The following is a 72,089-nucleotide window of genomic DNA, read 5'->3' on the forward strand; positions in this document are numbered from 1 at the left end:
GAGAATCCTAAGCAGGCTCCAGGCTGTCAGCACAGAGCCCAACACAGGGCTCGAACTCAGGAACTGCAGATCATGACCCGAGCCGAAGTTGGATGCTCAGCTGACTAAGCCATGGAGACAATAAGAATATACCGTAAAAAAAATTTTTTTGTAATGTTTATTTGTTTTTGAGAGAGAGAGAGAGAGAGAGAGAGAGAGCTAAGGAGGGGCAGAGAGAGAGGGAGACACAGAATCCGAAGTAGGCACCAGGCTCCAAGCTGTCAGCACAAAGCCCAATGTGGGGCTGGAACTCACGAACCATGAGATCATGACTTGAGCTGAAGTTTGATGCTTAACTGACTGAGCCACCCTCCCTGTGATAAGAATATTCTTAACATGTATTCTTATAGATTCTCCAGCAACTCCTCAAAATATGTGCCATTTTAATTGACTGCATAGTGGCCTTATGCCCTCTTACAATTTGTTTTCTCTAGCATTAATGATTATTTTTTTTTTCTTAAATTTTGCCATTAGCACATCATAATATTTTCTAAGATTTAGTTCCATTCTCCCCTGGAAGGCTTTTTTCTCTCAAAGGCTTTGCTTTGGTATCCTATGTCATGATCAAGTCTGGACTTGTCCTTTTGGGCCTTTCCTTCTTCTCATTTCACTGGATTCATTATCTTCTGTATTTCTTTCTTTCTTTTTTTTTTTTTTTCATTTTACTGTTTAATAATTTTACTCTAGAGGGGTCTGGGTGGCTCAGTTGGCTGAGTGTCTAACTCGATTTCAGCTCAGGTCATGATCTCATGGTTCTGGAGATCAAGTTCTGTGTTGTGCTCTGTGTTGATAGCACGGAGCCTACTTGGGATTCTCTCTCTCTCCCTTTCTCTCTGCTCCTCCCCCTCTCTTTCTCAAAATAAATAAATAAACTTTAAAAATAATAATTTTACTCTAGAGGCACCTGGATGGCTCAGCTGGTTGAGTGTCCAACTTCGACTCAGGTCATGATCTCATTGTCCGTGAGTTCGAGCCCCACATCAGGCTGTGTGCTGACAGCTCCGAGCCTGGAAACTGCTTTGGATTCCGTGACTCCGTCTCCCCTCCCCTGCTCATGATCCATCTCTCTCTCTCTCAAAAATAAATAAATATTTTTTAAAAATTAAAAAAATAATAATTTTATTCTCAATTCACCACTGTTTTCCTAAAACCAGATGAATGCGACTAAAAGTTTTGAGATATTAAAATATTTTCATGTTTGCTATATTTTGATAGATATAAAATTATAGGCTGAAATCATTTCCCACAGACACTAAAGGCTCTGTTTTCTTTTAATTTCAAGAATTATAGATGAGATGACTGATGCCAAGCTGATTCTCCTTCTTCTGTGCGTAAACTGGTTTTTTCTTGTGAAAGTTTTTAGTCGATACTTGAAAGTGATGTGTGAGTGGCAATCCATGTACCTATTTTTTTTTTTTGACTTTTTCTAGGAAGTTGGTGAAACCCTTCTAATTTGAAGACTTCTGTTTTCTGCCCAGGAAAATCTCCTATCCTGAGTTCTTTGGTAATTCTCTCCTTTCTGTTTCATGAAGGCTCTTTGGAAACCCCTGGTTTTCTGGCCCCATTGTTCTTTTCTGGTGGTTATTCTTCTCCCAACACCATTCGTGTGCATTTTTTTAAGAGTTATTATCGTAACTGAATTAACGGGAGTTCCCTCCTTGCTGAGTCACAGATAGAAACTACACCAGGTGAGTTGTCACACAAAGGAAACTTTATTTGCAGCAAGTAATGAGATCACAGGGAATAACTTCCAAAGTCATGAATCTCTGAGCAAGAGTGAAAGGATTCCTTTTATTTAGACTGATGATGAATACGTAGAAAAGGGGGCCTTGTCATCTTATACAGTGGTGGTATGAGGTAATGCATGGACCATAAGTTTACATATACGAAAACTCATATATTGCATATGTTATGTAAATGGGACTTGTGCTCCTCCTTGGGTGGAGATTTTGGTATTATAATGAGGTAAAAGTCAGTGTCGGTCACTCCATGGGTCACTCCATGGTCCATTTGTGCAGGTGTGAGTTGGGGGTTAAGCTCCAACCGGTCTGGGTGGTCTAGGCCGCAAGAACTCTTTGTCAGGCCAGTCATTATTGCTTGAAGGATAGGTTTTATATCCACTGGAAGATGCTATGTCAGTCTGGTCTTTTACCTGAATTAAGAGATAAGCTGGAAAGGACAGCTTCAGGAAAAACGCGGGACAAAGGTCAGGTGAGCAGTAAAGGTCAGGTTTTGGGGTCTAGCTTCTGACATTGTGATATGACTCACTGTGTCCTGAGTGCAGTTGGTTTGTGTGAGGAAAACTCATGAACAAAGAAGTATCAATGAGTTCCTAGGATTTTTTTTTTTAATTTTAAATCTTAGGTTGTAAAGGTCAGTGTTCATTTTATCAGCATGCAGAGAAAGTCATGATGTGCAGCGTATTATACCTACAGCAATATCTATATCACTTCTGTATCTTTGTATATATTTATCTTCATTTATATCTATATCAAATCAATACCTATACATAGTATAGATCTGCCTCTATATCTGTGGTAGCGGTTTTCAGTTAGGGGTGATGTTGAACCCAGGGGATATTTGACCATCACAATGAGGAAGGTACTATTGGCATATAGTGGGTAGAGATCAGAGACGTGACTAAACATCCTACATGCACCGGTCACTGTCCTTACAAAGAATTATCCAGCTCACAAGGCCAATAATGCCGACTTTGAGAAACTCTGATCCGGAGAAGTCTTTAGTAAAAATAAAATCTCTTGGTTATTTTTCCCCCACCTAACCATTCTATGTCTCCTTATTCTTATTTCTGAAAATTCCTCGCTATCATTACAATTCATTCATCTTTTCTGTTTCAGCTAATTCATTATATTTCAGTTTATTTCAACTAAGAACATCTGTACCTAGTGACTTTTTCTATTCATCTTAGTGCATACTGAATAGTGGCACGTATCTCGATGGTTTTGACTGATACTTATTCTTTGGTTCCCTTGCATGCTTGTATCTGAAACAGTACCGAATGTTATTAATATTGAGAAAGTGGAATTGTAAAATATGTATCTCTAAAGACACTATAGTTTCTTTCATATTTTGAACATCACAATATTTTTCTCCTTGATGTAAACATAGGGGTGAAAAGAATATTTGCAAAAGTAAGTAGTATACAAATATGAAGATAGAGCTCAATGTAAAATTTATAAATATATAAAATTCCTTTGCTTTCAACACTCATGACTGTCGGGGTCTGCCAGGCTGGAAATATTGCGGCCTATTAGCAGCCAAAATGTGTTCTGAACCAGAAAATAATGTTTGATTTGAGGCCAAAATTTTTCCCAAAGAACTTATTTCTGAAATTTGTACTTCTCTAGTAAGTAACAACGTTTCCTGGAGTTAGTGACTATAAGATGTCCTAGCTCTGTGAATTGGCGAAGCCTGCAAGTGTGAGAAAATATGAGCATGAGGAATAGAAAAGTGTTGAGTCTTAATAATAGTTCAAAATCTTATTCTGCCCTTTCTGAAAGAAAAGCAAACACTCCAATGTTCTTGCAGAGATTACTGAAGTTTTTGTGCATCTTTTCTTTAAAATTTTGTATTAAAAATTTAGGCCCTAGTCCCTGCTACTTACCTATTTTTTAAGTAAATGCTTCAATGATATATCAGAAAACATGTTGTGCCTTAGGTTGGAAGAAACAGAACTCAGTATGGCTCTAACAACCAGGTGCATTTACGGGCTTAAATATCCAGAGGTGGTTCTACCTTCTGGGCGGATTGATTTGGCATTTTAAGGATGTTACTGAATTCTTGTCCATTTGAAATTCCAGGGTAGGCTTTCTTCTAAGGCAAGTTCCCCAGTGTGTTTCAAGATGACTGTCATTAATCTTTAGCGGGTATGTATGTATGTACTTCATTGGATAGGCGGAAAGAGAGAGTTCTAGTAGCTCTCTCAAAGGTCAAGATTTCTTCCTTCTCATTAGCTCCTAGAAAGAACAATTAAGTACGTATACACTGAATAGCATAGGATAGCCTTCTCAAACTTTTATGTAAATCTGGACGTACATAAGGGTCGTCCCCGGACTCTGTCAAGGTAAAGGTTCTTATTTGATATATCTGGGGTGAAGTTGGATAATTTAGATTTTTAATGAGTTTCTGTGCAACATCTATGCTTGTGGTCCTTATGTCTTTCAATTGCTAAGTATTCCTCATGTTCTCTCACTGTCTATAATAATAGCTTTTGATTGACTATTCCAGAATAAAATGGCCATTACTTACTTCGAAGAAAGAAGTTCGCATCTAATACTGCTATGGCTTTTGATGGTTTTTTTTTCTCTCTCTCCATATTGAGACAAAACTTTACAAAGTTGCCTTTAAGCCAAGTAGTACTACAAGAGAACATTTTTAATAAAAAAAAAACTTTGAGAAAAGCGATTTAATTTTATTTTTGTAGTCTTTAAAAATTTTTATTAGAGTTATTTACTTTTACGACACTGTTCCAAAGAGTTTTCTCAAAGTCAAGGGAAAGCTTTTGTATTTATCTATATTTCATTCTCTCCTTCTCTCTCCTTTATTCACCTTTTTTTCTACTTTATTTTTGAAAGTTTTTATTTAAATTCCAGTATAGTTAACATACAGTATATTAGTTTCAGATGTGCAATATAATGATTCAACACTTCCGTACAACACCTGGTTGTCATCACAACAGGTGCCCGTCACCTATTTTCCCCACCCCACCCCCCATCCACCTCCCCTCTGGTAACCATCAGTTTGTCGTCTAGAGTGAAGAGTCCGTTTTGTGGTTTGCCTCTCTCTTTCTCCCTTTGCTCATTTGTCTTGTTTCTTAAATTTCACATATGAGTCAGAAAAGTAATTTTATTTTTCAATTTTTATTAATGTTTTCAATTTAAATTCAAGTTAGTTAACATATAGTGTAGCCTTAGCTTCAGGAGTAGAACACAGTAATTCATCTCTTATATATGACACCCAGTGCTAATCCAAAAAAGTACCCTCCTTAATGCCCATCACCCATTCAATCCTTCCCCCCCATTCATCTCCCCTCCAGTAACCCTGTTTTTTCTCTGTATTTAAGAGTATCTTATGATTCACCTCCCTCTTTGTTTTTATCTTATTTTTCCTTCCTTTGTCCTATGATTCTCTGTGTGTTTCTCAAATTCCATTACCGATTGAAATTATATGATATCTCTATTTCTCTGACTTATTTCACTTAGCATAATACACTCTAGTTCATCCACGTTATTGCAAATGGCAATATTTCATCATTGTTGATTGCCAAGTAGTATTCCATTGTATCTATATACCACATCTCCTTTATCCATTCATCAGTCAGCGACTATTTGGGCTCTTTCCATAATTTGTCTATTGTTGATAGTGCTATTATAAACATTGGGGTACATGTGCCCCTTTGAATTGGCATTTTTGTATCCTTTGGATAAATACCTAGTAGTGCAATTGCTGGGTTATAGGTTAATTCTATTTTTATTTTATTTTTTTGAGGAACCTCCATACTGTTTTCCAAAGTGGCTGTACCAGTTAGCATTCCCACCAACAATGCAAAAGAGTCCCCCTTTCTACACAGCCTCACCCATATCTGTTGTTTCCTGAGTTGTTAATTTTAACCATTCTGACAGGTATGAGGTGGTATCTCTTTGTGGTTTTGATTTGTATTTCCCTGATGATAACTGATGTTCAGCATGTTTTCATGTGTCTATTAGCCATCTGGATGTCTTCTTTGGAAAACTGTCCATTCAGGTCTTCTGCCAATTTCTTCACTGGATTATTTGTTTTCACAATACTGTGGTATCGGCACAAAAAAGACACATAGACTAATGTAATCAAACACGGAACCCAGAAATGGACCTACAAATATATGGCCAACCAATCTTTGACAAAGCAGGAAAGAGTATCCAATGGAAAAAGACAGTCTCTTTCGCAAATGGTGCTGGGAGAACTGGACAGTTCTGCCATGCAGAAAATGAACCTGGACCACTTAATGGACCACTTACCAGAAAATGAACCTGGTACATGCAGAAAAATGAACCTGGACCACTTTCTTACACCATACACAAAAATAAACTCAAAATGGATGAAAGACCTAAATGTGAGACAGGAAACCATCAAAATCATAGAGGAGAAAACAGGCAACAATCTCTTTGACCCAGACTGCAACAACTTCTTACGTGATATGTCTCCAGAGGCAAGGGAAACAAAAGCAAAAATGAACTATTGGGACTTATCAAGATAAAAAAAAAAAAAGACTTCTGCATAGCAAAGGAAACAACAAAACTAAAAGGCAACCATCGGAATGGGAGAAGATATTTGCAAATGACATATCAGATAAAGGGTTAGTATGAAAAAAGTAATTTTAAAAGACAATTCCCACATGATTTCTTATTGTCATTTGTTTGAAAATTGTACTAGAGATAAAAGAAAATATCAAGAAAATATTTTCCCAGATTTCAAAATAAAATGATAAAAATGCTACTCTAACATGTAGTGTTTTGAATAAATCACTCACTCCATCTTGGTATAAATCTGTAATCTTGACACTAGAAAATTATTTTAGAAGCAAATAAAAACTACAGCTTAGCCTTTTTTGAAGTGCTGTATCACAGTTGTGACCCAAAGAAAGAATTGAGGACATTCTAACAGAGGATTCTTTAAGTTCCTCTTCAAAGAATGTGCATTTGCTAATTACCCAAATTTACCTCACAGTAAAAAGTATAATGTTCATTAGAAAAGTCACAGACTGGGGCACCTGGGTGGCTCAGTTGGTTAAGTGTCCGACTTTGGCTCAGGTCATGAGTTTGAGCCCTGCTTTGGGCTCTGTGCTGACAGCTCAGAGCCTGGAGCCCTCTTCAGATTCTGTGTCTTCTCTCTCTCTGCCCCTCCCCCGCTCACACTCTATCTCTCTTTCAAAATAAATAAACATTAAAAAAGTTTTTTTTAAATAAGAAAAATAAAAAGAAAAGTCACCGAAAATTTCATATTGAAGTTTGAGTATCTCCTCTGCTGTAAGTTTTTAGTTAAAAGCTACCATAAGTTGTGGTTATTCCTTTTTTGAAATTGTTCATTGACTTTCCAGAGCTCAAAACACACATTGCCATTAAATTTCTTAGTTTATATCCTGTATATGACCTTCCTAGACTTCTGATTTCACTGATCATTCCTTCTCTTCTCTCTCAAAAATTGTTCCACAGAAAAACCTAATTTCTTGACAACTGATCTTTGTGATCTCCAGTCATTCATTCATATCTCCCTCTTCCCCCCACTGTCTTTCCAAAGTTCACACTTTATCCCTCCATTGGCCTTTTCTTTTCCTTCTTGGAGTATGCCCATATTTCAAAACTTATTGAAATCTCTATTACACTCAAGGCTATAGCAATCTTTCCTCCATCAACATTTGTAATACTACCTTGTAGAACACATGAATTAATCATGAAGTCCATTGTATCCTTTTTATACTATTGCCTTATAACCTTTAATTCATTCATTGTTTTTTAATATGTATAGGTTATACCATTTGTCTTTCGCTAGCAACTTTCTCTATCTGTCTATCTATCTAAAGAGAGAGATAGATCTATATAGATATAGATATATCTAGACATAGATAGATATAGAATATCTCTATAGATAGATACATAGATAGATGATAGATAGAGATAGTGTGTATATATATATATATATATATATATATGTAGGTATATACATATGTGTGTGTGTCACTCAAAATATATTGAGCTGGTTTGCTATATTAAAAAAAAACCTATCACACATTGAACTACTATATTTTGAAAAAAATAGCTGCAACAAGTATTATCTAAAGAATATTTTCTTTACTACATTGTTGAATGCTTATCCTGGAATAATAAATATAAATGTTTCCTCATGTCAGAAGAAAAATTTTAAATCTGAACATGGAATTATCTATTCAAAAATTCATGTTACATTGGTGGATTACTTAGTTTTTCAGAAGAATTTAGAACTAAGAAGGATTTACTTTTGTGATCTCTAATTTACACGAGCCAAATTACACTAAGGTTGGTTAAGAAGACAAGATAATTTCCAGGGATGTTTCAAAATATTTTAATGAGCCTCTTGCTGTTTTAAAAACTACAATCTTGGATATATATTCAGGTTTCTTTCTTATTCTGTTCATAAATTTTGCACTTTTTCGCCTATTAAGTTTTTACAAAGTTCAAAAAGTGGCCAAATGTACCTTCTGGCCAAGTACAAAAGCATGATGGGAGGTTCTTGGTGCTCCAATACTCCACAGTCTGAATTTACATGAGTTTCATCCTACCAGTATATCATGAGACAGAGGCTTTTATAATTATTCTACCAGAATTTTGTCACCTTGGGTGCACACTAGCATCACCTGGAGAGCTTATAATAAAATACTAAAACCCAAGAATTATTATACAGCAAATAAATCTAAGTTTCAGTGGGTAGGAGTGGTCAAAAATAAAGATTTTTAAATATTTCAAATGATTCAAATGTATGGTCAGGGTTAAGATTAATTGACTTGGGGAATGACCATTGGGTAAATATCTTAAAGATTCTCACATATGGTGTGCAGCCCACCATTTGTACTATTATTCAGGGCCCACAAACGTTAGGGGGAGGCTTGCCTTTTCTCTCCCGTGGATCTTTACTTCTGATCTGAGCAAAGAATGGGCTTTAATGCTTAGCTATTAAAACATAATTTTAATCCTAGGAACTTTCTTGCTTTCAACAGCAAGGTAAGTTTTCTCTTTGCCTGGAGACTGTTTACTACCTACTAGTAGGAGATTCTAACTTTTTTTTTCCATTTTATGTCATTTGTACTTCTATGGATTGAATTCAATGTTATGTGCTCTCCACGATACACTCTGGTAACTACACTCCACCCAGGTAAAGTTAAATTCTCAGCAGGTCCCAAAGTTTGCTTTCCCTGGGGATGTCTTTACTTAGAAAAAGCGAACAAAGATCTTCCCTTTTCTTCCATCAAGAATGGGTCATTACAGCATGCAAGACTTTTGGTAAGAGTTTGACTTCTCTTTTAGTTTTTCCATTGACAGAGAATATGCAGGCAAAGACAACAACAGTACTTGCTCTCCTTCACTAGTTATCTCTCATTGCAAAAGAATGTACTTTTAATAGAGTTTATACCTTTTCTTTCACATCATTTCATTTAAACTCTTCGCTTGGAAGAGGTTCTTTAAGTTCTTTACTAGTACTCAAAACTAAAATAATGCCATAAAGAAGACTTGATGAGAGAACATTTTGTTAATTTCAATAAAATAAGTATTTTTGTTTCTATCCATCCTATTGTAATTGTAGCCCTCTTCACTTTTCCAGGACTCCATGTCATAAATTATCCCCTTATGACTTCAAGTGCTCCCTTATTATTGACTTTTTTCCTTGGCATGTATAGATTTTTCCTTTCACAGTAATAGAGAAAACAGTAATCTTGTACTCTGTGCTCCACATCCAGCCACCTTTCTGCACTTCTTCTCCCTCTAAACGCCAAGAATAACAAATCTACAATCCGTGCTCATGATTTCCACCTCCTTTTTCTTCCCATTGAATTCTCCATGTGTTGTAACTTGACTTCCATCCCAAAGATTTCTCTAAGTCTGCCTTAATTATCTCCTTAGGAACCCCCTTTGCATCCATCCAAGTTCTTATCTAACTTGGTCCCTTGGGCATTTAACAATATTCTTTTGCAATCCTTTTCTTAGTTCCTTTGACTCTAATCATACTTATTTTCATTCTGTTTCTCTAATCATTTCTGTCCCTACTCCTTTCAGGCACTGCTATCTCTCTCCAAGGCTTGAAAAGTGCCATTCCATAGAATCTGTTTTTACATTTTTCTCTTCTCAATTTTCACACATCCCTAAACAATTCCTTCCATGTTAGTTCCTTGACCTATCATCTGCATCACAATGACTTTAATATTGAATTGACTATAAAAATGTGTTTTTTATAGGATACTCCAATCAAATCATCGAAAGCCAAATTCATCCCCCTCCTGTTGTCATTCACTCAAACATTTGGTCAATAAATAATTATTGAACATCTTCTTTTGTGAGGTATTATTTTAAATGTGATGAAAAGAACCATGAGCAAAAATGCCAATATCTAAGTTCTAACACAAATGGAGCAGAAAGAGTACTTGAGTAACTGGGAGAATAGTGTAATAAAGGGAAGATTGTAGGACGTTCACAATTGAAAGGGAACATTTGAAGTGTGATTTTATTGAGGATAAACTTGAAATGTTGAGGATACAACCAAGCAGAGGAGTCTTGTAGGGAGTTAAATGTCAGTTTGGAGTTCAGGAGAGAGACCTTAGTTGTATACAATAAATAAGAGGGCTCAGGACTTAGATAATAAGATTCATGACATTGAATAAAAGCATCAAGGAGGTCATTGTAGATACAGAATGTCAGAGGTCTATTGGAGTCTTTGGAAAAACCAACATTTGGATATTAGGGAGATGGAAATAGAACAGCAAAAGTCAGTGGAAGATAAGAGAACCAGGGCAGAATGATTTCCTGGAAGCCGACTTAAACAGACATTTCAAGAAGGAGGGAATAGCACTTACTCTTGGAAATCCAATTAATATTTTGAGGAAGGTAATTCTAAGCATTTCTATTTGTACTGATGTCGGGATCATATCCACATATCTGGTGAAATGTGGAGGTGCTACCCTTGGGGCAAAGGTTAAAGGAAAGGTGGAAGACAAAACCACCTAAAAATATTTTTAGGCTAACAATCCATGTACATAAAGAACAAAGTAACTTTCAAAGTCAACATGGACCTCATTCAAATGTAGGTTTTTGCTTTTTTAGAAGGAAATATGAAAATCAGGGGGAAAAAAAACTAAGAACTTCTAGTAAACTTGGCTTTAAGATTAAATTTAAAAACCCCATTATTTTTAAAAGGGAAATAAATATTACCCCATCATGGCAGAACATTTTAATTGATTCTACATTTACTATCATCAACGTGGAGGGAAGATTTGTATCTATTATTGGAAATTTATTTATTTATTAAATCATTATGCTTTCTGTTAATTCAATATTTGGTGGTTAGGTGAAGCAAGTTCTGATAAGTATAGAGAACACTATTACTCTCTTCCTTAGTAGATTCACATATTCACCCTCTGCATACTCATGGAAGTTTCCTAAAACCATTTGTTGTGCATGATTGAACTGGAATATTTCTTTCTGCTTTGTCTTTTACTTTCTAAAGAAAGACATGCAGATGAATCTTAGGACTGAAATGACTTTTCTATGAATTATAAGGTGTCCCTGGTAACTGAAGATACAGACTTCTCATCTTCTAGCAGATGATGCCTTTAACTGAGTTATTTTGCAGAAGAGGGACACTCACAAGATTAAAAAATATAGTTAGAAATTAGTTAGGTTTTGAGTGTCCTTTGGTGATTTAGAGTCAGAGACCTTCTCATGACTTCCTTAACATCCGTAACACTGTCCCTTGATTGTGGGTTTGGCTTCTGGCTTTGTCCAGCAAAGCCGAGGACAGCAGAAAAAGATTACTCAAGACTCTATGTAAGTCAAGAGAACTGAGAGGGAGGCTACGGGAAGTCTCCCTGAGCTGCTCTCAAGCTCCTGCATTTATTAAGCATACGTTTAAAGAAACATGGTGCAATATGTCAGGGGGCTATGTGCTAGTAAGAAAGTATAGAAAGCATGCAGAAAAACAAGTTAAGGCATTCCCAAGACTACAAAAGAGCAGATGAAGAAAGCAGGGTGGAAAACAAGATAAGATATTCCATATGATAACGTGGTCTGAGGAATTCATGAGCACAGGCAGGACCCAACCCCTAGATATACATTGACTAGATAAGCGAAGCATGGCCCGTTGTTTTCAGCAAGGCCAGAAAGCAGTGTTCTGCTTTGGAATGCATTCCTTATAATCTCCTAACCCAGGACATGACTATTTGATTTCCCACATAAGATGCCCCCCCCCCCCCCCGGCCCAGATCTTCACACATCCTTCCCATAGCCTGTGTTTTAAGGTAGAATAGGAGAGCCAGAACTGAGCTGCCTGGCCTACTACAATTTGACAAATTGTACACAATTTATATAATTGTACAATTTGATAAAGACCATAAGGCTTTACCAAAGGTCAGCAAATGAGACTGGAGAAGACATTCTAGAATAGCATGTTCTCTCTTTGTACCTTTTTAGGAGGTGTTGGGTAGAAATGTGAATCCTGCTATGATTATTTTGCCTCTTGGTAGGAAGTGAGCCTTAGGACAAGACTCGTAGAAGACAGAGGAGACTAATTAAAAAATCCTGCTTGCTGGGGTGCCTGGGTGGCTCAGTAGGTTAATGGAGTGTAATTTAGGATCAGATCAGAGTAGTCGACTTTTGTCTCCACGAGAGGATTGTTTACAACTTGGCCATCCCCTGCCTATTAACTGTTTCCCTATTTCAACCAAGAAATTTTCACAGCCTCCAACAACCCAAATGAACATTCAAATTTCATAATAAGCATAGACTACTTATGCACGTGCAAGTTTGTTACAAATGAGGATAAACAATGAATTACCCATGACCACAGGGTTTGAGTGTGACCAATTTTTAAATTTTGTGTGAAAAGCAGTATTTAGAAGTTCTTTTTGAATTTGTTTATTTATCAGATTGGTGCTTGGGAAGAAAAAAAAATAAACATACCAATAAAATTATTTTTCATCTATTAAATAGGGTGAGGAAATAAATATATAATAAATGAAAAAAAATTAAATCCACTTTCTTGGAACAACACTTTTAAAACATTTAAACATACAGTTAAAAACATATATATATATATAGAGAGAGAGAGAGAGAGTTTGTTTAATGCTTAATGTTAAAGAAGACGCTCATATTTTTTAAAATGAATTTTTATGTTAAATACCAGCTATCTTTTAGATAACTGACGTTAATACTTTTTCTTTGCTTTTGTTACATCTATTGTGATTATTTACATGCAGTGATTACAAATTAGCATAGCATAAACCCAGATGCAGTGTACCAGTATTTCCTAACTTGGTGAAAATATGAATCACTTAAAAAATGACTCACATATAATTATACATTCTTTGGCAAAATAAATATGTTCTTGGAAATTTCAAGAGGTTTTAAATATGATTTCCATTATTTAATGAATCAAAATATATTCCATGCCAAAGTGTTAATTATGATATCATATTGTATCAAATTAGGATGCATCCAGAGTAGTGACAGGCAAACATTTTATGCAAAGAGATAAATAATAAATATCCTAGCTTTGTGATTCATAAGGTCTCTGTTGCAACTAAATGCTATTTCAGCCCTGAGTGCGGTCAGAGACAATAGGTAAATTAATGGGATTATTGTGTTCCATCAAAGCTTTACCTACAAAAAATGGGCTCTAGGTTGGATTTGATCCATAGTCCACTGTTTTGCTGACCTCTGGTCTAGATTTCTAAAATATGTAGTTTCCTGATTCCTAATTAGACAAATGTATTCAGTGTTCCTTAAGTAACACATATTTATTTATTATGTACACTAATAATCTACATATATGTGTAAATATGATTTTCTAATATTTTTTAAAGTAAAAGTAATATCACAAAGGTTAATCAGAATGATCCTATTATCGTCAAAAGTTAAGCTTGCCATTTATTTGGGACTAAACATATAAAGAAAGGAAAAATGAGGCACCTGGGTGGCTCAGTCGGTTAATTGTCTGACTTCAGCTCAGCTCATGAACTTGCGGTTTTGGGGTACAAGCCCTGCGTGGGGCTCTGTGTTGAGAGCTCAGAACCTGGAGCCTGCTTCAGATTCTGTGTCTCCCTCTCCCTCTCTGCTCCTCCCCACTCATGCTGTGTCTCTCACTCTCACAAAAATAAATAAACATCACAAAATTAAAAAAGAAAAAAGAAAGGAAAAAATATTTTAGTGAATTCATGAAATCATCTTTATGATACTTCACATTTTTGTCAGAATTCTATTTCTAATAAATATTCTTGTGACATTTCATTTGATACTTTTAACAGTTCTAGGCTAGCATATATTAGCATACTAAATGTTAATACAGCAAATGTGAATATATTTTAGGTCTGGTTTTAGAAAGTCTTATCTATTCACATGATCATCATGAAGTTTTAACATCAGTGTTTAATCAATATTATTATTAATGTCAACTTGTATAAAAATTTCTATAATGTAAATATACTTAGAGCATGCGCACCTTACCTTTTATCTCACATTTGCCATCAAAACTGATTGTACTAAAAAAAGCGATCCAGTGTTAGCTGCAATAAGTAAAGAGCTTGGAAAGTGTTGCTTCATTATTACAATAAGAAAAAGCTTAATGGACTGAAAATTAATCACTTTTCTTGGATTTATCAGAGAGTTAAGATAGCAGACCCAAACACGACCTTCTAACATGAAGAGACTGCAAATCTGAGAGTCACAGCCTAGGTCTCCTTATCTGGGGCCTCTGCTGCTCAAGCCATTACCCGGTAGGAACACTTAAATGGGAACTTTTATAAATTGTTGGAGGCTGACTGTATATTAGCATAAGAGTGAGAAACCCCTGTAGGCATGGTCATGGTGGTGGGCTACTTCCAGAAACCTTACCAGGCTCTAATGGTAATGAGTCAGGAAGGATTACAGGTGGCTCTGGCAAAGAGAGAAGAGCCATTAGATTTCAATTAGCAATAATCGCGCTTTGGATAAACCTCATTTGCCACTGGGCAAAGCTTTAGGAGCCATTAGAAACCCCAAGACTATTCTTCCGTAACAAAGGACTACTCTCCATCCTTAAGAATTTCTCCGAGTCCTATCTAACCTATGGGAATGCACTTCCTTAACTCTAGCCCCCTCTAGTCTTCAGGTTTCACCCCAGGGTGGGGGGAGGGGGGCAGGGGGAGAAGCCAATAAACGCTCGTGAAAGTCACAGTTCAAGGATTCAGGCCAAGTTGAAATACTGACATAAGACTATAGAATACTTCCCTTCCTCAGCATCCTGCCCTGGCAGCAACAGGCCTCCAGGTTAATAACAGTGGATTACAGACGAAAGGGTTGCAAGACAAAGGCTCTAGCTAAGAGAGTGCCTTTAGCAAATCTCAAAGACAACAGAGGAGACAAAACAAGACAGGAGAGGGATTTGAAGCTTCTGGCACTTCCACCTATGGCAAATATTAAACAAACAGAACTCTGAACCAGATTAGCATAAACCATTACACAAAGGCCTATTTACTCAATACATCATGTCCAGATGTCAACAAAAGAGTTACAAAGTATGCTAAAGGGTGAGGAAAAACACAGTCCAAGAGACAAGGCAAACGTCAGGAACAGGCCAATATAAAACAGATGTTAAAATTAGCATACAGGGGCTTTAAAATAGCCATGATTAACACGTGAGGGACACTAATGCAAAAAGTTGACACCATGGAAGTCGAGATGGGTAATGTAAGCAAACAGATGAAAACACTAAGAAAGAACTAAGATGGAATGTTAGAAATGAAAGACACTGCAACAGGTATAAGAATGTCTTTGATCATCTTCTCAATAGACTGGACACAGCTGAGAAAAAAATCAGTGCGCTGGAATACACGACCATAGAAACATCCCAAACTGAAATGCAGAGAGGAATCAGGAAGAAGAACAGGAAAAGGAATAAGAAAGAGAGGCAGAAAGAAAGACAGAGAGACAGACAGAAAGAACAAAGGGAAAAAAAAATGAAGGAAAAGACAGTATCTAAGAGCTAAGGGACAATTGCAAAAGAATCAATATGTGTGTGATTAGAATACCAAAAAGGGAAGAAATAAAATGCTATTTGGTTGTCTCCCAATGTAGTATGCATTAGAAATTATGAACCCACTGTGCATGATTACTAGAGTTGAACAATTAAATATTTTTTTCTAGTGGAATCCAGATTTCTTTTTGTTAAAGTGGGAAGCTACAGACAACCAAGGAGAGAGGCCAGAATGCTCCATTTAACAATGGATCTCATTTGTGTATGTCACTATGAAGTCAACATGTGTAGTTTAATACAGTTATAGATGTTAACATATAGACATATTTAAGGATCTGTGTATATACACCTTATACTATATGCACATATGTTTTCCTGTTCTGTCCGCTAAGATAGCCAAGAAGTCAAGACACTCAAGTAGCAATGAACATGCCTAGCTCCTAGATATTCATTTCTAATTCTAATCTCCAACAAAATAAATCAGGGTTCCTTAGATAAACCGCTAATGTTAGGACGGGAGCAAGAAATATACAAGATCAGCCTGAGTATTTTGTAGTTTTAGAAAGTAAGAGAGTACACAACATACACACAAACACACACACACACACACTTCACAATGATTTGGGCATATTAAAGTCACCGACTGAAAAAACTTATCAAGCAAACCGTAAGAGACTCAACTATAGAGAACAAACTGAGGGTTGATGGAGGGAGGTGGGCGGGGGGATGGGCTAAATGGGTGATGAGTATGAAGGACGGCACTTGTTATGATGAGCATTGCATGTTACATGTAAGTGATGAATCACTAAATTCTACTCCTGAAACCGATATTACACTATATACTAACTAAATAGAATTTAAATAAAAATCTGAAGACAAAAAAAAAAAAAAAGAAAGGAAAGAAAAAGGAAAACCTTCCTCACACCAAAGCTAGAAAAAGGAATACTGGATTATGACCCAAAGTATAAAATAAAGATCCATGAGTCCATAGTTTTATAAATAAAGATCCAAGTAAACGGGAGAGAAGAGACAAATCCCTCATGCTGAAGAATTTCAAATAATGTATGTGTTTACACTGGCTTCGTTGTAGCTCAGCGTAATCCCCACTTATGGGTGGGCGGCACATACTGAGTTCTTTCCCGTAGGCGCAGGATGGAAAGAGTGAGAAAAACAACTTCACCTAGGGGTGCCTGGGTGGCTCCGTTGGTTAAGCGTCAGACTTCAGCTCAGGTCCTGATCGCGCGGTTTGTGAGTTTGAGCCCTGCGTCGGGCTCTGTGCTGACAGCTCAGAGCCTGGAGCCTGCTTTGGATTCTGTGTCTCCCCATCTCTCAGCCCCTCCCCTGCTCATGCTCTGTGTCTCTCTCTCAGTAGTAAATAAATGTTAAAAAAAACTTTTTTAAAAGAGGTATGCTCCTGTCAAGCAGCACCTCTGCCAGGTGATCAAGAACATTATCAACACTGACAAGTCATATTAATATGGGTATATGCTTACCAGGGTAAATATACACCCTTGATATGATGTAATGAAAATAGCAGCTTACCTTTGTGGTCTTCCTCTGAGACACCCATAACCACCATCTAATCGTGAGAAACATACCAAATTCCAATAAAGAGGCATCCTGCAGCTTACTTCACCAGTACTCCTCAAAACTGTCAAGTTCATCAAAAACAGAAGTCTGAAAAACTGTCATAACCAATAAGATCCTAAAGAAACATGACACCTGAATACAATGTGTTGCCCACGATGTGCTCCTAGGGCAGATAAAGGACATTAAATAAAAGCCACGGGAATATGAAAAAGTATAAATGTTAGTTAATGATTATGTAAATATTGGTTGCTTAATTGTAACAAGCATACCATACTAATGTAAGATGTTAGTAATAGAGAGATCAGGGTGTGGGGTTATGAGAACTCTCTACACAATCTTCATAATTCTTCTGTAAATCTAAAATAGCTCTAAAAAGTAAAAGGTATTATAAAAATCAAAGCATCAAGTAATGTGCTTCATCATTAAGATTTAAGACTATTTAAAATGCTAAGGCAATTACATTCATAAATGTATCTATTCAGTGTCATTTCTTAAAATTTTCTCTTTTAATGTTTATTTTTGAAGAACAGAGAGGGCATGAGTGGGGAAAGAGCAGAGAGAGGGAGACACAGAATCTGAAAGCAGGCTCCAGGCTCTGAGTTGTCAGCGCAGAGCCCGACGCGGGGCTCAAACTCATGAACCGTGAAATCATGACCTGAGCCGAAGCTGGACGCTTAACTGACTGAGCCACCCAGGCACACCAGTATTCAGTGTCATTTCTTATCGTTACTTATGTGCTTGTCATGTTTGCTCATCAGTGATGCTCAGCTTAACATTATCCTCTTCGACATGCCCCCTCTCCTCATTAAACTAAAATGAGTCCCACAATTTAAAGCTGCCACCAAAATGCTACTTAATGATATTGACGAATGCCCTCAGTATGCTAATAACCTTCTCTTATATATCACTAACTTCCTCAAAATACATCCTAAGGATTTGTATTATTAACCGTAAAGTCTTACATTGCTCTCTGAACCACATGAATATATATAGGTGATGTTTATTTCTGTGCTTAAATGTTAGGCTAAGTACTGCTTTTACATCTCCCCATTAAACCTCCTGGCCTCACAAAGAGCAGATTTTGTAGTTTTTCTACAAAATCAAACCAGCAGTAGTGAAAAACAGCTCTGTTTAATACCTAAATAAATGTTTTTTTCTCTCTTTTTTCGAAGTTTATTTATTTCTTTTGAAAAAGGGACATCAGGGAGGGACAGAGAGAGAGAGAGAGGAAGAGAGAAATCCAAGCAGGTTCCATGCTGTCAGCACAGAACCCACAAACTGTGAGATCGTGACCTGAGCTGAACCCAGGAGAATAAAGGTTTTTCAATGATTCTCTTTGTGTCTGAAAATATTGCTTGATATTTTAAGGATCTATTGAAACAACGACTAAATTCCTCACATTTGGAGATGGTAGGGCAGAAGAGAGGGGGAAAAGAAAACCTTTACATTCTCACTGAATTCTTGTTCTTGAGGAAATATATGGATTTGTTCTCTCATTGGCTTTGGTGGTGGTGGTGAAGGCGATAGTGATGTTGGTACTGATGGGAGGAAAGATGTTGATATTGACGCTACTGCTATTGATGGGGGCAATGTGATGGTGGTGATGATGGCTGTATTCTTAGACCAGTGATTGCGTGGATATTGGTAATCGTGGTGGCAGGTATTGGTATGGGAGTTGGTAGGGGAAATATGTGAAAAAAGGAGCAAAATTCCTACATGTTCTTGGGGCATGCAATCTAAAACTCACAAAGTATTGGCCTTGAAGGGAGGCAATGTGGTTGATGAGGCAGTTCTCAGAACATGACTGTTGGGTGTAGTTGCGTTGCGAACTTGGGCTCTGGAATTTCCTTAACAGCCATGGGTTGCTCTCAGTGTCCTTGGCCAACAATGGGCAATATGGCTATATAGTACAAGGCTCACGTGTTCACATTTTCCAGGGACTCCCCTAGTACCATTTGGTCTATTTACTACTCCAGGACAAGACATTAGGGATTAAAAAATAAACATTGGGACAGTTTCCTCTAAGTACATTGACAGTTAACCTTTTTTAAGCTTAGCGTATGTATCTTGGAGGAGAGAGAGAGGGCCAGGATGCTCAGATGCTCATACAAAATGAAATTCCTCTCAGTCTAAAGCGTTTCACCAGGCGGTCACTAACTTGCAGGTGTGCAATACCACAGGATTCACAAACACTCGATTAAACAAATGTAAGGAAAATCCCTTGGCAATGTTACAGCTTTTCTACATCTGATGGGGAGGTGGTAAGGTCGCTATAAGACGTGAAATTTAAATGGTAAAAATCAATGATAGAGGGCAGTGTAAACAAATGTGCACACCAAAATCTAGGACCTACACTTTTGAAAATCAAAATGCCATTGAAGCGCATAAATGCTCTAAGTCTCGTTCAAAAACTGAAATGACTTACTCTCAAATGTGGATAACCTTGTAACACTTTGGGGGATATTTTTCGGCATATGTTTAGCATCTTACGGTTTAAAGCAAGTTAGAAATAGGGGTGCCTGGGTGGCGCAGTCCCTTAGGCATCTGACTCTCGATCTTGGCTCAGGTCATGGTCTCCCGGGTTCGTGAGTTTCGGCTGCATTGGGCTCTGAGCCGATGGCGTGGGGCCTGCTTGGGATTCTGTCTCTCCTTCTCTCTGCCCCTCCTGTGGTTGTGTGCCCTCTCTCTCTCTCTCTCTCTCTCAAAAATAAATAAACTTAAAATTGAAAAAAAAATTAAAGTAAGTTAGAAATAATAGGCAATTGATTATAGCTGATTCTTTCACCGCTCTTTCCTTACCGTCAAATAAAGCACATTTTGCACCTTACACTATATTTTTATTCATTTGTCAAATATTTAGGGAATGTTAACTGGGTGTCAACACGTCCCAGTCAGAGGGCTCTGACTTCCAGTAGTTATAATAAGAAGTGGCCAAGTTCTGGAGTCTGAAAGTCTCACATCCTGGACCCTCCACTTACAAGCCATGTGGTATTGGGCAATTTGTTCTTTCTGTGCCTCACTTTCTTAATCTGTAAGATGAACCAATGACTATTTCTTTTTGAGAATCACATGATGTAACATAACTAAAGAAACTAAATGTGTAGAACATGCTATGTAACTTTAAAAATGCCTATCCTTTCACCAAAAAAAAAAAAAAAAGCAAAAAGAGTTTGCAAATAAACTGCATTAAATTGCACATAAATCATGAAAAGTTTTATTCCAAAATTCAAGTGTGACTATCACGATAGATACATTTGTGTGGCTCTGTCCTCGTGTATTAAATAGCTTCACCTCCAGGATTTGTTGGCACCATTTAATTCAACCGCATTGAAATGTTGATAAGCATTTGGGTCTCTGTAGAGAAGATCCCCTTCCTTTTTTCTCCAACATAACCCTTACTCTCATTCATTTTTTTGTTTGGCAAATCCTCATTCCATAAGATCTGTACCTTGGGGCACCTGGGTGGCTCAGCCAGTTAAGCATTGACTCTTGACCTTGGCTCAGGTCATGATCTTGCAGTTCAAGGGGTCAAGCCCCACGTCAGGCTCAACACCGACAGCTTGGAGCCTGTTTGGGATCCCTTCTCTCCTTCTCTCTCTGCCCCTCCCCTGCTAGTGCTCTTTCTCGCTCTCTTTCTTAAAATAAATAAACTTAACTAAAAGATCTATGTCTTATGTGTTTCTTTCTGACAACTTTGCTTCCCTAATTTTTATTTTCACTTTCCTTTGTGCATAGACATTTTGAGACATATTGAACTGAAATGCCATCGTTTTTTACATGCAAAATGAAGATAGTAATAATTTCTTTTTTTAAAAAGTGTATTTATTTTTGAGAGAGAGAGAGAGCATGAGGAGGGGAGAAGCAGAGAGAGAGGGAGACACAGAATCCAAAGCAGGCTCCAGGCTCTGATATCTCAGCACAGAGCCCGACGCGGGGCTTGCACTCACAAACCATGAGATCATGACCTGAGCTGAAGTCGGACATTTAACCAACTGAGCCACCCAGCTGCGCTAAGGTAGTAATAATTTCTACCTCAGAGAGTATCTGTTAATATTAAATGAGAAGAGCTTACAAATTGGTTGGCATAATGCACTTACATAGTAAGCGTTCAAGAAATATTAACTGATGGTATTCGTGTGTTAGTTTTATATTCGTGCTTGTATCACTCATGCATAGCACATATGTCACATTGAACAACCTCCACACATATTTAAATAAGTGAAATAAAGCGAACATTAACTTAGTCAATAAAATATATCATGGGAAACAGCACATTTGCTAAATATTGAAGTCTTTGAATGGATGACATGAATTTAAAAAGTTAATTTATTTGTATTGATGCAATATTTTAAAAATCAAGTGGCTATTTTATATGTTTTCTATTAGCATTATTGGCACCAAATATATTTCCATGAATTTAATAGGTAGGAAATTTGCACATTTAAAATATAATTCTTTTTGCTAAGAGGTTTATAGAATCTTCTCACAATGGGCTTCAGACTGGATTTGGATGACAGATTAAACACTTATTCTGCCTCAAAACTTTGACATGCCAGAAAGAACAAGGAAGATATAAATAAGAAGATTCTGGAATACAGAAAGCAGATGGAAAAAGAGCAAAGAAACTGACACCCTAAGCCCCTTCTAGGAAACCGTCACTGCAAAGGTAAGAGCAGGTAGAGAGAAACAGAAGCTCTCAAAGATGCTGGCAGTTAAGGGGTCCTGGAGCCATTCTCAGGGACACCAATTAAGACAGAGCTTTCTTATTAGTTCCACTGGCCCCATCACCATCGCCACGGCCCCTCAATGGGAATTTGCTGATTTTTATTAAGACTAAAAGTATGACTTCTTCTTTGCCAGGTTGATTACTATCTTTTCTGAAAGTGTCCCACTCACCACCAGAAACACACATACACCTAAGAGTGAAATCATATTAAAATATAAAAGATGGATACGAATATAAAAGATATATCCAATAGATTTCAAAGTTGGGCAAATTGGATCAGAGCCCCTTTGATATCACAGATTTACAGCACCATTGAAACCAGTCATGTTAACTAATGGCTTGTAGTATTACTTATGAAATAAGGATAGTCAAATATGAGATCCTAGCAGGTCTTTGTTTGCTTTTCATGAATAAAATGTAGTATAAAGTATATGAAGCTGTGAAAACAAGTCCTTTTTAATTTTAAACTATAAGTAAGTTAATATTATCAGAATTTCCATTACACTCTGAGAGTTTCGTGTTAATGCTTATGCTGAAAATTATAACTTTGGGTGAGCTGGGATATTAACATATACCTGCGATACCCTTCAAAATGCTTTAGCATTGTATAAAGAGGCAACATACTTTAAACAGTCTAATCTAATGGTAAAGGATGGATGAAATTAAATAATAGTTCCTATCTACAATGAGGTATTACTCATCCAGATTAAAAGCTTTTATAACTTAGTGGATTTTTAAATCCTATAGTCTAGCAGAACAGGAAGGAAAAAAGAGGCCTCAGGCCCTAGATTATCTGTTTTATTGTTGGAATAGGACTCTTGGATGGGTAAGGTATGCCTTAGACTTTAATAGTCTGAATCACTTGTCTGCTCCCCGCCCCCCCCCCCCCAACACACACACTTATCCCCAGCCACTGTTTACACTCATTCATTAGCTGGGGATATTTGTTTTTAAGGGAAACAAAAGAGAGACTTCTTTTGTGTTGTTGTGTTTCTGTAGGACAACAGATAGCATAGCAGGGCGGGAAAGATTATATTACATATTTTCCCCTCTTCATCTCTTTGGGATTGGATTCCTTGAAGGTAGCAGTAGAAGTCTCAGAAATACCTAGGGCAAGGACAATAGTCAGGGCTAATGAAATGGTTCTCTTCCTTCATGTAGACTCTAGCAACACTGTGGGAGATTGGATGTTTGTACTGTATCTGTAGAATATAGGTGGGGACATCTGCCAACAGTGTCATGGTGAAAGGGATATTGAGCTGGAGAGAAAGAAGGAAGAACAGGTAGATGTTTGGTAGTGAGAGCAGTTGTATCAATAAGGACAGGCAAGGTTACACTGAAAATAACAAAACGAAACAAAACCACCACTCCCAATATCAGTATGTTAGCACACAGGGAACTGTATTCCTTGCAGATTGTACATATTCATACTTCTTTGACAGTGGGATCCTCCTCATCAGTTATTCAAAACCCCAAGATGATGGAAGCTTCATTTTGACACAACGTCCATAATCTGTGGAGCACTGGGGAAGGGAGGCATCTTGATGGACAGCACATGGGCTCACTGCTGCTTCCATATACAATAATGGGGCACTTCTGCTCTTATTTCCCTGACCAAGTCTTGACAACTGGATACAAGTACTTTCTCTGGGGACAAAATATTACAATCCTTTCATATGCCTCAAAGGCAAAGATATGAACATTTTGACAAGTACGAATTGTCACTTCTGGTTTTTCCAAGTAGCCAAGTGTCTGAGTCTGGGGTGCGTGTCAGATTCCCCTTTGGATCTCATATATAAGTGGGGATGATCTTCGATAACTTATGTTTCAATGTGTTTAGGTTAGTGACTCCCTGTCAATGTAATCTGGTAACACAAAGAAGTGTGTCATCGATGTCAGTAAGGCCTAAGACATGTGTATTTCATTTGCTTTTGAGATTTCGTTTGAATAAAGAGTACTACAGAAAAAAAATAAAACTAGCCCAATTAGAGAATATGTTAAGAAATGAAGATATTTAGATAATTCACATGAATTAATATTGATGCAAGTCATTGCATGTAGTAGTATCATTCTACTTTTGTAGGAATATTGTCTTAGTCAAGATCTCAATAGAAAACATGATATGTTTGTCTTGAATGAGGAAGAGGGGGTGAGAGAGAGAAGGAATTATCTTGGATCCAATTTAACCATATCTTAAGTCAGCCATTTACTTCATTCACATTAACAGAATGTTTGATCAAGGACTGAGATCCAAATTACTAGGCGTGAAGTGATTAAAGGGATGTCATTCATGAAAAATTCTCTTAAAAGCGATTACTATCACTAAATATTTGGAAGGAGACTTACACCTGCATCTTACTTTGGGGGGCTAGAAATACAACCACTGAAAAGTACAGATCCAGTCACCAAATTTAATATAACATATTCATAGGGTATTCCGGAAGCCGAATATCAACTATCTAACTTTACAAGGTACTTACCTTAAGCCTCAAATTTGCTCCAGGGAAGGAAGTCTGTGAAATGAATCAGCTTCTCAATCTTAAAATTTCCTTTTTTCTGTTCCTCTCTACCACAGAGTGAAGAGGAGGGTATACTGTCAATGGAATGTCCATTTCCTGGGCATGACCTTGAGGAAAACCAAATCAGCCCTGGAAGCAACAGGATATGTGCATTGAAACAATCTGAAAAGCATTCTGAATTTCCCTCATTGCATCCTACCTCAGGTCAGAGACATATTAAATACAGAAATATTTGTGGCATTCAGTAATCCCTTCCTGGAAACATAAATGTAATAATGTCCCTATGTCATAGTTACTGTGTACGGAGTATGTATTGATGTTTTTGTTGTTGCTTTTGCTGTTCTTTTTCTGTGAATGCTGTTTCAGCCTCTGTACTCTCTTGGAAGTGGGAGAGTTTAGGTTGATTTGACCTATTAGCCTGACTATGACTTGTATTTGTATCAGGAGATTTTCCAATGCATAATTATTGTGGAAAAATTTTGAAACTGTAAGACTTTCTGGGAATTAATTGGCTGTTGCCACAATTTCTATATTTTCATAACCAGTGTCTGGGTATTTTGATATTATTATTTGGATGGAAAATGATGCAAAGAATATTAAATGTTTCTTTCTTTTGCTTCAAGGACTGCCAGATATTAAGCAACGGTTAGATGTACTTCCTTAGAGAAAAAAAAAATCACAGACAGTGTTCAAGTAATCATTACCACAAAAGGAAGAATATTAGTTCCTTCACACACTTAAGCAAACACATTTGAAGCTCGAATTCATTTTAGAAAAGAACTGCTCTTTGGAGACAATACAAACTTTCCCTCTTTATATTATTGTAATATGCACAAGATACGTATTCCTAATGTTTTTCAACGCTATCGGTGCCATTCAATTTTATAGAAACACTTGTTAGAGAAGTAGTTGGAAGGACTTCTGTTCCTATAATACATTCTAAAAGTAAATTTCCATCATATAACAGCTGGACGGAGACTCCAAACGTTGGAAACTGAAATACCTCAGTAGAGGCCATCAAGAGTTTATCCAAATGAGAAATTGTGGATTTGGCTGAATCACCCCCTTACCTTCGTGGAATAATTAGGAGCAAAAAACTCGCGGGGTACTTCAAAGGATTTTGAAAAGACGTTTTTTTCCCCTCAGAAAATTGTTTTAAACTCTGAAACAGAAAATCAAGCTCACCACACTATCTCACACGCCCTAACAGGAACTATTTTGTAGCCAGTGGTTACACCCTTTCCCCTCACTCTCTGAACCTTTGGAAATGGATTCCAGGGTTCTGAATATATTGGATCCATTCTTTGAAAGCTCAGAAGGAATCTCTACCTTCCTAAGGACATATCATACATCTGCTAAATAGGAGAGAGCATTGAAAACAACCCCGTTTCCTAAATATCAATAACAAATATATGCAGAAGTCATAAAAACAACTGAAAGACTCCAGAAAGATTATGCTCCAGCGGTGACCACAGAAAACTCATGCCTGTGACTTACAGGGTAGCTGTCTGTTGGAGCTTACGTGAGGCGATGAGCAATGGAAAAATATAAGCCTGTTTGTTCCCAGGGCTTCTGTAACTACTTTCAGATTGGTTGGTGTTTGTGAAAAGTTAAAAAAAAATAAATAAGCCCGTTTCCCAAAAATTGCTCCCTCATCAACTTGGGCTTGAACTGTAGCCACCGCAGAGTATTTCAGGAAAAACATGAGTCTATACAGTGGACAACTCACATGAGAAACATATGATATATGAAACACTAGAGGAAGTTTAACATGCTGTGCCAGGAACTCGTTGATACATCAACATAGGAACATCAGCTTCTTTCCAATGTGAGCTCTTGATGAAAGGGTAATGGGACAAAAATAAGCCTCAAGCAGAGGGCCATAGCACGAGAAAATGGATCTTGAAATGGGTCCGAAGGGGCAGGTGACGAATTCAGGGGGTGGAAGATAACAGTGGGCTTTGGAAAGAGCCAGAAACGTTACTATCTTAAGATACTGCTTATATTAGGGGCGCCTGGGTGGCTCAGTTGATTAAGCATCTGACTCTTGATTTTGGCCCAGGTCATGATCTCGCGGTTCATGAGATCAAGCCCAGTATCGGGCTCTGTGCTGACAGAGAGGAGCCTGCTTCAGACTATCTGTCACCCTCTCTGTCTCTCTCTGACCCTCCTCTCCTCTCACTGTCTCTCGCTCTCTCTCTCTCTCAAAAGCAAATAAACATTTAAAACTAACTAACTAAATAAATACAAATAAATAAATAAAAGATACTGCTTATATCTTACTTATAAAATTGAGCAGGAATATTTTATTCTGCACTTTTTTTCTAACAGGTCGATAAGTAGAAGACTGGAGTTTTAGGTTAACCAGATCATTTGGCCTTCAAGATAGTTCAGAAATGTAAGGCTGTAATTATATATCCCCATCAAGTTATCCATCCATTCGCAAATGTTACTATATAAAGAGATAGGAAATAAACAAGAAATTAGAACAAATTAATGACAAAAGTGTCAGAGAGTGACTAGTTCTATGAAAAACAATCTGCAGTGTAGTGACATTGAAGAGATCGGTGTATAATTTTTATTATGTAAGTAGAATAGAACTCCAGGAAGGGACAGCTAAATTGGATCATAGGATGATTGTGGGATGCATATTTTCAGAAAGGGAGGTACAGGTCTTAGAGCTGGAATGAGCTTGGTTATAAAGGGAGCAGCAAGGACTGTGGCAGAAAGAGAGGTCAAAGTATTCTTTGAAAACAACCATGAAAATTGGCAAACTTCTCACAGTGATGTATTTAAAACTCAACCAACCAACTACCACCATCACCAATGGTAACAAGAGCAAAGTAGGTCTGAGACTGAAACTAATAAGCTGGACTCAAAAATCATGAAGCACGGAGCCAAAAAGAAAGAAAATAAATAATTATTTGGTGAAGAAGGATTAGAATCCAGTCAACGAAACTGAGTTACAATTTTGATTAAAGAACCACCCTGTCTTTTCTAATTTTCTTTCTAAGAAAGTGTCCATAATATAACATCTTTCTAAGTTTTCCGTTTAGTTCAAAAATGAGTTTCTTTTTAAGTCTGATTATATAAGGATAAGCTTTCCTGAGTACTTTCATCTTGGAGAAATGCATCAGAACAAGACTTGGGTCTGAACCCGTATGTTATGGGATAGGTTGCTTAAAATTTTCAGTTTATTTAGAGGTGAGCAGATTCTGGGGACCTGAATTATTTTGACCATGCTTATAAATCACCTTTTAGCACCTAAGAACGTCAAGCTTGGTTGGGAAGCCAGGAAAGTATACAGTAAGATTAGAAGGATAAACTTAAAGAAAAACATCTCTAGACATCTGCATTCAGATGTGCCCTTTTGACAACCAAGATAAGATTCGCCTACCAGGATGCCGACAAAAGTTTAAATACCCAAGAAGACCTTTTGGTCACTGAAATAGATGGCAGGTTCTTAGCCAAGCCTCTGTGTAAATCACTGCACATTTCTTCATTAGATAATTTGTTATACAATTTTCCCAGACTCATGATATTTTGGTGTACTTATTGAAAGGTGAACAATTCTCTTGATAAAATTAGCACATTTCTTAACTTCCAGATACTTGCACATGGCTAAGCACATCTATTTTATGTTCAGTGCTTCTGCTAAAAAACAAAAGTAATCCTCCAGACAATCCTGGACTGTGCCATACGATAGTTTTTATCATCAGAAGCACTTTTAAAATTATAAAGTAGTATGCCAATGGGAATTTTGAGTCTTATTACACTGAGCCTCTTATAAATGATTTGCAATCACTAATTCTGGTCACCATGAGATACAGCTGTACTCTGACTCTTCATTACCTCTAATTCTTTGTTATAAAACTTCCAGAATCTCATGCTTCATTTTCTGTAACTCCTTTGAGGTTTGCCCGTAGATTTTTGTTGTTCTATTCAGATCATTAGTATGACCTACTTGATTCCTCACTTAGAGGCTCCATCCTCAAAAATCAAGCCAAGTCTCCCAAAATATTTGCCTCATCATTTCCTGCTTCTAAAATATCTATTGAAATCTATGATTATTTATAAATATTCCAGTGTTCTCTCTAGATTATGGAAGAGATTATAAGTTTTTTGTTTATTTATTCTAACATTCTTACCAATTAGTGGATTCGGGAATGTGACAGGCAGAATGGCTTTTTTTTTATTTTTTATTATTTTTTTAATATATGAAATTTATTGTCAAATTGGTTTCCATACAACACCCAGTGCTCATCCCAAAAGGTGCCCTCCTCAATACCCATCACCCACCCTCCCGTCCCTCCCACCCCCATCAGCCCTCAGTTTGTTCTCAGTTTTTAAGAGTCTCTTGTGTTTGGCTCTCTCCCACTCTAACCTCTTGTTGTTTCCTTCCCCTCCCCCATGGGTTCCTGTTAAGTCAGAATGACTTCTTAAAGATGTCCATTCCCTCAACGTGTCAGGGAAAAAGTCAGATGCAATTAAGATCAGAGATTTCTACCTACGGAGGTTACCCTAGATTATCCAGGTGAGTCCAGTCTAATCACATGAGCCCTTAAAAGTAAATAACTTTCTCTGGGATGTGACAGAGATAAGGATAAGACAGAGAGGTTTGAAGTGTGAAAGGATTTTATGTTGTTTTGCTCATTCTGAGATGCAGCGGTCACATAAAAAGACCAGAGAGAGGCCTCTAGAAGCTAAACACAGGCCCCAGCTGATAACCAGCAAGGAGACTAGGACCTCAGTCCTCAACTGAAAGGTGAACTATTCTTTTGATAAGTAAGTAAACTTCTTACATTTCTTAACGCTTGGAACTGGATTGTGCCTGGAACCAGAATGAGCTCAGAAGTAGGTTCTCCTTTAGAGCTTCCAGATCAAAGCCCTAGCCCACCAACACCTTGATTTTGGCAGCTGGAGACTCAAGAGTAGAGGCTCCAGTGAGCACACCTAGACTTCTGACCTGTAGAACTGTGAGATCGTGGACTGGCATTGTTTAAAGCTGCATGTTTGCGGTCCTTTGTCATGGCAGCGATAGAAAACTTTGTAAATACCCTTGCTTATTATGAAAAAAGATTAATTGGGGAAGAAGAAAATTAAAGCTATTAGCTCTAACTGGAGGCTTTCTGTCACTATGTTCAGAAGAAGAGAAGAAAAAAAAAGTTTAATAAGAATCTGAGTGTTTATTGGAAGTTACTGATACTTAGAGCAAAATGTCAACAGCAATCTTCACTCCTAGAATATCTTTCAAACATATCTCCATCAAAGAAGGTATTTATCTTACTCTCATTAAGAACAATTATGGCAAGGTCATGTAAACTAAACCCCACCCAACCCAGGTTCAGTTGTTTACAACAAATGAATCATTGCCAATGCCGTTCATAAATTCCAACAGAAAAGGAATGCAAAGTACTCAGCTGGAGAAGAGTTTCTAATTATTTTTTTGGTGAAAAGATAAACAAATCTCCTCTTATTCTACCCCAAACTTTGCTACTATGCTGTGTTGGTGTCTCCCTTAAAGACAGTCAAAGATTTTGAGAAAATACAAGCCAAAAGTTACAGAATTTGATTGAAATTCAGTCAACCAGAAATGAATTAAAATACGAAAAACCCAAATGTCAGCTGAGTAAATGTTTAATTATTTTTAAACATCAAGGCAACATTTAAAAATAACACCAAACAACGGATTTTGTCACTAAATAAAATGATTGTATAAAATACTTTGGTATGTCAATGACTAATATACCACCTTCCTTTATACAAAATTGCCCGTTCTTTTTGCATTTCAAAATATTTATTTCAATTAGATAATAACTCCTTTGTTCATGTTTGTCAAGTGGCATTCTCTGCTCTTGTAATGTCTCTGAATCAAACCATGTTATTCAAAAAGCATTAGTAAATGCTTTATGATCCCTGAGGATATGCAAGTATACAGAGCAGTAATATTGTAACAAATCCTATAGGCTCTTTAGATTATTACAAGACAGATTTGTACTGTATGTACCCAAAGAGTGAATAAAGAATTCTGAAGTACAATAAATTGATAAATTGTCACTTCTATATTTATTTTTTTTTAATTTTCTGATATGGTTGTAATCTTTGTTTAATTTAAAAAAAAGGCTCTTCTACACAGGAAAATCAAAAACTCTACCTTGTCTATAATTTTCTTGAACCATTATTTAATTTGTCATTCATTCATTTGTTCTTTCCTCTATTCCGCAACTATTTATTGAGCATCTGTTATTTGATAGGCACTCTTATGAACTGTGTGGATGTAAGTTAAGGAGAAAAAATGACCAAACTACAACTGTCTTCATTAGAGTCCTGTTGTAATTGGCAGAGAAGTATCTGAATATTACAGTGTAGCTCGAGCAAGATTATACACGTATATCTGTACTCGTGTGTATTCAAGTGACTTAATCTAGTTTATTTCAAATTACTACAATTTTATCTACGGATCTTTAAAAAATAAAGTTGCAATCCCACTCTCCTTTCAAAATTATTATTTAAAAAAAAAAGCAAACAACTAAACAAGCAAACACATATGAAAACGAGCCCCAAGTATCATAAGAACAACTTGCAAACTGCTCAACCCTGAATGAGCAAATATTATCTTTTCCCAGTTTACAGCTGGAAAACGAGGGACAGGCAAAAGTTAAGTAACTTGCCTGAGGTCACTCCGTGAGCCTCAGTTGAGTCTGGGCTCTCGCTCAGAAGTTCCCGATTCCCTGCGGTTGGGCCACAGGTTCACAGCCCCTGGCTCACAGCAGCTTCCGGAACAGAACACTTTTCCTGTAAGCCCTAGAGAGTCAGGCTGCCACATCAGCCTAAGTGCCTACAGAAACCAGGCTACAAGGAAGGTTCTTATTGCTTTAACCTTTCCGCCCACATGGAGGAAATTCACAGCAAAATGAATCTGGCCAAAAGAAGGGAAGCAAAGAGAGATAACTCTGGAGGAAATATCGTGGCCCAAGATCCGGGGATGAAAATTCGCGGTGCGCAAAGCCTGAGAAAATTAACTTTTTCCGCTGTGGAAGTCGTGACATTACATTCAGCATTCTTGGTGGTTTCTCTGACAAATATTTTTGCCTTTTCATTAATCCCAAATGAAAAAGTACGAACTCCAAGTTAAAATTAGAGCCAGGCCAGCGAATGGCTGTGAGTTTGTAGAGCTAAGAGTTCAGTGTGCTATAGATGTAAACAGTTAAGCCTGGGAGTTTGAAGAGAAATCAACTTGGATTCAGGTACAGCTAAATCAATTCCAAGGCCTTTGGCGTACAAAATACAGGGTTTCCTGCCTTGATGGATTGCACTGCTCTTGGGTGGGCTCAGAGGAGGTGAGAGAAAAACAAAATGAAATGCTTTTGAATTGATTCAAACCACCGGATTGCTAACATTCAACACATGAAAATAACAATACCGAAAGCATACACTGCAAACAAATAATAAAACATACAACACACACACACACACACACACTGACATATTTAAAAAACTCCAACAACATAAAAATCATATTCAGAGGACTTGATCCGCAGGGACAACAGACTCACCAATGAGGTCACTTGGCTGCTGTGGTGGCACTAAAAGAAATAGAGCAAGCTTTCTTTTCCAGTGAGAAGTGGAATTCTTTGGTTGGCACAAGCTCCCTAGCCCCCCCACCCCCAGTTCTAGCATGCAATTAGCTGTCCAACATAGAGATCCATTTTTTTCAGTTTATTTATTATTTGCGGGGGGGGGGGGGGCGAGAGAGAGAGAGAGAGTGTGCAAGTGGGGGAGGGGCAGAGAGAGACAGAGAGAGAGGATCCCAAGCAGGCTGTGCAGTGACAATGCGCAGCTCGAGCTCAGGAACCACGGGATCATGACCTGAGCCAAGGTCGGTTGCTTAACTGACTGAGCCACCCAGGTGCCCCCATAGAGATCCATTTTAGAGATCCTTAACAGATAGATAAATGTTTACATATTTAAATTCAATACAGATGTTTGCTGTGCCCCATACTATTTTAGATACTGAGAAAGTAGCAATGCACAAAAGACGAAGAAAACAGCCCGGCCCTCATGGAGTTTACACACAAATTTCACAGGGAAACAGAGATTAGATAAGATGATACATAGATGCCAATACGATGGTCCTAACTAGAAAGTGAGTCAGGTCAATGACATCTCCAGAGTTTCTATATCAGACAGCCAGGTGATTTGGCAACAGGAAAGGTTGAGCAGGTTATCTTGAAGGTGCCTCTGTGTGTATTGTGACTGCACTCCTCTCCATAAACTAAATCCCGGTTGTGGGTTTAGTTTAATTAGTTGTGGAAAGATGTTGCAGATGGGCGGGGGGGAGCCTGGGGGGCCCAGTCTGTTAAGCGTCTGACCCTTGATTTCAGCTCAGGTCATGATCTCCCGGTTTGTGAGTCTGAGCGCTGTGTTGGGCTCTATGCTGACAGTGTAGAGCCTGCTTAGGATCCTCTGTCTCTCTCTCTCTCTCTGGCCCTGCCCCACTCTTGCTCTCTAAATAGATATATAGAGATAGATAGATAGATAGATAGATATCTTCTATCTGTCCATTTAAGGAAAAAAAAACTTTCAGATGGAGATTATGCGGGTGGAGGGAGTTAAAGACCCCTTCCGTGCCTTATCACTGAATATATCCAGTCATTCTGTTGACTGAGAGTATTTAATATTTTAGATCATAAATTGTCGTATGCCTCAGCTCCTTTTGTCAATTCTACTGACAGAAGGGAAACGAACCCATCCTTTGGCCAACTGTGTCACCGGTTCCCTTTCCTTTCATAAAAACAGAAACATTGTTTTCTAGGAGAGCTAAAATCATATGATTGTAAATCTTGAAGTTATCGTTCATTCGTCTATCTCCTATACACAACCACCAAGTTTGGCTGCTTGCTTTTTATGCCTTCACCACCCATATGACCTTAAGAAAAAAACCATTGCAGATAGCACCTGACCAATCTCTCTGATTCTGGGTCCCCTTTACTACATACCATCTTGTCTTATCAATCATGCTTACATACTAAGCGTATCACTGAACTTCTCTGCTTAGAAAACTCCAATAGTGATGATCTAAAGTGTTGGGTTTAAATTCTACTGACTGATACCAGTCTACTAAACACACTTCCCCTTGCACATAATGCACTCACTGCTTCAGCCAAACCTTGCTCATTTTTTCACACCCATCTGGCGGGTGGGTTACTACACTGCTTTCTTCCTCCCATCCCTTCCACTCTTTTTCATTTCTACCCCCCTCCCTTGTTCTCTACCTTGTTTCTTTCCTTCCTTCTCCTTTCTCCCTTCCTTCCTTCCTTCCTTCTTCCTTTCTTCCTTCGTTTTTTTCATACCTTTTTCAAAGCCTACCTTAAATACCAAATCACTTTAAATAAGCTTTATTTCAACTATACTGATCAAAATACAGGAAAAAAATTAATACTACTGGTTTTTACCTTTTTTGTTCGGCAAAGATCAAAAAGATTGATAATACACTTAGTTGCTGCAAGTATGAAAAACAGGCACTTACATAAGTAGGATCATGACAGTGTTATTTGGTACAGACGATGTAGAGGGCTTTTGGTAATAGTTATTACAAGTGAAAATGCACTTAGCCTGTGGAAAAGCAATGTCATTTTTTAGAAATTTATCTTTCAAATTTGTACTAGTGTGTGTGAGTGTAACGGATATAATGGCTATTCACCATTCACCGTACGAGTTTTGTTTTCTTCTGTTGGTTTGTGTTTTTTTTTAATAGCAAACCTTTAGCAAGTATTCATCAAAATAAGTTGTTTCAATTAAAATTTTTTTAATATTTTATTTATTCTTGAGAGAGAGAGAGAGACAGGGCATGAGCGAGGGAGGGGCAGAGATAGAGTGGGACACAGAATCCGAAGCAGGCTCCAGGCTCTGAGCTGTCAGCACAGAGCCCGGCCCACGGCTCGAACCCACAAGCGGTGAGATCATGACCTGAACCGAAGTCGGACGCTCAACCGACTGAGCCACCCAGGTGCCCCTAAGCTGTTTCAATTAAATTTCACACGTGGGATCTTATCTGAGTAGATGAATACAATGTATTCATTTATTTAAACAATTCAATAAGATTATATTTTATACAAGATCAAATAAGATTTATCAGTAAGGAAAATAAAAGAATAAAAATACGTTTATGTCTGGAAGTGGAATGGATCTTCAAATATATGGATTGTAGAATGAAAAAAAAACCAAGGGGCCAAAAACTGTACATAGGTATAATATGTGTAGAAACTTGAGAGATTGAGAAAGTATATTTAAATTTACCTGTATATCCATGGATATATTCTGGATGAGTATAAAAGGGATTGGAAACTCTGCCACTAAAGAAAGGAACTAGGGCAAGGTAGGAGGAAACCTTTCCACTAAATGCCCTTTTGAAATGATAAAATTTCAAAATGTGTTTCTGAAAAGAGAAGTTCTTGCTACACACTACAGCTAAACTACTTTCTCGGTGTCACTGCATGTAGCGTGTTCTTCATCATTTAATGCCAAATGTTGCCTCAGGATGATGGTGACCAAAGAGTAGTTCAGAAACTCCTGGGACTTGGTTCAAATTGCGAGTTACATGTTCTGGTGTCTGGGAAGGTTTTCAAACGCATTTCAATGACTTTTAGCGTGACTCTAGCTCTGACAGGATGTGGCATGCAATACGATGGCACGCTTTCCATGTTTTGTGGACCATTGCATATCCAGGAATCTACTATACGTCAGTGAATATTTCTTAATGTCGGTATTTTTATTTTTAACAATTACTGAATCCTGGAGACACACAGTACCTACGAAAATTTCAAAAACCCATTACGATTGTACTTTCCGAAAGAAAATAAAAGTAAACATGAAAAAAAAAATGGTGATACAGCATTCATTATGGAATCCATTATGGTTGTAAAAGTCAACATGTATATTTTTGTCAATTACAAATTTCATAGACAATTAAACATTATTCCAGAAATGAAGAGAAAAACTTGTTAGTGGAACAATCTTTTCATTTTTTTAAAAATACCCGTAACAAAAAGAAAGTCTTTATTGGATGAAAATTTTGTGTAACTGATTTATGAATCATCGTATATTCTAAGCATGTACTTTTGTTTCAAGAGGATGTTTTTAAATATTCCATTTGGATTGAAGGATTTAACCTAAATTTTCAATACTTCCCGCAAACTTCTCAGCGGATTTTCTTTACTTGGCATTATATAAACGCTGGCAATATTTACTGAATGGGAACCAAACCACAATGTTCTACAGCCAATTTCAAAAAAATGTAACTCACAGAAGCTTCAACATGGCACAGTTTTTTTTGTGACTTCTTTTGAATCAGTTATGCTTTTGTTCTTCTGTCTTCTTGCAGTAACTGTGCATGCAAATATTTATGCATGCAGCAAAGCGAGAAACAACATTTTATTTTACATGGGAACAGATAGACTCCTTTATACTTAGGAACAAATACTTAGGAGTCATTTGCTTTTCTGTTTCATCAAAATGAAAATGAAAACATACTAAGCAATATCTTGATTTTAATACAGGATATGCCTTCATAATGTTCTGCCATAAATTACTTATATTTTAAAAACAAGTCTTTCTGATACTATGGTGATTTTATCATTAATTGCTTTCCCCTTTGATTGCTAGGAACTGTTTAGAATAATTTTAGAGATGTATAAAGAAATATGTTGACCTTATATTTACTGTGACTCGCTTTTCTAGCCATGTTGAGAAACATCGATTTAATTTTTCTGATTTGAGTCGAGTTCACACATGGTGTTACAATAGTCTCAGATATATAACATAATGATTCAACTACTCTTTCCACAAGTATAGCGACCATCTGTCACCATGGCAACGCTATTGCAGTATCATTGACTGTATTCCCTACATTGTGCCTTTTAGTTCCTTGACTTATTTATTCCATAACTGGAACTCTGTATCTCCCACGCCCCAACCCTTTCTTTCTAACAACCATCAGTGTGCTCTCTGTGGAGGAATATGGATTGCCCTAAAGCTGATTCTTTCATCTCGCTTCTTAATCCTAATAATGTTGATGTCTAAAGGAGAGTTTCACAATTTTAAAAAATGGATACATTCAACAACACTATTGATTTTAAAGTCATACAGTAGGTAGAAACATGTGATATTTCAGAAGTATTGTGACATTTGAGAATTGTTTGCAGGAAGTGCAGAGTGTAATTATAGGATGATCTGTGTTCATGTACCATGACCAAATTCCAGGCAGCAATTGAAGTCATGTTTGCAGGAATTGGGATCATTCTCCATGAGTGTTGGAATGATCCTTCATTAGCCTGTTTTTTAACCTTCTTGAAAAACTGTTCAGGAGTGGTAACTCCTGCAGATGTAGAACCTGCTGGATGTATTTACTTTACTTTAAACATTCCTATTGAAATTGGCTCCCTTGGCTTTGATGGTAGAAGTGTCAGCAGATTTATCTATCACTGTCATGCTCTCATCTAGCTTTTGGAATCAACTCCACCTTCATTGCCAGAGCTTCACTTCTCTTTAGAGTTTCTCTTCTTTCCAACAGACTCAAATTTGACTGTCTGAATCTGCCACTGGGGAGACCCAACTCCTGCCTTGTACCTTAATTACTCTGCTTCATAGCCATGGTCCCTGGAGCTCCAAAGCCCAATTCACCCATGCTGAATCTCCTCTGCTCATACTGTTAAGTTGACAGATACCATTACCACTATATCTAACTCTTCTCTATGGGAAATAAGTATTTATTTTGCCGGCTTTATTGAGATACAATTGGCATATAACAGTGCGGAAGTTTGAGGTGTGCAATATGTTGGTTTACTACATTTACATATTGAAAAGTTTTAGCTGACATCTCTATCATGTCACATAATTTTGGTCTCATTTTTGTAGTCAAAACATTTAAGATCTGCTCTCTTAGCAACTTTCAAGTGTATAACACAACACTGTAACTGTAATCACCAGGCTGCCCATTAGATCTCCAGACCTTATTTGTCTTATAACTGAAAGTCTGTACCCTTTGACTAACATCTCCCCATTTCCCCATCCCACGGCCCCTGGTAACCATCATTCCACTGTCTTAGTTTGTTTTTTTTAAGGTTCCACTTATAAGTGGTATCATACAGTATTTGTCTTTCTCTGTCTACTTCACTTAGCGTGATGTCCTCAAGGTCCATCCATGTTGTCACAAATGGCAAAATTTTCTTCTTTCTCATGGCTGAGTAATGTTCCATTGCATATATACCTCCATCCATTGACAGATACTTAGATTGCTGTCATATCTTGGCTGTTGTGAATAATGTTGCAATAAACATGGGGATGTATATATCTCTTCAAGATCCCATCTTAATTTCCTTTGGGTATAAACTCAGAACAAGGATTGTTGGATTCTCTGGCAGTTCCATTTTTAACTGTTTGAGAAACTTTCGTACTGTTTCCTATAGTGATTATGTGTCAGTTTACGTTCCCACAGAGTAAAATAATTCCCTTTTCCTTCAGATTCTCAGTAATATATAGCTCTTGTCTTTGTGATGATAACAATTCTAGTGAGTGTGAAGTGATACCTCACTGTGCCTTTAATTTGCATGCCTCTGATGGTTAGTAATATTGAGCATCTTTCCATGTAACTGCTGGCCATTTATATGTCTTTTTGGAAAAAAAAAAACAGCCTATTCATTCCTCCTATTTTTATAGATTTATTTATACATTGTTTTTGCTCTTGAATTGTATGAGTTTATATATGCTTTTATATTATCCCCTTATCAGATATATGATTTTCAAATATTTTCCCATTCCATCGGCTGTCTTTTCATTTCATTGATTGTCTCTTTTGTTGTACAAAAGCTTTTTGTTGAAAGTCATCCTACTCAGTTTTTGCTTTTATTGCAAGCCTTTTAGTGTCATTTTCAAAAAAATGCCTCACCAAGACCAATGTCAAGAAGGTTTTCCTTTATGTTTTATTATAGGAGAATTACAGTTTCAGTTCTTATGAACTTAAAACCTTCACTTCAGGCGTTCAATCCATTTCAAGTTAATTTTTGTAAGTGGCATAAAATAGGAGATGAATTCCATTTTTCTGCATGAGGCGATCCAGTTTTCCCAACACCTTTTATTGAAGATATTATGTTTTTCCATTGAGTATTCTTGACTCCCTTGTAAAATATTAGTTGATTGTGCACGTGAGGGTTTACTTTCGGGCCCACAATTCTGTTGCAGTGGCCTGGGTTTCTATTTTTATACCAATACCATTCTGTTTTGATTGCTATGGTTTTATAGTATAGTTTGAAATCAGGAAGTGTGATGCCACCAGCTTTATTCTTCTTTCTCAGGATTATATTGGCTAATTTGGGTCTTTTTGGATTCCATACAAATTAACAATTTTTCTTCCTATTGAAAACAGCCATTGGAATTTTGATAGGGGTTATATTGAATCTATCGATGGCTTTGGGTAATAGGGACATTTTAACCATATTTATTCTTCTAATCTATGAACACAGGCTATCTTTCCATTTGTTTGTGTCTTCCTCAATTTCTTTTGTCAAAGTCTTGTGGTTTTCAATGTACAGTAAACTCCTCCTCTTCCCCTTCCTCCCCTTCCTCCCCTTCCTCCTTCTTCTCCTCCTCCTTCTTCTCCTTCTCCTCCTTCTCCTCTTCCTCCTCCTCTTCCCATGTTTCATTGTTAGTATTCAGAAATGCAACTCATTTCTGTAGGTTGATTTTGTAGCCTGAATATCTGCTGAATTCATTTATTTGTTCTAACAGTTTTGATGGAATTTTTAAATTTTTATATATATAAGGCTTAACAATGCCATCTTACTGTTTTAGACTTCTCTTATTCCTTTCTTTCTCTCTTGTTTCCTTCTTTTGTGAGTTGGGGAGTTTCTGTAGCGGCATGATTTGATTCTCTTTTCTTTATCGTTTATAAATCCTCTGTAGGCTTTTGCTTGGCAGTCACCATGAGGTATATATAAAACATCTTACAGATAGAATAGTCTATTTTACACTGATAACAACTTAGCTTCAATCACATATAAAAACGTTTTACTGCTCCCGCTATTTTTATATTTTTGATGCACCATTTATTCTTTTTGTATTGTGTATTTATTAACAAATTATAGTAGCTGTAGTTATTTGTAATTCTCCTGTTGTTTAGCCGTCATACTAGAGTTAAGAGGTTAGCATGCCACAATATGAGAGTATTAGGATATTCTGATGATTACATACTTACCTTTACCAGTTTGTTGTATATCGTTGTATGTTTTCATGCTACTAATTGGTATCTTTTTATTTCAGCTTGAATGACTCCTTTTAGCATTTTTTATAAGATGGGACTAGTGGTGATAAAGTCACTCAGGTTTTGTTTTACTGGGAAATTCTGCTCATTTCTGCTGCTCATTTCTGAAGGACAGATTTTCCAGGTAAACTCTTCTGAGTAGGCATTTTCCTTCAGCACATTGAATATACCATCCCACTCTCTCCTAATCAGTTAAGTTTTCTACTGAGAAACTAGTTCATGGTATCCCATGAACTAAATTAACTAGCTTTCTGAGCTATAAACTCTGCCCATTGAGCTTTCTTCTTTTTTCATAAGAAACAACCTGTGTTGGCACTTCAGCAGCTTTCTTATCCTGCTTCATTTTCAAGAGGTACAGATGCCCAAAGACCTATTTGTAATTTGAGCAAATGCAAGCTGGTGGCCATTTTCTGATAAATTTACCTAAAGCCTCTGCAGGACTCTAAACACTGGATTATACTCTATCCGTTTGAAAAATAAAGAAAGTCATATCTATATTTGTTTTTTAAAAAGGTACGTACTCACTACTTTGGGGACAATGTTGGGCTGCTGTGGGACCATGTCCTTAATAGTACTGGATCTCATTTTTCTAGTTGGGAAGGTCTACTACACCACAAATACTACTGGGACCTTGTTTTAGTTCAAGGTACTATAACAAAGCACCATAGGCTGAATGGTGTATAAACAACAGACATTTATTTATCATAGTTTTGAGGCTGGGAAGGCCAAGATTAAGGTACCAACAGTCCCATGGTGTGGTGATAGCCTGCTACATGGTTCATGGACAGCCATCTTGTCCTCACAAGTCAGAAGGGGTGAAGTAACTCTCTGTAGGGTCTCTTTTATAAGGGCATCAATCCCATTGATGAAGGATCCACCTTCATGATCTAATCACCTCACAAATATCCCACTTCCAAATGCCATCACATTGGGGATTAAATCTTAACATATGAATTTTGGGGGGACACAGTCATTCAGTCTATGGCAGACCTTAAAAAGATTCTCATAGCCATATTTGAATGATCTTTGGCTCCAAATCTCATTTAATTTTGAGATTTTTTTTAATCTACTTTTGAGATTAAGGATAAGGACAATTTTTAGTCCAATTTGTCTTGATCCCTGTGCATTCCCTCTAAATTCTGATCACAATATAGTTCTTTTAGCTCATCTCTCCCTCTTTGTATCTTATCAAAGGAAACAAAAGAAGTCTAATAACACTTTCAGAATTCTACATGGTAATGATTTTGTCAAAGTTCACAAGATAATTTTGCCAGTTTTTTTGGGTATCATATTCTCCTATACTAGTTTTTTTTTCCATTTTATTAGCTTCCACTAATAATTATTTTCTGCCATTTCTCAGAACTCAACCAATAACTAACCAATCAGTAGGGGCAAAGCTGCTTAGATAATATCAGCTCTCTGCAGACATGTGAATGAGCCTGGCCAAGGACATCAGAGAAACTATATAGCTATAGCCCAAGTTACAGACACACAGATTTGTGACCTAAAATATTGTTGTTTTAAGCATTAAGTTTTGTGGTGTTTTGCCACATCCCAATAGACAATAAAAGCATTATCCTAAGTAAACTATTCTTACTGTTTCTCAATCCAAACTTTCTAGCATGTATTGTACATTACTTATTAATTATACTTATACTTTCCCTTCTGTGGCATGACATAGTCTCTGAAATTATGGTGATTAATGAGTGAAGTATGAAAGGGAAAATGGTGAAATATGATAGACACTTAACAAATATTAATCTCCTCTATTTGTGCAGTTTTATTTAAATTTTGTGCAGTTTTATTTAATTTTTTTTTATATTCTGTAGTTTTTTTTTAATTTTATCTTAATTCCCATGTAGTTAACATATTAATCTTGTGGGATTTATTTATTTATTTATTTATTCATTTGTTTATTTATAAATGTTTTTATTTTTATCTTTGAGAGAGAGCACATGCAAGCAGGGGAGAAGAACAGAGGAAGAAAGAGAGAGCATCCCAAGCAGGCTCCACACTTGATACAAAGCCTGACATAGGGCTCGATTCCACAATCCTGGGATCATGACCTGAGCCAAAATCAAGAGCTGGATGCTCAACCGACTGAGCTACCCAGGTGCCCCACAGTTTTATTTATTTTTATTTATTTTTGTATTCTGCAGTTTTAAAAAATTTTTAATTTAATTCTAGTGTCATTAACAGACAGTGTTATATTCTTGTAGTTTTAAATTAATATTTAACGGTAGATTGGGAAAAGTGGCTGCAAAATTTTTTATCTCTTGTATGCACACCCCTTAACAATAGGAGTTTGCTTCCCCTCCCATCTAAAGATAGGGTTGTTTGTTCATTCTCTTGAACTTGGTCAGACCTTTTGACTAATGTGTGCGGCAGAAGTCATGTTGTAGGATTTCAATGACAAGCATCAAGGAACCTTGTAATTAACATTCTCACAGTCTTGGAAACCAGTCACCAGTCCAAGCTAGCCTTGAGAAAGAGCTAGAGTGGTTTTGCTGACAGCTTGAGGCCATTTCCAGAGATATAAGTGAGGCCACCCTAGACCCACCAGCCCCTAACTAGACTGCCCCTTAACCACAAATGCATGAGTGATCCCAGTTGACACTGTATGATACAGAGATGAGATGCCTCAGCGGAGCCCGGCCCAAATTACAGACCAAAGAATCATCAACACACACACTTTTTTTAAACCATTAACTTTAAAAGTATTTTTCTACACACCAAAAGCTAACTGAAATACATTTATAATACACAGTTATTAAAATACACCGTATTTTGAATTTTAAAGTTTGCCAAGCATAGTTTCTTTATATTGAAAAAGGGGACCACATCCACTTTACTCTTTGAAAAGAGCTATTATAAAGATGCAAAATGATAATGGATGGAAAAGTACTTTGCAGACCACAAGTATATTCAACTATCTACCAACCTGTTGTTTAACTACAGGATTCAATGGGGTAAGTTAATGCTATCTCTTTCTTCCCCTCTCCAAATCAGAATCCATGGCATAATGGGTTTCAGATAGTGTTGTTCAAGAAAAAGGTTTACTAGTGACGGAAGCTGGATTGGAGATGTGAATTAAATACCTGACGAAGTGCTTAAACTTCCCACTATAGCCCACAGTCTCTGCCCCAGTCACAGGCAAAACGAAGGCACTGTGAGTCTCGACCACAGGGACGGAACGCTCCTCACCAAGATTAACGTAAGACAAGACAGCTAGTGTGGATCTGTGTCCCTGAGATAGGCCGGTTTTGAAAAAATGAGAGGGAAGAGGGTTGGTCCAGGTAAGCTCAGTTTCTCCCCCTCCCCCCCCTAACTTAGGGGGTCTTGCTTTTGGTTTTGTTTTTTGGTTCTTTGGGGTTTTTTTCCCCCGTGGAGGGAAATGAGTGACAAGCTGAGAATCTGGGAATATTATTCAAGATGAAGTTCCTTCCATCTATAAACATGAGGCTCCGAACATGAAGATGCCCAGTTTAAAATACGCATAATATATGGATATCCTAAATATAATTAGGCTAAAGGATATGAATTCACAAGATTAAAAAAATGTTAACAATAACAATAAATTTTAGCTTCGTGCAAGTATTAGTATTAGTATTCACTAACTGCAGCAAGTGTCAACTTCCGTGTATGTCTGTATCCTGGCTTCAGTAAGGGAGATGCAATCCCCTGAGTTTCCAGGCCGAGTAACAAGCCCAGTCCAACACCAGGGCATCAATCAGTTCTAAGTCCCCAGCCCCGTGGGGTCAATGTTACTCCCTGATGGGAGAATGCATGTTAAGTGGTCCAAACACCACACGTCTACTGAGACATCTTCCATAAGAAATCAGTTAGAAGCAAACATAGTCAAAATGAGGACTGCAAATCTCATCTATATGGGAAAATATACTTTATAAAATCATACAAAAGACATTACTAACCCTTTAATTTAGACTGACCCAGCAGCAGAGGTACAGATGTATTTATTTTTAGTATTTTAAATCATAAAACAATGGAACTCTTTATGCTCTGATATTAAAATACATATTTCTAGGGGCACCTGGGTGGCTCAGTCGGTTGGACATCCCACCTCGTCTCAGGTCTGATCTCTCGGCTTGTGAGTTCGAGTCCCAACTCGGACTCTGTGCTGACGGCTCAGAGCCTGGAACCTGCTTCGGATTCTGTGTCTCCCTCTCTCTGCCCCTTCCCCAGCTCACATTCTGTCTGTCTGTATCTCTCTCTCAAAAATAGATAAACATTAAAAAAATTAAAATACATATTTCTAGAGCATATTTTTTCAAGAAAACTTAAAGAAAATGGTGTGTGTATATATGTATACATATGTGTGTGTGTATCTACATCTATATATACATAATGCAAACAGCTATAATCATATAATGTTTCATAACAATTTTATATTGAATTTTTAAGAACCTCAAACCTAAACGCATTTATATAGCTTAAATGTTGTTCTAGTTTTTACAATGTATACATATTTAGAAATATGTGTATATGTACATATATACATATGTGTGGCATCTAAGTTATATTTTAAAAGACAGTCTGACTATGAAAAGCTGAGTAAACAAGATAAAGAAGGATGAAGAAGTATCCCACAAAACTGAGTTCACTGGAAACATTATTTTCCCAAAGCTTCCATGCTGCCTCGCTCTGAAAATGTATCATTAAAGATGTGTCACAAAGTTTCACTGATGAGTGAGTCACAATTATATACTTAAAAGAGAGGTAGTCTCACTGCATTCTAACCCCACCTCTACATTTTATATGAAATAATAATGTATAAAACACCTTATAACTAATAGTTCTTTGATATAAATGATTCATAACTAACACTGCTAAGTAAAATACCACTTACAAGTCAAGCAGTGTGAATCAGAAGGTGAAACTTTCATATATGACATTTCCTCTATAAACTAAGAATAGTATGGTCAGGCAGAGAACAGGTCATAATTCCCTAATGGATGTTGTAAACTTTTAGAGGAATTCTGTGTGATTCATATCAGAAATATTTAGTTTCATTTCATTAAAAATACATGTATAGGATTTTAAGGTGTTACTAGAAATATATATGTACATTTTCACTAAAATAGATGTAACTTATCAACTGGAATTTTTATCTTAATAATTTAAGTGCTCCAATAAGTCATTTTGATGAAGTCAATTAAAACTCCAAATTAATTCTAGGGGAAAAAAGTAGAATAGATAGAAACAGCATTTGGGGCACCTGGGTGGCTCAGTCGGTTAAGCATCTGACTTCGGCTCAGGTCATGATCCCACGGTTCACCAGTTCGAGCCCCGCATTGGGCTCTGTGCTGACAGCTCAGAGCCTGGAGTATGCTTCAGATTCTGTGCCTCCCTCTCTGCCCTTCCCTCACTTGTGCTCTGTCTCTGCCTCTCTCTCTCAAAAATAAATTAAAAAAAAAATTAAGAAAAAGAAGAAACAGAGTTCTACAAGGAATAGCACGTGGTTTGTTTCAGTTGATTGTAGTTAATTAGCACGTAGTTGCATTAGAACATATTCGCTTAAGAAAATATAGCTTCTCAAAGGATAATGAAGAAATGTTTGCCTTACAAGTAGTGATAGAGAATACAGAATAGAGAAAACTACCACTCCAAGGGGGCATCTTTGGCTACGAGGTTAAATTTTTACCATTTATTTTTAGGTCTAAGCCCTATTTTCACAAGTTTCGTGTCTCTGGAAATAGCTTTGCTTTAAATTCCAAGGTGAAAACTGATGTTGTAAGCCACAACTTCCTCCAGGTTTGTTTCCCCTACTTCTGTGGTTACCTCAGTGGTTCTTATACTCATGTCCTTAGAAGATGAGATACTCTTTCACATACACACCTGGGTTCATCCACCTTTTGCTTTATGCAGTTCTGCTGTTTACCTAACTTAGGTAATTTTAAGTCCTTTTCTTCCCTGTGATTCACTTCAGACAATAAACTGGCTCTAAACTTTTCCACCAAAAAATAACAACCTAATAAATAACTTTTCCATTAACCTACACTCTACTTCATATTATAGTCTTTCCTTTCCCATTTTTTCCCTTGACAGTTCTATTTCTTGAAGGAATCCAGAACTACACAGACTTACCCAGTTGGTCTCTGGCAGCATTGACTTTGACTATGCAAGATCTCAATGTACAACAGCCACCTTAGGCTGCGGAGTTCATCCCATGGCCATGAGCATGTGTTAACTGTGGTGTGGACAGACTGGCTCTCCAACCAGAAGGAAGATGGCAGATCAGAGTAAAGCAAGCTAATCTTGATTGAGAACTTGCCTAATAACCCCATCTGGAGAAAAATGATTGAGTTATGAAAAGCCAAAGATGTGCCATTATTGGAGCACCTTTCAGGAGGTGGACTGATCAGAAAAGAGGAAACATGCCCCCCACGCACTCAACACTGTGCTCAAATTTTTGTTCTTATAAACCATTTAGCTTGCCTGTTTAAACTATGGTCAATCAAGATTGTAGCTCTTGGGAAGAGGTTATATGTCCACACTAGCAGACAATTCTTTCTGGATTTCTCACACTGGGTCTTCTAAGCAAGGGGAACTGAGAAACTTTGTTCAGGGATAACTGAATAATGCATGGAAGATGAGACTATCTTCCTCCCTGGAGATATTTCAAATAATAAATTCCCCCATACTCTTCCTGGAATAGAGTTCCTTATTTTCAAGGAAAATGAGTAATCTCTTTCTGGAGGAGATTGACCAGTAGCTGTGATAAAAGATCAAATTCTCCTAATTTGAGGCTTCCAATGCTGTAGTACAACCCACTGCGTGCACAGGTGAACACACAGCCTTCATGTGTGTAGCGCTGGGGGGGATTCAGATGTTAGTAACTGAAGCAAGATGCTCTATTGGTCGTTACGTCTGCTGTAATAAACCATCTGTGTGCCTGGCCCAGGGCTCCGGTGTCATGTACGTATGTGAACTTGTACACATAAGTAAGCTAACTTACTAACTTGCAGTCAGGAGAATAGCTGAGACCATTCACAGCTTCTGACATAACAGATCATCCGAGGGCCACGGTTTCCTCTTTCATGAGGTTATGTCATCAATACTAACTATGAATGTCGTCCCTTCGCACCTCCTCATGGAAAGTAGTGGGAAATGTAGGATTTGCTGTCTGGTAATAAAATTGTTTGGTTTTATATCTTTCAGCAAACCTCCTGGTCACCAGGGAGGTAAAAAAAATGCATATATTATAGAAAGTTGAATATTGAATCTTTATGTTTTAAGAAATTTGATGATGAATGTTGATGTCACGTAAATGCTGTAAACACTGATTTCCCCTTTGTGAGCCATAGTGATTTCAGCTGCCACAGAGAAAGTGAAAGACCCAACTCTGAGCAAGAACCATCGGCAACTACTGCAAAAGTTATTATATTACGAAGTTTGCGCCTCAGAGGATAATTTAAAACATGCAACCACAGGCCTGTTTCCTTATTGCTCTTTAATTTTTTTTTAAGTTTATTTATTTTGAGAGAGAAAGAGAGGGGCGGGGTGGGGGGTTGGGAGCAGAGAGAGAGGGAGAGGGAAAATCCCAAGCAGGTTCTTCATTACCAATGCAGAGCCCAACACAGGGCTGGAACTAACCAACTGTGAGATATTTCCTGAGCTGAAGCCAAGAGTCAGACACTCAACTGACTGAGCCACCCAGGCTCCCCTCCCTATTACTCTTTAAATAGTGGACTTTCACTTGGATTACATGACTCTTATAAATCACATCTGCTCACTTTCAACTTCATATTTCCTTTTGGGTGCACAAAAAGGCAAGGAGGGCAAAACCAAATATTAACAGTTGGTGCTTTTCACAGGGGAAGATTTTCATGGGTCCAATTTGTATCTATGGTATCTGATGCTTCAGAGAATCAGATCAGTAGATTCTAATAATGATATATTGTTTCAGCAAATCATGGAATCAAAGAAAAATGTTTGAAGATTCACTCTGTTGAAGATGAAACAAAAGACATTTTTATGAATGTGATTATAAATTTATAAATTATAAATTACACATTTAAAAGTTTAGTATTGATGATAATTTTGCAGTGATAACACAAATTTTGAAGACAGTATCATGGTAAAAACAATAGTCTAAAATAACAGGAGAAATTTACTTGAAATTGGCTATGTGTACACATCATCCATAGTCATACTGTAATAAGTTATGAAATTATATACACTAACTGAAACTGAAGTTTGGCCTAGTAAAATTTTATAATTTTTATACAAAATTTCTGTATATTTATATATACTCAGTATAACTGAATTATAAAATTTTTGTGAAAATATTGATGTTGAAAGCAAAGAAACAGTTTAATATAGAAGTGTGCACTTTCTGCCATCATCAAATTAATCTGATATGAACTGAAATCAGTTATGTATTCTTACAAACAAGCCCTCTCAATTCTAGTTAAATTATGTTCCACATCAATTGGAAATCTTTAATCAAAATAGTCATTGAAGGAAGAACCCAAATACTTCAACTTCTAGCAAATTGAAGTTATTATTATTTTTCAAAAGCTAGCAAGCAAGAAAACATTGAAATTCACGTCTAAAATCACAAGGGAAGGATTGAATAAAATAAATGATGAAGGTTCAAAGTGCACAGGAAAAAAGAATTGAAAATTATATTTGTTACTTAGGATGGATTTTATCCTCTGTTATTTCACTTTGTATAAACGACTCATAGAAACCACTTTTGATAAACTTCTTATTTTTAATTAAATACATATATATTCTATACAGTGAGATCAAGAAGTTCTGTGATTTTTTAGCATCTAATAAGGACAACTTATATGATATTTAAAAAATATATATTCTTTGGACAGGACTTAAAGGCAGGAAAAATATGACCTGTCTTTGAGCTAAAAACATCACAATATGAAAAAAATAATGGAATTGAGAATTTTCTTAACACCCTTTTCCTAGAGAGTATTTTCTCAATTACAAATGTTATTTTCTACAGAGAAAAGTCATTTTTACGCATAAAATAAAACTGTGATGACAATTGTAGATATTTTTTTTTATAATCTTAATAGCATAAATCAAATTCGGGGAAAAAATTTTTTCTGAAAAATATCAGTGACCTTGCATTTGAAGACTGATCTATCTAAGTTAGATATAGCTAAGAACATAAATATGTACCAATAATAATTATTCTGCCTGAATTATTATTCTGCTTAAATTTACTACTTTATTTTTAAATATTTAAATTAAAAACACTTCATTTTTAAATATTTCAATGTTTGTAGATATATGTTGTTTTTCTTTTAGAAAATAGTTTTTGATTATAATTTTTAAAATAAAATCATTTTACAAGTTCATTAATATAAAAATCAACTTTCTGGTGAACAAAATTTCTAAAACTTAATAATTATTATTTTCAGTGTTGCCATTTAGTCTCACAAGTGTCTCACTATGGATGATAAATTCTACCGTCACCAAAGCTCTGTCCAAGTAACATAGCATGTATGCGCTCTTGGGAGTTTAAATTTCAATCATTCTCCAAAGAGTAGTTTCTTTTGCCTCTCTTCTTTTTTTTTTTCAATTTTTTTTTAATGTTTATTTATTTTTGAGACAGAGAGAGACAGAGCATGAATGGGGGAGGGGCAGAGAGAGAGGGAGACACAGAATCTGAAACGGCTCCGGGCTCTGAGCTGTCAGCACAGAGCCCGACGCGGGGCTTGAACTCAAGGAACGCGAGATCATGACCTGAGCCGAAGTCGGCCGCTCAACGACTGAGCCACACAGGCGCCCCAACTTCTGCCTCTCTTCTTATGGAACTGGTTGAACATAATAAACATACATTCTAGGGAAAAAAGAAAGCTCCCTTACGCAGAAGGTTCTCCTGCCAAAATTACCTTCCTAAAAATGGGTTACATTTTGATAGGACTTGCATTTAAAGACCTTCACCACTAATTCCCTGTTCCTTCCCTAACATGCAGAAAAAGACCATCAAGCACATGCATGCATGAACGCACACAGACCCTCTCTCTCTGGTCTTATCTCTACCCCTTCCTCTACCCTTACCCTACCTTTATGTCTATATCTATCTCTACCTGTACCTCTATTTCTATGTCTATCACCATCTCTATTTCCTTATGGCCTTCCTAGACGGTACTATTTCATGATTCCAGGATTTTAAATATTTTGTTCTTTTGTTACAACCTCTCTTTCTTCCTTTCTCCACCTAGCAGCCTCCTATTTATTTTTCTTCTCAGATCCATACCATCTGTCAACACGATACACTTATTTTTACCTCTCTTTTGTCTTTCCTATGCCATGAGCTGCCTGTGGCCAAAGCTAAGGACTACATTTATTGACTAGGTGGATTTCATATGCAAGACAATTGAAATGCATGCGGTGACTTTCAAAATGTTTAGTGCAATTAGATCCAGGTAAGGGTTATTTCCTTAAGACAATTGTCACTAATGCTGTTTTTATTTTTACATTTCAAATTACAGTAAAATCTACAAATTATATGTTCATCTAGATATAAAATGAACTTGTTCATATGAGTCTGAAATTAATTTTTGGATAAAAATTTGGGGAATTCTGGTTTGATAGATAGATTTACAATTGCCAGTATTCAATCTTATTTTTTTCTTAAAAATATATGTTCAAGATATGAATTGTGGCCAAAAGATTATTTAAAGAGTATTTGTTTACATTCTACATCTTAGTCTGCTTATGTTAAAATATGATTATAATTATATCTATTCTATTCTCTTTTCTTCAGATGAATGTTTTTATAGTCAATATCACATTCCTTTAGATGGTAGGTAAGTTTCACTGACTCTCTCAGTGTGGAAATCGTGAGACATAAAATTTAAAATGCTTAGCTTTATGTTAATGATTCAACAGAGTATTCACTGGGGCAAAACCACTTTAAAAATCATTCCTGAAGAATTATTTCATCTTTGAAATAATGATCCATGACTGAAGACATCCCATGATTCTAGGAGGGTGAGGTGGAAAGAAAGTGTGATAGGAATGGCTTGGAGAGAAAGGATTCTCTAAGCAGAAGAGAAATATGGTCATATTACCAAAGAGCTGTTTGGTTGGTGAGGGTTCCTGTTTTTATTGTCATTTGTTTGTTTCAGGCATTAAAACACTGCAGTTCTATTCAATCCTTGGTAAACACACACGCGCACACACACACACACACACACACACACACGAGATTCAAAATAGTCAAATTTCTGTGGTCAGAAAATTTTACAAAAGCAAGGTATACCCATTCTGCAGAAGTTGGAATTTGCTTTTAAAGCCAAGTAAAAATTGTGCCAAAACATTTGATAGTATTCTCTTGCAAAGTGCATTAGCATTTCAGTTGTTTAGAATGGGCCTGAATGATCCCTTTGTGCAGGGGTGCCTGTCTGCAAATACATTTCTATATAAGAATAAAAGAACACATAATTATGAAAATAACCTATTTCAAAATGTACCATTTTCATGAAATAGCCCTTAGGCAGGATCAGGAAATATATAATAATAGTTACAAGGAATATAAGAAGACTTTTGTTATAAGAAATAATTCTACATTAAAGGCTTTAGGGAAATTTTGAATTAAAGATCTGTAGGTGTTCATCAGTCGCTTACCTCATTTTCTTTATAACTGTGGGATGGCAAAAACAACTGAAAAATACACAACCTTGAAGAACTGTTTGATGAGAGCCATCGGATGTGAAATCCATTTGCTCAAACTAGAATATGCCTCTTCTAGTAAAGGTTAGACTTAGACCTTTTGCCAACTAGATAGATACCACAACAGCTGTGAAAGAAACATTGTTCACACATTTGAGGTTCTATCATTCATTCTTCAACAATGTCAAGTTTTCCACTTGTGCCAGCTTGTTTTAGTTTGTTGGTGTTTTTTATCTAGGAGACAGTTTGACTCACTGATGAAATATTTTAGTTATGCTGAACTTTCTTCATATACAGTTAGGAAAGTTAGTATATCCATGTAAAAGAAACTGAAGTCATTCAATGACACCAACAAGCCCACTGTTGGGTTTATGATGACTCATGATATCTAGTGTAACATCCAAAAACTCAGAGAACTTGAGGGGGAACTGCATAACTGTCCACAGCTGGGAAAAGTTAAACCCTATGAGATGTTAGACAATAGAGTAAATCAGAAATAGGCTGCAAGATTTCCAATTGACAAATTTGTTCTGTATTTATAGATTTTCTTATACTGGGGAAAACAGAATTTCAGAAAATAAGTGAGAAGCAGTTATAAATTGTTTTAACTGATTACAGAATCAGTGAAAGAAAAGACAATTTTAAAACTGGAACACTGCTTAAAAATCAAGCAAAATATGACCAGCATATTGGTCTGAGTCTTAAATACCGGTTTCAAACTTTAATTCTTGTATCTATGATCCTTGAAATGATATGAAATTTTATTTACTAGTGGGTCTCTCATTGATAATGTTATATCCTCCAATCTTTCAATTATGGTAAGCATGTTTTTAAACTTATCACAGAAGACAAAAGCTTAAAGTTGTTCACTACTCAGTGATGTCGAGTACTCAAAAGTAATCATGACAAAAATTTTATGATATCTCTGGAATTCTAATGTATTTATTATAACCAGTTGATAAGCAATATAGTGCCTTAAAATTCTAGTAGATTGATAAGAGGATCAGCATACAAGTCTTAGTTTCAAGACTGGTGCCTTGACCATGAAAAAATATATATATTCTTCCCCTATTTTACATAATTTAACATAGAGTTAACCCTCCGGTAACACAGGGGTTAGGGACACAAACCTCCTGTGCAGTTGAAAATCCATATATAACTTTTGACTCCCCCCAAACTTAACCACTAATAGCCTACCACTAATATAAACAGTTTAATAACACGTATTTTGTATGTTATATGTATTACATACTGTATTATATACTATATTATATATGTACTTTAAAATCAAGTAAGTTAAAGAAAAGAAAATGTTATTTAAAACACTATGTGGGTGGGGCTCCTGGGTGGCTCTGTTGGTTAAGCATCTGACTTTGGCTCAGGTCATGATCTTATGGGTCATGAGTTCAAGTCCTGCATCAAGCCCTGCACTGACAGCTTGGAGCCTGGAGCCTGCTTCACATTCTGTGTTTCCCTCTCTCTCTCTCTGGCCCCCCAACCCTGCTTACATTCTCTCTTTCAAAAATAAATAAACAAAAATTAAAGAAAAAAGAAAATTATGGGGGCATCTGGGTGGCTCAGTCAGTTAAACCTCTGACTCTTGATTTTGGCTCAGGTCATGATCTCACAGTTTGTGAGTCTGAGCCCTGCATTGGACTCTGCACTGATAGCAAAGATCCTGCTTGAGATCCTTCCTTTCTCTGCCCTCCCCTGCTTGTGCTCTCTCTGGTTCTCAAAAGAAATAAATAAAAACTTTTTTTAAAATTTACAGAAATTAAAAAAAAAAAGAAAATTATGAAAGAGGGGTGCCTGGGTAGCTCAGTCAGTTGAGCATCTGACTCTTGATTTCTGCTCAGGTCATGATCTCATGGTTGTGAGATCGAGCCCCATGTCTGGCTGAGTGGGGAGCCTGCTTGGGATTCTCTCTTTCTCCCTCTCTCTCTGCCTCTCCCCTGCTCATGTGCATGCTCTCTCTCTCTCTCTCTCTTTCTCTTTCTCTCTCTCTCTCTCAAAATAAATAAATAAACTTTACAAAAAGAAAAAAATTATGAAGAGACAATACATTTACAGTGCTGTACTGTATTTAAAAGAAGAAAGAGAGAAAGAAAGAAAGAAAGAAAGAATATATTCCCCTGTGTGTAAGGGGAATATGTGCAGTTCAAACTTGTGTGGTTTAAGGGTCAACTATGCATATTGAGCATGAACAACTTCTCTGCTCTTTGAACACCCCTTGAGCAGGCACGAGCTCCGAACCCAGATAGAGGAACTGCTAGCAGCTTTCCCGGAAGTAGGGAAACACTGTGGAGTGAGGTAGAGACGTGGGTTGGCATCGAGCACCTTGCTGTTTTGGGTACGTTCTCTGCGCTCATTCCTACTTTCGACTTCTCTTAGCCAATCACTATTTTCTGCAGCTGCTTTGTGATCCCCCATCATGTTTTGTATTAATTTCTTGGGTCTGCCATAACAGCGTGCCATCAAATGGGTGGTTTGAAACAACACAAGTTGATTCTCTCAGAGTTCCAGAGTCCAGAAGTCTGAAATCCGGGTGTTGGCCTGACCATGCTCCTTCCAAAGGCTCTGAGGGAGAATTCTTTCTCGCCTCTTCCAGCTTCTAGTGGGTCCTGACATTCCTTGACGAGTGGCAGCATATCTTCGTTCTCTGTCTCTATCTTCACGTGGCCTTCTTCTCTACGTTTCTGTGACCTCTCCTCTTCTTACAAGGACATGAGTCTTTGGGTCTAGGGCTCACAATAAATCCAGAATGATTTCACTTCATTTGACGTTGGAAAAGATTTTTCTTTTCCAGATGAGGTCACATGAGGTTCTAGTGGACTTGATGCTTTCAGGGACACTCTGAGTCTTCAACATGTTATTAATCTCTCTCTTCTCAGTTATTCAGAGTTAACGCATCAGAATCCTCAGGCTCCCTTTGTGTAGCTCCAAGTCTTTGTGGAAAGCCAACATCTATCTCTGGCAGGGGACTGTGCAAAGGTCCCATTTCCTGTGTCTGTGACCCCTGAAATGATTTCAAGTTTGATCAAGAGAAACAAAACAAATGTTTACCAGGAAAAGTGAAACAAATGCTTACATTCGTGCCACCCCCCCACCACTGTGGGGGTACTAAGCTATGCTTTCGGGTGATGTGTAGACTACACATCCCAAGAATTCTTAGTCTAAGAAGGAATGCGCCATTTGGCAGGCCTGCTGATTTGCAGCTACTGGTTCAACAGCTGCATCGTGATGTGTGTCCCCAGTTGAAAGAGAGGCTCAAGAGAAGAAATTCTTAGCGGCTTCCAAGGTAGACTAAAGGAAGGAATCAACATAGTTGGACATGAACATCTGCTCTTGCTGACAGCAATAAAATAAACATACTACTTGGCAAGCCATCTGTGTCTGGGTTGTGGCAGAAGCACGATGAGTCAAAGGCACCCCCAAAAAATAGAACCTGAGGCCAAGTTCATGTGGGAACATTTTAGGAAGGGGTGCAACACCAGGTCACCAAGGGTGAGGGGAAAAATTCACAGTCAAGGTGGTGTCTTACTAGCTGGCCACAAGAAACACAGCTGGTTCCTGGGTGATGTGATCCGGGATGTCTGTGGGGAGGCTGATAGAAATAGTTTCCTCAGGATGACTCTACGAGGTGGATGAAGGGTTCAGATGGTGAGTAAATGTGAGGAAATAATACATTGGCTCTTCCATTTCTCCTGATTTCCATTGAGCACATTTTATCCCAAATGGTCTAGAATCCCCAACATTTTTGCGTTGTGTCACCTAATCCCCTTGGCAGTAGCTGGGGAGGCAAGCTCCACCCTGGGTTCAGGGATCTTTGCACCGGGCCCTGGAGTTGATATAGCTTCCATCACACCTAGTGAGAAAAAGACTGTGCTGTTGTCTAGCCTATGCCACAGGGAGACCGTATAGTGGCATTATGAGAAAGGGCATGGGCACTGATGTAGTCCCTGTACCTTTGACAAGCAGCAGAGACTGGAGGGAAACAAGTACGAATGAGCAAATACCTTAAGTATCGTATCTCAATGGTATTAATAAGGGGCAACTTTTAGCCAACTATTCAGTCTTTATAGAAATGAGCAACATAATTCTCCAGATTCGTGCCCTATGAACCAGTAACAGTCTAGCAGTTATAGCTACCAACTCAGCCCAGGTAATTATTTTAATGGATATGTATACGGTTTACTAGATCTTGCTACAGCTGTTCCTTATCCAACAAGAAACCTCTTTCCTAGGATACAAAAGGGGATCCTTTAGTCAGAGATCATCTGTCTTCATCGATTTGGGCTGCTGTAACAAATTTCTGTAGACTGGAGGGCTTAAACAACAGTTATTATGGCTCTGGAGTCTGGAGAGCTAAGATCAGAGTGCCAACATGGTTGAGTTCTTGGTAAGGTCCCTTCTCCTGGGTCACAGATGGCTACCTTCTTGCTTGTATGCTTATGTGGCAGGGGGAGAGAGAGTGAGGAAACAAGCTCTCTGCTGCCTCTTCTCATGAGGTCACTCACCCATCATGAGGGCCCCTCTTTCATTACTTCATTACCTTCTCAAGGCCCCATCTCCGAATATCATCTCATGGGGATTAGGGATTCAACATACGACTTTGGGGGCAGCCACACACATTCAGCTTATAGCAGTGGGTTCTGGCATCCATGCCCACATTTCCTTTGATCTTCAATATCTCCTGGAACTTCCACCTCCACGCTACACAGACTATCTCCATTTATTCTTTTCCTTTCTCTCTTCATGTCTTCCTCCTTCCTGATTCCCACCTGTGGTGGGCATAAATTCTCATTGTCCAGACCCAACAATTGCCTTAGTGACAATTGGGGTACTACAACTTGTCCCAGGAGCATATTTTCAAAGGGCCATTTTGCCCCAGGTAGGAGAGGAATTATAGAGATTATTTTAATAGGCAGATAACTGTCGACACATTATTTTGTACTGATGTTTAATCCGTGTGTTGCCGATAATGAACTATTCCAATTTAATACCTTAAATTGGTTGTCAAGATGGTTTATTACGAGTGGAATCCTGGAGATAATTTTGTTACTTGAAGTGGATGCCAACAAGGATTTAAAGGAGTAAAATACCTGGATTGATTATTACAGAATGCATTAAGATAAGTAAGTATTATTGTCATTTTCTGAAGCCGCAGGTAAAGATCAATGACCTCAAGTGATCGGGTATGGTGGAAAAGAAATGAAGTCTTACTGGAGTGGACAAAGTATGAGGGTTAGCAGTGGTGGTCAACCACTGAGGAACCATTGGTGTTAGGGCCCTTTATCTCAAAGTGGAGGCCGGTGATGCAGTATTTGGAAGAGGAGGCTCTTAAGATTTGAGATCTGCAGTGAATTGAGTTGAATGATGTGTTAAAATTCACTGCACATCTACTGAGTTTAAGACTTAAAGGCCTTCAATGTAGAGTATATGTGCTTCGATATCAGAATATTTTTGGGGCACCTGGGTGGCTCAGTCAGTTAAGTGTCTGACTTCGGCTCAGGTCATGATCTCACGGGTCATGAATTAGAGCCATGTGTCAGGCTCTGTGCTGACAGCTCGGTGCCTGGATCCTGCTTCGGATTCTGTGTCTCCCTCTCTCTCTACCCCTCCCTCACTCACAATCTGTCTCTCTCTCTCTCTCTCTCAAAAATAAATAAACTTTAAAAAAAAATTAAAAAAGAATATTTTCCTCCAGTGCATTCTTATTTCATGTGTTAAACTATTACATTGTTAGTAGAATGATTTATATTTACTAGATTATTTACTCCTTATGAAAACCCCATGAGGTGGGTACTGTCATTACCTACGGTTTCCTAATGAAACTTTCGAAACACAAAGAATTTAAGTAAATTGCCCAAGATTATTTGAAACATATATTAAATTGGAGATTTAAACTCAGTTAATAAAAGCTTCCAGCTGATTTCTTCTGAATGTCAGCCAGTGACTTTTTCCCTTTGCTGATTTTACTCCCTGTCCTTTCTTTTTAATAAACCATAACCCTGAGTATAACAATCTCTGAGTCCTGTGAGTCCTTCTAGCAGGTCATCAAGTCTGAGGGTGGTCCCAGGAAACCTAGACACAAAACCCAAAAAGAAGAAACTAGTCTCTCATACAGAATTAGGCAAGATTAAACTCTAATCATGGCCTTGAATTTGCGCAATGCTTCAGTTTTTTTCCAACCAACAATTATCAGAAATTTTTATATACTTTTGGTCCAGATTGAGACAGTGGAATGAAATCCTAATGTGTACTTCCTAAGCATTGATTCTAATACACCCAGAATAATGGGCCTTCTTACAGTTCCTTCAGCAAGATCTCCGTTAAGGACATACTTTTGAAGGGAGAGATGTAGAATTCTGTGGTCATTTCTTATCTACTAACATAACATAATCCATAGCATGAACCATCTTCTGCCTGGAATGGCAAAAGGTTCCTGAACTCTCATAAATTCTCAAGTGTCCCTGGATGTCACCAATTACAATATTTATATCACCTGACGTTTCTCCCTTCTATCACATACGCGTGCATGCACACACACACACACACACACACACACACACAGGATTTTTCTACTCTCCTTTCTTCCTTCTCCTTTCCATCACTTCTGCCGAAAATAAAAACATAAATAAATTTAGACACGGGCAGAGCTTTGCAAAAAATAAAAGTCTTGAAAATAATTTTCTTTAGAATTCAAAGTACCAATTAACCTCTTGTCCAAAGAGGCTCATTTTAACGTTTTACTATCAAAATGAGTACCTCTAGGATAGCTGGTTAGTTTCCTAGCTTTAAAGAAGTCCAGTCTTTAAACTAAGAGAAAGAAACACCATTTGTGATCTAAATCACACAACATTTCTGTCTCTCATATTTAGAAGCATCTCCTTGACGGGCCCTGTAGCAGTCTCGTCTCTGCAGCCAGTTACTTTTGGGCAAACTGGAAAGTCTAACTCATGTAAAGTTAGGTTATTGTGTTCCTTTCACCTTTTCAGTTATTGTTCCCTTTTTCCACAACTTTTAATAACAGAAGATATCCGAGAGACCTTGCTGTGCCTTATCCTCAATTGCAGTTATAGAGCCAAAGTTGGGTTTAACTCCGTTGAACTGACACGAGGAACCAGTCATTTGTTATCCACCAAAGTATTTGTTCAAGATTAAGAGCTATATGTGGGTGCTCCCAAGAGTGCTAAGTACAACAGAACTGAATTGTATTCATCCGAATGACTAGTTATGCTCCGTGGTTAGACAATCTCAAATTCAAGTTTATATCCTGAATACAAAAGATGCATTACCATCTTTGTTTCTCATATACTAAGTATGTTCTTCATTTTCTTCATCTACTTATAGTTATTGATATGAGTAATATACAGGATGCTTCGAGGCTGAAATACTATTTGAACATTTTGGACTTAATAGAAAATGTCCTTTTGGAAATAATTTTGGGTCAGAATCTAGATTAGGAGTAAGAAATTCATTTAGGTGAAAGTCGACCACTTGATGGAGTCATCTAAACTGATGAAACTCTTGGTTAAGAATACAAAATTCAGGGGCGCCTGGGTGGCTCAGTCGTTTACACATATGACTCTTGGTTTCAGCTCAGGTCACGGTCTCATGGTTTGTGGGGTGGGGCCCCATATTGGGCTCTATGTTGATGGCTGGGAGCCTGCTTGGGGTTCTCCCTGTCTCTACCCCCCCTTTTATGCTCTGTCTCTCTCAAAGTAAATAAAGTTTAAAAAACAGAACATAAAATTAAGTCAAGCAGATATTTACTAGAACAACTTTCCCAATCTTACATGAGTGCAAGTGCTTATTTCCATTCATGTTATCTATAAATGGCACAAAGTCACTCCTGTTCATTAGAAATTCAAGATCTTTGTCTCTAGCTTGATGACTCTGGCCCCAGTGACAGCTTCTCCCAAACAGATTTTCATATAATTTTTAGTTCCTGCTTTCTCAGCTTCTCTGGGGACTGTATTCTTGTCTCCAGCCACTGGGCCTTTGAGATCCCCATTTCCGCTGGGGTGTAGCCCTTGACTAGATGCACTTGTGGAACGTTGAGGCACACCTTTGTCAACATGACTTTGACTTTTGGCCAACATGCCGTCATGTTTTCCCCCCACCCTGGTTTTGACTTCTAACTTCCTGCCACCTCTTCTTGGCCATTCACTCCCCAACTGAGATAGGGCATTTCAAAACCTTCTTCCAACTAGTGCCCTCTCTATCCTTACCAAAAATCTTTTTAGTGACCAGGTAAACTAGAAAGAGTCTGACATTTAGTTTAATTTAATGTGCATTTATATTCATTTTTGAATAATTATTGTATGTGTATTGTTTCACATCATGTGTTAATATATGGTTAATACGACCAATAGAGAGGTATTTACATATTAATACAGTAAACTGTCTTTACTTAAACCAGAGGTCTTTAAACTAGGCCAGACATTAGAAATACCTAGGGAAATTTAAAAAATCGATGAATGCTGAGGTCCCACCCCTAAAGGTGCTGATGTCATTGGTCTAGGATCATATGCATTTTACAAAAAATCTCTCAGTGAGTTCAGTGTGTAGTTAGCATTGAGAACGACTGCCCTAAAAATATGCCTCTTTAAATGAATTCTCTATGCAACAGCCTAGGTACCTATCCTTTCATATAAGCGGTCTCTGCGGCTCCTCGAAGTAATTTAGGAAAATTGCCCCTTCTGACAGCACAGAAGATGAGATGTCCTGGGATTCTCCCCTTTGATTTCTTTCTGTTTCCTTCTTCTGCTTTGAGACTGACACCAAACTAGCCATTCCCATAATCAAAACGTCTTTTTGCTTTCTCAAAATCCCATCTTTGTGCATGATGCAAGTGTATTTCATTTAGCTGGAATGCACTTAAATATAAGCTTCCAAGAGAGTATAGACAAACTTCTTGGTTCAGGTGTCTCTGCCTCTGTCACACCTGACTTCTTGCCTCCAGGATACAAATTTGGCTAATAAAAGGGAAAGCACAGGGAAATTTTATACTCTTAAAGGATACCTGCAAGAACTTCCTCTTGTTAGGTCATATAATCATGATTACCTACAAAAGAAAGGAAGAAAGAAAGAAAGAAACAAAAAAACTGGTGGCACCTGGGTGGCTCAGTTGGTTAGGCATCTGACTCTTGACCTCAGCTCAGCTCATGACCTCATGGTTTCGGGAATTTGAACCCCACATTGGGCTCTGTGCTGACGACTGGGAGCCCGCTTGGGACTCTCTCTCTCCCCCTCTCTCTCCACTCACACTGTCGCTGTCTCTTTCAAAAATAAGTAAATACACTTAAAAAAAAACTACAAAGGACTTCATTCATTTGTTTAACAAATATTTATTAAGCAGCTATTATGGGCGAAATATATCAGCTACAAATATTTATTAAGCAGCTATTATGGGGGAAATAAAAAGCATCAGCAATGAAGGCAATCAGGAAGCATACAGTCCAGCGGTGGAGGGTGGCCAGGGGGTGAAGGGAGGCAAACATTCAACCAATCTCTATCCCAAGGTAATTGTGGTAAGATTAAGAGGAGAAATACCGGGAGGTGTTGATCTGGGGAGGCTGGTGTGACCAAGAAAGGCTGTATTTGAAGGAATGGAAGTTAAATTGAGACTTGAAAGGTAGATATGGGGCAGAGAGGTTAATGGTGGGGGGAGTGGGATCCAAGCCCAGGAAATAGATGATGTTTAGATTCAGAGGTGGGAACGAATTTGAGGGTTAAACTTAAAAAACTGAAATCAATGTAACTGTCACGGAAGAAACAGAGGTGAGTGGTGAAAGATGCGTCTGGAGAACTAAGCAGGAGCTGCAACTCTTAGAGGCTGGAATGTTTAAAAGCCTCATGAAAAGCTCTGTATTGAAAAAAAATAAAAATAAAAGGTCTGCATTATATTCTAGGAACAATTAGAATTCACTGCAGGTGTAAAAAAACCCACGGCACTCAAAAATAAGATTTAAAAAGGCATATCTATTATCTCCTTCTTCATCCATTCATTCATTTATTCATATTTACCCAAATCTCACCTTGTCAAATAGACCTAGATTGGTTCCTCTATTTACTACCGAAAGCTGTCCCCACCTTCACCGCTGACCCTCCCTAACACCTTCACTGCATTGCCGTTTCATCCTGAGTCCTACCAATAAAGTCATTTACTGATCATGTTTATTGTGTGTTATCTGTCCCTACTCACCACTGTTAGCATTACAGGAGCAGAGCGCTTTTCAGCTTTTTTTTTTGCTGCTGTATTTCAAGCAGTTCCTCCCAGCAGCGCCTAGCACGTAGGAGAATATGTGCTCAATAATTATTTACTCGGGACGTCAATTTCTCTCTTGGCTAAATCACTTATGAAACTTTTGACCTTCATCACAAATTCACACTAGACAGTTTCAACTTAATTGAGTAGTACATAAAATGGTGGGCTTTTTTTTCTCCCTTTGTATTTTTCCAATGAAAAGTCTTAGCATTCTTCAAGTCAGCTTTGTAGCAGACATGATCATATTCTCAGCAGAGAGGTCATGGACCAAATATTCTCATTCAAGAAGATATTTTCTTAAGATCAGACTCAAGAGGTATAATACTGGCAAATCAGCAAGTGTGATATTTTTCTGGGCCTGTTCTCACACATATCCATTTCTGTTCACAGTCCTCAGCATGAACTTCACATTTATGGGAGGTGATTTTTAAGTTCACGTGGTGACCCCTGAAATATGTAGCTAAGCTCAATCTGCCGGAAGACTCTAGCAGAGGCTCAAAAAAAAAAATTTTTTTTAACTCCTGATGTATCAGAACTTCATTGCCCAGAAAGTGGCAGGCTTGCTTTCTGAAAGCAGCCAGCCCTTGTCTCTAAGAGCACGCACAGTGTAGACCAGCAGAGGGCAGCACAATTCTCCACATTGGTTCCATGTCCTGACCATCAGGAGACACAAGCTTCATTCATTACCAAAAATGTTATTATTGCCTTCAGCCTATTTTTGTTCCTTTTCTAATCATCTAATATTATTGATTTTTAAATTCAAGAAATATACAATAATAAAAGTAAGCAGATATGCAAAAATGAGAAAAGTACTGATATCCCCATCACTCAGAGATAGCGTAACTACTATTAATATTTGATATATCATATTCCAGTTATATACGCACATAACTTCTATGGATTTCCAAAAAAGGAAGCATTGAGTGAGCACTATTTAATAATACATTTTTAAGTAAAATAAATCTTAGCCTGAAGCTGTATCTGTAGTGCCAGGAAGTGCTAGAAAAGCAAAGCAAAGCAAAGCAAAGCAAAGCAGAAAAGGAAAGAAATTAAAGACAGGAAAGGAAAGCCCACATTGTTGGAGATATGGCAAAGGGACAGAGGAACCTACTGAAAGAGTGCCCAGTGTTCAAAGCTGAAACAATTGGGCAAAAAATAATAAAATAAAATAAAATAAAATAAAATAAAATAAATTAGAATCAGACCACAATCCAAGGTATAAAGTAAATACCTGAGTTCATATGGGTATCCATGCATGATTGAATACATTAATAAAGAGTAGAGAGGTGGGGCACCTGGGTGGCTCAGTGGGTTGAGCGTCGGACTTAGGCCCAGGTCATGATCTCGCGGTCCGTGGGTTGGAGCCCCACATCGGGCTCTGTGCTGACGGCTCGGAGCCCGGAGCCTGTTTCGGATTCTGTGTCTCCCTCTCTCTCTGACCCTCCCCTGCTCATACTCTGTTTCTCTCTGTCTCAAAAATAAATAAAAACATTAAAAAATAAATAAATAAATAAAGAGTAGAGACAAATCTGCTTTGTAGAAGAATCCCCAGCATTTGAAATAATTTCCCACTCTTTAAGTGTGGGCTGTGCATAATGGCTTCCTTCCAAAGGGTACCGAAAATATAGAAAGAGGAAGAAAAGAATAACTGACAAATACTATCTTAGCTAGGTGATCAAGGTCATCAACAAATTGTGTTGACAGTATGTACCCTTGACATGTGTGATAAAAATGGCACTTTACCCTCTGTGACACTCCTCCCAGCACCCTACAACTCAGAAAAAATGAACCTGAATAGGCTGGAGGCAAATTTCAAGCCACTTGCCTTTATTGACCAACAGAACATGTGGACATAAGTCAAAGTTGGAGAGACAGCTTACAGTGCACATCTGGATGAACGCAGATTGTGTCCACTGGTGAATGGAAAGTATAATCACGTGCACACAAACGTTGGCTGCAGTATATACACGTGCCAGATTTCCCTGGGAGAGGCTGTTAAACCCATGCACTAAATAGAGTATTGCCCTGTTCTCACTGATCACCTGAGTCATAGAAAAAGCAATACCTCTCCATTAAACAGCTACACTCACATTTTTTAAAAAGTTGAAAGAAGGGAACGATATCGTTAAGCTTGTGAACTAGAAAACTTGGGGTCAAATCCAACTCTGCTGTTTTCACTTTGGGCAAGCAAGTGCACTTGGAAAGAGAGGTAATACCTAAGTTTCTGGGTTGTTATGAGAATTGATGAAACGATGAAGAGTTATTAGAAATTATAGTGTCCTTCCCCAAAATGGGATCAGAGGAATCATTATAATAACTTCAGATAGCAGAAATGGCAGAAGGAATCTATTTTCTGGTTTCCCATTAATGGAGAGTGATGAAAGATAATCCATATCCCCAAGCCACTCATCTACTATGGATGGATATCTACATGCTGATCCCAAATGTAATAATTTTACTTTCTTTTAAGTTTTTATTTAATTTATTTATTTTGAAAGAGACAGTGAAAGTGGGAACTGGGGAGGGGCAGAGAGAGAGAGGGAGAGAGAGAATCCCAAGCAGGCTCCACACTCAGGGCAGAGCCTGATTCAGGGCTGGTCCCACAACCATGAGATTATGACATGAACCAAAATAAAAAATCAGACATTTAGCCAACTGAGACACTTAGGCACCCCTTAATAACCCTACCTTTAATTAACTGGTTATTAAAATATCCCTTCTCTCATTAAAAAAAAATTAAGATCTCAGGGAGTATCAATAGCAGTATTTTCAGCCCTATGATAAAGAAGAAAAAAAAGTCCTTCTCAGGTTTTGAAAGTTTTTTTCCCCCAAAGAGTCTTTACCATACAGGTTTGGGCCAATCAGGTACACAACTGCTGTTGAACAGTTTACACATTCCCTATCAACCTTCATCTATCTATCTATCTATCTATCATCTATCTATTCATCTATCTGTCTATTATCTATCTGTCATCTATTTACCTACCTATTTGTTCCTAAACTTTTATTTAAATTCTAGTTATTTAATATATATATATATATATATATTAGTTTCAGGTGCAGAATTTAGTGATTCATCACTTACATATAATACCCAGTGCTCACCACAAGTGCGTCCTTAATGCCCATCACCATTTAAGCCATCCCCCCACCTACCTCCCCTCCAGCAACCCTCAGTTTGTTCTCTATAGTTAAGAGTGTGTTTTATAGTTTGCCTCTCTCTTTTTTCCCCTATGTTCACCTATTTGTTTCTTAAATTCCACATATGAATGAAACCGTATGGTATTAGTCTTTCTCTGACTGTCTTATTTTTTTTTTTGGCAGAATATATTCTAGCTCCATCCATGTTGTTGCAAATGGCAAGATTTTATTCTTTTTTTTTAGTGTCCAAAATGACTTTTTTTAATTTAAATTCATGTTAGTTAACATACACTGTAGTCTTGGCTTCGGGAGTAGAACCCTGAAGAATCTCTTACATATGACACCCAGTACTCATCCTGAAAAGTGCCCTCCTTAATGCCCATCACCCTTTTAACCCACCCCTCCACCCACCTCCCCTCTAGCAACCCTCAGTCTGTTCTCTGTACGAAGAGTCTCTTATGGTGGGGTGCCTTGGTGGCTCAGTGGGTTAAGCACCAACTTCAGCTCAGGTCATGATCTCACTGTCCGTGAGTTCAAACCCTGCATCAGGCTCTGTGTTGACAGCTCAGAGCCTGGACGCTGCTTTAGATTTTGTGTCTCCCTCTCGCTCTACCCCTCTTCAGCTTGCACTCTGTCTCTCTCTCAAAAATAAGTAAACATTAAAAATTTTGAAAAAAAAACAGTCTTTTATGGTTTGCCACGCTACCTGTTTTTATCTTATTTTTTCCTTCCCTTCCCTATATTCTCCTATCTTTTACATCTGTTGAGTTTCTCAAATTCCACATATGAGTAAACTCATATGACATCTGTCTTCTCTGACTGACTTATTTGGCTTAGCATAATGCCCTCTAGTTTCATCCATGTTGTTGCAAATGGCAAGATTTCATTCTTTTTCATTGCTGAGTAGTACTCCAATGTGTGTGTGTGTGTGTGTGTGTGTGTGTGTGTGTGTGTATACACACACCATACCTTCTTTATCCATTCATCAGTTGATGGACATTTGGGCTCTTATAATTTGACTATTGTTGATAGTGCTGCTATAAACTTCAGGCTGCATGTGTCCCTCAAATCAGTAGTTTTGAATCCTTTGGGTAAATATCTAGTAGTACAGATGTTGAGTCATAGGGTAGTTCTATTTTTAACTTTTGAGGAACCTCCATACTGTTTTTCAGACTGGCTGCAATAGTTTGCACTCCCACCAACGATGCAAGACGCTTCCCCTCTCTCTGCATCCTCGCCAGCATCTATTGTTTCCTGTTTTGCTTATTTTAGCCATTTGGACAGGTGTGAGGTGGTATCTTACTGTAGTTTTGATTTGTATTTCCCTGATGTGGAGTGATGGTGAGCATCTTTTCATGTGTCTATTAGCCATCTGGATGTCTTCTTTGGAAAAATGTCTGTTCATGTCTTCTGTCCATTTCTTAACTGGATTATTGGTTTTTTGGGGTGTTAAATTTGATAAGTTCTTTATAGATTTTGGACACTAATCCTTCATTAGATATGCCATTTGCAAATATCTTCCCCCATTCCACAGATTTCCTTTTGTTTTCTAGATTGTTTCTTTCACTGTGCAGAAGCTTTTTATCTTGATGAAGTTCCAATCATTCATTTTTGCTTTCGTCTCCCTCGCATCCGGAGACGTGTCTAGTAAGTTGCTATGGCTGATGTCAGAGAGGTTGCGGCCTGTGTTCTCCTCTAGCATGATTTCCTGTCTTGCATTTTGGTCTTTAATCCATTTTAAATTTATCTTTGTGTATGGTGTAAGAAAGTGGTCCAGTTTCATTCAGACCAGTGATGCCACAGTGTCAACATAACGAATATTGTTCAATTCTTACTGACTGAAGTTCTTGGTGTTATACAACGTTCAGCCCTCCCTTCCTCCTGAAACCCTTTTCCTCCTTGATATCCAGGCTGCTGCTGCTGCTACTCCCTCTTGTTTTCTTCCAACACACCTGGCCTTTATTTTCTGTTCCCTGCCTGGTCTTTCCTTTCCTTATTCCTTACATGCATCATCACCTAGAGTCCCCTGTCCTCCCTATGACAGCTTCCTAAGTAAGTGCATCCAAACATTTTGCTCCACCTTCTATGTATCTATTGATGAATGTCAACTTCCTATTTCTATCTCATACTTCTGTGCTCAGCCCTTGACCTGTATATTCAAATGGCCACCAAATGTCTTTGTTAAATGCAGAATATTCCAAATAAAATGTGCTATATTTATTTTTTGCATTAGTTTTTTACTTATATCAGCATTTGGATGCATGAGATAGCCATTTCCCCACAAGCCCACACCAAATAAGTCCATGTTTTCCTAAATTCACGGTTTTAATCCTCACTCCTATCTATACCACTGAGTTAGCTGCTCTAGCCCTCCTCAGTCATTACAGCCTCATAAAAGTCCTTAGCTTAAGACATTCATTGCTTGTATCCTGAAACACTGAAAACACCCTTTAGTTGGCTGGTTGGCCTTACCTGTTCCCACACCCCACAACTAGTCCACCCTTTACATTATTTTCAAAATTATGTTTCTAAAATTATGGTCATGTTACTCCTAGGCTTGATATTTGCACATAGTTCTCCAAAGTTTTTAGTTTAAAGTTTTGACACTTCTCATAAATCTTGTTATCTGGTATCTTACTACCTTTCCAACATAAGCTCCTGCCATCCCATGACTATCCTTCCCTTTAGTTAACCAAACACCTTATGTCTCCAAAATCTCTAATGGGATCCATGCTTTTGTGTTTTACAGCTGTTGTTTCTTCCAAATGAAATATGCTGCCTTCTTTTACCACCATTTAAAAATTTTTTTTTAATGTTTTATTTATTTTTGAGATAGAGAAAGACAGTGCATGAGCAGGGGAGGGCCAGAGAGAGAAGGAGACACAGAGTCAGAAGGAAGCAGGCTCCAGACTCTAAGCTGTCACCACATAGCCTGACATGGGGCTCGAACCCATGAGCTATGAGAGTATGACCTAAGCTGATGTTGGATGCTTAACCAACTGAGCCACCCAGGCACCCCCACCTTTTTACTTCCTACTTGGCCTTCAAAATTCAGATGATGCATTTCTTCTTCCAGGAAGTCTTCCCTCACTGCCACAGCCTGATTTTCATGTCCTTCTTTAGTCTTCTATAATAACCCTTATATTTATTGTTGTACTTATCACGTTTAATTTTGGCATGGATTTGTAAGGACATATCCTCCCAGAGGAAAACATAGAGCTCATGTTTCATTTTTCTTGATATTAATTTCTTAATACTCCTTACTGTTAATTTTCTTAATATTTACTTATTAAAATTTATTTTCTTAATATTTGGAAGAGTGGTTAGTAATAATTAAATTCTTTGTAAGCAGATAGATGAATGGTGACTGATGAGAATTATTCAGCAGTGAAAATAAGGTGAATGAAAGAGCTGACAGAATGAAATCAGGAAAACCTTTAAGAAGGTAACGCAATAGCCTAGAGAAAAGGAAAGTGAAAATAACAATATTAGCCATTCTTAGTTCATAAGGTTTGTATGTGTGAATATGTTTGTGTGTGTCTGTATGGATGTGTGTTAAGATATCAAATAAAATAATGAGTGTGAAAATGCTTTGTAAGTGGTTAATTAACAGCCAGTTGTTGGTTTTTCTTTTGTGCATTTGTTGTTTCTAATCAGGAAATAGAAAGAAGAGATGTTGCAGAGAAGGAATTGCTAAATCCCACAAAAGATCAAATATGATTGTCAATAATAAAAATAATTTCAAAATGGGGCACCTGGGTGGTTCAGCTGGTTGAGTGTCTGACTCTTGATTTCGGCTCAGGTCATGATCCCATAGTTTCTGAGATCTAGCCCTGCATCAGGCTCCATGCTTAGAGCATGGAGCCTGCTTGGGATTCTCTCTCTCCTTTTCTCTCTCTGCTCTTCCTCTGCTCATGTTCTCTCTCTCTTTCAAAAATGAATAAATAAAGTTTTTAAAAAGTTCAAATTATAAATAGACTTGTCTTTTCTCTATATTTTCTATTTCTGTATACTTACCCATTACCATTTAATAAATCAATCATTTATAAACATGAACACAAACAAGGAGTATTTAGGAACCCCTCTCATGACCCCACTCTTTGGAATTTCAGATAAAATAGGAACATTCTATATGAATCACTGTTTAGAGAGTCTTCTTTGGCCATGATGTGACAAGGGATGACATCTGACAAGGTCCTCTCTCTTCCCTTTTAGTACACATCTGATCTTCTACTCAGAAATTTGTCACCTTAGTTCTGGTTATTCAGACGGGAAACACATATTTCAGAGGAGGGAATTCTTTAAGGAAATAAATAGGTATGGACATATGTTTAACATTCATTGCACACTTACCAGATGCCAAGTATTGTGTTAAGCACTTGGAAATCTGTATCTCATTTAATATTCAAAATAACCTTCATGATGTAGATATTATTGTCATCCCATCTTACAAACGAGAAAGCTGAGGTACACGATCGGATGGGTAGTAAGCGTTGGAAGCAAGGGTTTGAATCCAGCCTGCGGTTATTCATGAGAGCCTGTTGTGCCTGATCTCAGACTTTTCCTAGATGTTCCCTCTTTATGTCTACAATCAGTGATACTCTCAAATTTGTTCTAACTGCACACACACTTCTGTAGAGTCCTTTGACATTACTTTAATGTTACCAAGGGAAATGTCAGTAAATCATCGTCCCCATATTCAACTCTACTAAATGTCAATTTAACTACTAATTTTTAAATTTCCGTCTGCAAACAACTGAGACAGGAAGTGAAATGGAAACAGAGAAAATTCTCTTTGCATGCATTTGAAACAAAATTAGTGCCTCACATCTAAAAATTTAGAGGATACTGGATTTTTTTTATAGCGATACCAAGTCCAACCTATTGCAACTTGAATTCTTTTTTTTGAAACTCGGTGGCAAAAGAAATAATAGTTACAATAAACATAAACTATTATTCAGGGGACACCTGGGTGGCTCAGTCAGTTAAATGTCCAGCTCTAAATTTCAGCTCAAGTCTTTAGCAGGTGTTGGCTCTGTGCCAACAGTGCAGAGCCTGCTTGGGATTCTCTTTCTCCCCCTCTCTCGCATGCTTTCTGTCTTTTTTAAACAAACAAACAAACAAACATACATACATTAAACAAAACAAAACAAATGCTATCGATTAAGGCCAAAACACAGATGAATCTTAAATGCATTTTGCTTTAAAAAAAAAAAGCCAGAATGCAAAAGCTATACACTTCATGATCCCATTACGTAAGACTCTAGAGAAGATAATATATAGGGGAAAAAAATAGACCAATGGTGACACAGTTTGAAGAAGTATGGGGCAGGGCTAATGATACAAATGGACCATAAGAACATTTTGAGGTGATGGAACTCTTCCGTACGGAGCTGTTGTTGAACGTACAGCTGTATGTATTTGTCAAAACAGATCAGACTCTACACTACAATGAGTGATTACTACCGAGTGTAAATGTTAACACCATAACCATCAGCCCATGGTGAAGAGATGGAATGTAAATTTTGACAAATGATTGAACTGTGTTACAAGCGAAGTACATAACTGCACTGAAGGGGGGTGGGGAAGAAAGGAGTTATTTACAGCACGATAATTTGGAGCACAATATTTTGTATTTTTTAAATGTTTATTTATTGATTTTGAGAGAGAGAGAGTGTGTGAGCACAAATGGACAGGGGCAGAGAGAGAGAATCCTAAGCAGGCTCTGCACTGATAGAGCAGAGCCCAGTGAAGGACTTGACCCCACAAACCATGAAATGATGACCTGAGCTGATATCAAGAGTCACATGCTTGGGGAGGCTGGGTGGCGCAGTCGGTTAAGCGTCCGACTTCAGCCAGGTCACGATATCGCGGTCCGTGAGTTCGAGCCCCGCGTCAGGCTCTGGGCTGATGGCTCAGAGCCTGGAGCCTGTTTCCGATTCTGTGTCTCCCTCTCTCTCTGCCCCTCCCCCGTTCATGCTCTGTCTCTCTCTGTCCCAAAAATAAATAAATGTTGAAAAAAAAAAAGAGTCACATGCTTAACTGACTGAGCCACCACCTAGACTCCCCTGGAACACAATATATTGACTGAATGTTGCATGGAAACAGAAAGCAATATGAACTCTACACAAATACTGTATTCTAGTGGGTAATGGAGTAAAAACTCCTAAATTATTTTATTTACATTCTATAGTTAAAAAAATGCATAAGTACACTGTTGATAATGAGAGCCAGGTTTCTCAAGAAGTTATAAAAAATAAAAGAGAAGGTTAGAATGAACCCTGTGTGCTGCAGTGAAGTGTGTGTGTGTGTGTGTGTGTGTATGCGTGTATACATTTACACATAGATGGTAGAGAGATAGTAGATAGCTGATAGATGATAGATAGTCGATAGATAGATGATAGATAGGTAGATGCCAATGCAGGTATTAATGTATACACACATAGTTCCTGTCTCTATCCACTGAGAGAGCTACTAAAAGCTGTGACACCCCCTAGAAATGAGTATACTTAGCATCCAGTTATCATAGAAAATATCATTTTCTAATAAAAGAAATCAGACTCTGACCTACAGAGAACAAACTGATGGTTACCAGAGGGGAGGTGGGTAGGGATGGGTGAAATAGTTGAGGGAGGTTAAGGAAGGCAACTCATTGTGATGAGCACCGGCTGCTGTATAGAAATGATGAGTCACTGAAGTGTACGGAAGTGGTGAGTCACTGAATCGCACAGCTGAAACTAAAATTACAATGTATGTTAGCTGGAATTTAAATATGAAAACTTAAAAAATAAAAAGGAAATCAGGACTTCTTGGAGACATGGATGATTCCAGGGCTGGGGCAAGGATGTTATAGGATAAGCATGGAGTACACTGCAGTGCTAGAAGTCAAGGAAGTGCTCAAAGCAAAGAAACAGACAAGCAATCAAGAAAAGATGGGAGCCTGTTGGACACCAACATCATGTCGCCACTGGTATGATGCAGAAAGAAAGGCATATTACCTTCGTGCACCCTTCCCAGTCATTTGGAACCTCTGTACAATTGTGAGGCAATATCAGGCAGATACAGATTGAC

The sequence above is a fragment of the Acinonyx jubatus genome, chromosome C2 (assembly GCF_027475565.1).
Source record: "Acinonyx jubatus isolate Ajub_Pintada_27869175 chromosome C2, VMU_Ajub_asm_v1.0, whole genome shotgun sequence".
NCBI lineage: Eukaryota > Metazoa > Chordata > Mammalia > Carnivora > Felidae > Acinonyx > Acinonyx jubatus.